We start from the raw sequence: 69822 nt of genomic DNA, 5'->3' as shown, positions 1-69822 counted from the left end.
TTGAATCAGTGTGAAAAGCAGAATTTGAAAACTTCCTTATTTCTAAAATTCTTGATGAGAACTAGGTGGAGCATTATTTCTTGCCAAGTAATTCAGGTATGATCAGGTGTGTTCCACCTGTGCCACGATCCCAGTACCAGACACAGGCTACCATTCCCTGAATTGGATCAGTGCTCCAATGCAGTTTGGAAGTTAAATGACCTGGGCAGCTCCCCTCTTGTGTGGACAGACTCACTGCTCACAGCACGGCACAGCTGTGCTCTGAGCCATGGAGAAAGTGCTAGAAAAGAATAACACTGAGTCATCCAACAGATTTGGACAGCTTTACTGCTAAAAAACCACCCCAAAACCAACCAACCAAAACCCCTCAAAGCACAGTCTCGAGAAGCCCAAGGTTTCTGGAGGAATGGAAAGGAGCAGGAGCTGCCGCAGGGGCCGCACTGGTGGTGTGGTGACACTCCCTGTCCCCGTCGCAGCGCCGCCTTCGCGCTTGGCTCCAAACCAGTGTCACTGTTAATTGGATGCTGAGGGATGGATCTGGCCACCTGGCACCCTGTCTGGCTCCGAGCTCACGATCAACTCCCTTGGCAGACTGAGTGGGGAACTGGCCACCTGGCTACTGTGGGGGCTACAGACTCTGCCGAGCCCACCCCTGCTCTGCTCAGACATTCTCTGATGGTCAACAGCAACAGCAACTTCTCTCTTTTGCTGTGCTCACCTCTCCCATCACAACTGGCGTGCTCACAGCCAAACACCCAACTCATGACAGCCTCTTCTCTTTCCTTCCCTCTGTCTGCCACGATGGATAAACACAGAATCCTGCCTTAACTGATAAATGGGAATAAAATTAGCTACTTGCCTTCTCTCCAATTTCTTTGAATTATTCCAAGTTCCCTACTCCCATTCCATCCTGTCTTGCTTCTCACCCTCATTCACAACACTCCAGATTAAAATGTGTGCATCATCTCTGACTGCCCCTGAGCAGCCTTTACTGTCCTTTACCTGGTGAGCCCCTACCAATGACATTACTGACAATCTTCACGCCAGTTTCTGGGTGAGTCAGGAACATACATGACAGACCACGACCACCACCAGCCACTGAAGGAACTTCCCTGTGCTCCAGAAGCCTCTTCCCACAGAGCAGCATCACTCCCCTGCAGTCACCACTGCAGTAGTCTCTCAGGCCACTCCAGTGCTCCCTTGGGACATGGGAACAAAAGGCACTGCCGTGCACCTGGCTCCCAGTGCACCTGCTGACCTCCCTGCGTTTCCAGCACCTTCCATGTAGTGTCGGTACCTGCTCCTGGGGACAGTGGCCTGCCAGAGCCCTCACTGTTCAAGGCTGACACCAGAAAGGCTCCTGCTTGCTTATTTGACCCCACTTGTCCATTCCAGCTATACAGCCATGCTTAGCTCCACTTTGCTCCCCCTTATGTCTCAGAGCTCACATAAACACTGGACAGCTAATATTAAAAAAAAGAAAAAACTGAGTCATTTTAGTTGATTTTCAGTTTCAGGTCTCTCAATGTCAGGCTACAAGAGGCTCCCTTGTGCTCCCTGACTCTGTATCCGAGCTTGAATTACGGAGTTATTAGGTAACAGCTCACTGGCACAGGCTCTGCTCTCTCTGAGCTCAGTGCTTTCCATTTTCTGACTGCTGATGCATCCCCCAGCAAGGACCCACATTATTTTTAATATTCAGGGGGCAATGGTCTGCTGAACATGTACGACTGCCATTTCCAAGTGTGACATTTAGCACTGCTGGTGTTTTATTTTCCCCATCTTAGGTGTCAGTAGAACACTTGTTGCTGTTTGCTAACAGGCTTTGAGGACTTCCACACAAAAGCAAGGCTGGTGGAAGTTGTGGGGCAAGGGATTTATTGGAAAACCTCAGCATCTGGCACTATGTGAGTACAGCGTGTGCCCTCTCTGCACAGCAGCCCCTACTGATATTGATCCCAACTGGAGCCGAGTGCTTGTAAGCAACTGAATTTTAGTGTCCTGTAAAACACTGCTTTTCCTTAACTGGTCTGGCAGCCCCAGAATAGCTCTGTGCACTCTAAATCATTCAGTTTTGTAAGTAATGACAGATAATACTCTCAAAGTCTGTTCCTAGATCATAGGGATTAACTCACCTCATTAAAATGTACACATTTTGCATAGCAGGACTACTTGAAAACAACTATTCTAGCCAGCCCAAAGACACCATGTTCTGTGAGAACTAGGATAATCCCTAGCTGTCCTCTACTTCCCTGTATTCAGATTTTAAGAAATCTTTTTTTAGATGACTACATAGATATCATAGCACTGAGGACTTTTAAAAACCTAAAATAGACTACATTAGCTTAAAATTCTAGGTAGTAAAGAAACTCGAGAGGAGAGAAACATAATTAACTTGAAGCATGGAAAGATTCCCTTGTGGGAAAACCACCCTGAATTAAAAAAGGTGGTTTGAACAAAGTACCTAATGGTGAACCCAGAACCTGGCAGGTTACACACCCTGAAGGCTGATCTCTCAGGCTGAAGGTGGAAATGCTTTTGGTTTATTTTCCCCAGAGAATTTGTTCTTAGCCATTTGAAATGTACTTGATTTCTTGGTTATTAAAATGCAATAACCACCTTTTTCAGTGCTTGGTCTTTTTCTGTCAAGAAAATGAAAATAAAAGCTGTGGTGCTGAAGTTGCCTACAGGTATCTCTCTGCATTCAAAGAATGCTTCTGAAAGCTCCACTGGCACAGCCCAGCTCTGCTCACCTGAAAATGAAAGGTGAAGGTCTCCTGAGCAGACAGACAAGGGAGGAGATGGGAGTTTTTCCCAAACAAGTCCATTTTTATTCCTCATAACTTACATTTTCTCTTCAACTCTCTACAGTAACTCTTATCCTAATTTCTCCCTGCTTCTCTAACAGAAGCACTGTGATCTACGGGAACTGCACACACAAGTGTCCAGAACTGAGCTCCCACCCTGGCATTCACCAGCAGTGGACATGCCTGTTCTACAGATGTGCAGGTGGCACAGAGGCAAATTTTTCAGAACTGTCTGTTGAGGTATTACGGCTGAAAATTTTACAGTCCAGACTCCCATTGTAGTTATTACTGTCTCACCATAATTCAATTGCTTTCTAACAGCCTTACCTAACTGCATTATTTTGGCACATTGTCAATCAGTCGCCCTTCCCAACACTGTCTGGTTTGGTTTTGGTTGTTTGTTTTTTTTTAAATTTTAATTATGGTTACATTGGCAACTTAAAAGAAAACAGAGGGTATTTCTTTCAGCTGTGTTATGTACCATCAGGCTGATTAATTCTAAAAAAGAATTAGGAGAAAAAATAATCCTAGAAAATGTTGCTATGGGAAAAAACAACTTTGCAAACTCAAGCTCCTTATTTACACAGTTCTCAGTTTTTATGGACAGGTCAGCATCCCTGGCTGCGTTACATCCCCCTCCACGAGTCCTTAAAAGAGGAAAATTGGTTGGTTGGTAGATTTTTGAAAAATCACAGAGCAGCTCTGCAAATGCAACGTTTCGGAAGACTGTAGAGATCAGATGTGTTAGACAGAGTTTGTATCAAAAAATCTGCTTTATCAGTATGTCAAAAATGTTAGGAGATACTTTGTATTGTCTTGTGCCATAAGATGACAAAATTGTTCTAATCCAATCTCTCTTTCTCAGACCCTGCTTAATAATGAAGAAGATGCCATAGGAGATAAAGCAGTGGATACAGATAATGCAATGAAGCCTGAAAACGGGGACAGAGAAAACTCTCCAGGCCAAATGGAAATCTACTGGGACTCTAAATGAAGCAAAGAGGAGTTCGTTCCTGTGTTTTTAAGAATTACTAAATCACTCTCACTTAGAAATCCTTCTCAATTCAAAATACAGATTGTCATTATTTATTAACACCATTTCTAACCAAGGATATCACTATGGATTAAAACGAGAACTGAAACTCACAACTGTGATTTTTACAATTCAAGTCTGACATCTTGTTCCTAATCAGAGTTGTGGATCACTCCTGGCTAAGTCAGAGGAGTACTGGTGTAAAACAAAGGGTAAACACTATGAAAATCATGTCCTGCCATGTTCAGAGCCCACTCTGCCCCACGTCTCTCCCAGCCATAGAAAATTTATTGAACTATGAAACTATTCACTAAAACATTCTATTACATAACTACATCTCCTTACAGCAGTTCTAACTGGCACCAGTGGAAGTCTTGCCTGCAAACTCTTATGTCACGGTTGGATGCTGATTTTTTACCTTGAGGTAAAGTTCTATTCCCTTTTTCATAGAGAGCTCTTAAAACCCCAGAACTCCGTCTTTTATCAATATTTTAGGTAATACACATTAGTCTAATGAAATTTGTTTAGAATTTCCTATTTGGAATGAATACAGAAAGAGCAGTGGAGAGTCAGGGACAATTGATCCTTTCTGAAGCAATTTTAAAGTGTGGAGACATATCCACTGTTCACTATAAACACTGCAGACCAGTTGGATGATTAATTCCACCAGAGTCACCAAGAGCTTTACCACTTTACCAGCTTTGGTTTGGGGAAAGATTTTTTCCAATACTTGATAGTATTACTTTTATGGTGACATTTACTGAAGCACGAATATAAACAGACTTCATAAACATGAATGAATAATGCTGGCATTGGAAATGTTTTAACAAGTATTCAAGAGACATGAAATGATTTGCCTCAAAGAAGAGGAGTTCCTGAGAGGACAAAGCACAGGATATCACAGTGTATCAGTGTTAAGAATTTGTAACTTTTCCAAAAATGGACAGATATTCCTTCTTCCTTCCCTTCCCCTCCCTCTTGGGACTCACAGTTGCACCCAGAAGGGGTTGACTGCAGCACTGTTCTGCTCATGTACCACTGAACAAACCCTTTCACTGCCTCTGTCCTTCAGAGCTCCCAAAGCTGCACTTCCCCGGGCAGCGGCTGCAGCCCCCAGAGCCACAGCCAGCTCTGTCCCACACTGTGTCTGTGTCTTTGCTGCCTGACTAAAGTTTTAAATCTCAGGTTTTTTTCTTCCATTTACAATTTTCAGTACATTTACTAGAAAATACCTACTGCAACAGGGGACGTCTCAAAGTTGTCCTTTCAGAACCATTTAAGATAACATTCATTACAGCTGTTCTCCAGAGGGAAGCCAGTGGTGAAAAGGCAAGCTAAGGTTCCTGTTTCCTGGTGCCATGAGGAGCAGCCCTGCAGTGTTTCATCACCAGCCAGCACCACACTGAATCACAGCATCACTAACGTGTGTAATTGCTTGCAGAAAGGTTCAGTTTAAGAATGTGTCAAACATATAATTTGATCAGGGCGTGTGAGTATCCATGCATGGGTTGGTGGTGGTGCATTCTTACGGCCCTGAATCACACAGCATTTGAGCCACCTACCTCCTCCTTGGAGGGAAGCTGCAATAGTCTGTCCTGTTGGAAAGAAACCTGCACTAGCTCTTTAGAAGTTGCTGGGGCTCTCAGCACACATCTATTTCAACATCTCAGCCCTCTAGTTAGACCAGGGATATTCACGATGTTGCTGAGAAACATGAGCATCTAATCTAATAGGCAATTTTCATTTTCTGGCAATAACAAATTTCTAAAATGTAAAAAATACAGCATCGGTATGACATTTACATTTCTGAGTAGCTCTATTTGTTGTAAAATGTTGCTGTTTTTAATAGGGGGATATACTGTCAGTGTATTAAAGCTGGTGCAGGCTTGTCAGCCAAACAGATTGTACGTTAGGAAAAGAGCATTCATCTATAAAGGAACCACATGATGAATAACATCTTTCTCCAACATTCACGGATTGACTAAATAAATATAATTTCTCCCATAAAGTTGTGTTTGGAATGCTGCAGCACCTACCCATAGAGCAGAGGCCACACTTCTCTGATGTTTTACAGTATCACAACAACAGATTTGTGCCATAAAAGCAGAATTTAAAGAGCAAGCTTGAGTGGACAAGGGATGCTGAGGTACAGCAAGGCTTGTGCTGGAGTCCATCAGACTGCTAACTGCAGCTGAACTGCAGCTGTGCAGCACATCTGGGAGAGCCAGGAGCGACCATCCCATCCCAAACACTTGCACAAACCTCTGCAGCAGTTTTCTACACAAATCAGACCAATGCACAAATTATCCTGGTTAGCTACAGGAGCCTATGATGACCTGATCTGCATGTTCAGCTGCAGCTTTAGTATGAGAACTATGTGCAGCTTTTGCTTGCAAAAGTGCATGCCCCAATTAGATTAAAAGGTGGATGCTTTATTATCCCTGCACTACTTCACCATCCTTTTAACTGGAATGTGTATGTTACTGGCCTTCACTATGATCCTGAAAAACATGTTGAAGACATAAGAAATAATTCATTAAAACTATTGAATAAAAGTTTTTAAGTAAGCATATTTATCCTTGAATAATATAATTCTCATAAATTTTAAAATTCTGGGAACAGAAAACATCTTGTTTGGCAATAAATACCTGCAATTAAAACTCCTATGTTGAAAACTTTGACAAGGTTATTATAGGCAACACTTGCTTTCAGAGTCTCCCAGAGAAAGGATATTTTTAACATCCCCCTCACTGTATGGGGACAGAGAAGGTGAATGTGAGGCCCAGCAGACACCAATCACAGCCTCACAAAACCACGGAGGAACCAGCAGATAATGGACTAGCACGGGAGCCACGGCTGCCAGGGCACCTCCAGGCTGAGCACTCGGGTTTGGATAAGGGCCTGCCAGGGGACACCAGTGGAAACAGAACTGATAAGTGGCTGAAATGCTCCTTGTACCTGGACTTTCACCCTTTGGCTCTAGGAAAAGAACTAACACGTGAGTTCAAAGAAGGAACCATGTGACAGCAGTATCATCAGAATAGCACTGGACTATCAAAGAATATTGAATCGAGATACAGAAACACATCATCATCAAAAGCAGCACAAACTCTTTATAACGTCTATGCAGCCAGCAGTCCAGGTGAGACTGGAAATGGAATGAAAACAGGCATGGCCACTTGAGCAGCAAAACAGGAACACTTGCTGAAAAGTTACTTTTCATTTCCTTAAATTAGAAAAGGGGCTCACTTCAGTGAAAAACTTTACTCCAGCAAGGGAAGACTTTGCACAGGGCCAAGGTTCCCCACACAGGAACCTCAGAGGCAGGATTTGTTTATCTCCTTTTTAATGCTATTGAGGATGTCACGTAGAGCGGGACACAGAGATTGCTCTCTTCCTTATGTTTATAATGTAGAGAAAAGGCCACATGAGTACTGGGAGTGGGATTTCTAGAACTTTTGCATCTATAAGAATAATAAAGTGGAAACTTGGAGTTCTAGAGTCTTGCTTGAGCCACAGAGAAGTCACTATTCACTAGTGAAGAAAAAAATGCTCATTTCTTGTGATTTATCCCAGTGACAGGGTTAATGACACAGGTAGACATGCCCATTGACTCATTAAATTGAATTGCAAGACACAGCTACAAGTCAATTTCCTTTGGTATGTGCTTGGGCACCTTGTAATGACAGTATTTGTGTCACTGGAATTCAGTCCCGACCTAAAACTGCACTGATCTTTCAGTTCAGATCTGTGCAGGCATTTTCATGCAACTCTTTCCCTTCCAGAGCTCTGTGGCTGTAGCAGCTCACATCTTTTGTAGGTCAGGCAGCGCGAGGGACGTGAAACGTGTGCATGAGCTGGCTGCAGCGGCACAGTCGCTGCAGGTGCTTTGCTACACAAATATGGACACGCGCAGAATATTAATGACAACTTTCATTCAGAGGCAACATATGAATTATCAATGAATCCCGTTTCCGTGTTTAGCAGGAAGCGTGTGGCGAGGGCTGATGGAACGTCTGGAATCATAATCTCAGCTGTAGCAGCTAGTGCTGCGTGTGCCACCCCAGATGGCAAAACCTCCCCTGAAGAAGCCTGGCTCGCGCTGCAGCAGAGCTGTGCAAGCTGCAAACGCCACCTCAGGAACATTCTGAGGGACAAACTGGAGCTGAGATCAGGAGGAGCTGTGCAGTTTGGACCTGCCTGTCCCCGCTGAGGCGCAGGGCCCGTGTTTGCTATTACCAAGGTATGTGGTGGCAATCAAGGGAACGATCAAGAAAAATGGGCTCCGAGACTGTCACCGTTCAGCTGCGCTGGCAGCTGGGACTTCTTCTCCACTCTAGTATCAGGCAATGATATTACAAGGAAGGCCAGCTGCAAAAGGAGAATAAAATACCAGTGTCCTAACAATCTCTGGAAAATTCATTGATCCTGGTGAACCAGATTTAGTTTTTTGGGTAGATGCTAAGTATCACTTGAATACGCACCCCAAAATACTTGAAATATTAGAATTTTGAGGCTGTCAAAACAGTTTTGCCTGCTTTGCAAGTAGAGGGAAATAAAGCCAAGGTAATTGGGGCAACCATTTGAAAGTCTTCCCCTAAATTTCAGTTCCCTGTTTCTTATGTTGTCTGTGAAATAACCCTGATGAGTGCCTGTGTGTTGGAGGGGGTTTGCACAGCCCTGTCTTGTCTACTGCTGTATAAAATAGACAAGAGCAAGTGAGGGGCCAAGGCGCAGCACAGGCAAGGCTGACACCAGCACCCTCAGGGGCTCTGGGTACAAACAGAGATCCATTAGGAAACTGTTACATTACTAACCTCTCCTGCCACTCACAGGAGTAACAGTTAGGACTGTACAGCTTTTGATTAAGAAATTTTCAGTGTCCCTTGAAGTTTCTTTCAGTTTTTGCTATCTAGATAATTTTCCACATGGAACTACCTCTTTCCTTGGGTCAGCATTTCAGAGCTGGGTGGCCCCACTCTCACTGCCGTGCTGCCAGCGCTGGGGGTGGCTGTGGTCACTGTCCCTGTCCTGCAAGGCTCTGGCATTCCGGGCCAGCAGCAGGGTCCTGCCTGTGCCTCTGCTGTGCCTCTCCATGCTGGGCTGCGCAGAGCTCCTGGGCAAGCCCTGCTGCCCCTGGCAGAGGCCCACCGCAGAGCACGGGACTCAGAACCACACACTGCTGGGAGAGCTGTGCCGGCCCGGGCTGCCCCTGCTGCCCACAGCAGCTGGGACAGGCAGCGCCAGGGCTCCGCTGTGCCACCTCCTGCGAGCGCAGGGCCTGTGCCTCAGCTTACCATCGGGAACTACCATTTTGAGACACCAAACAAAGGGCATTTTGAGATTTAACCGAATGGGGTTTGTAGATAACGCGAACACTCAGTTCGCAGTGTGAAGTGCGGGTGTTTCTGTGCTGCCCCTGCGAAGGGGCACTGGGAGATGCACAGGGGAGCCCAGAGCTCCCGTCACACGGAGGGGATGGACACAAAGGATCCGAGCGCTTCTCTCAACGCTGGCGAATCCAGACCTAGGGGACAAGGTCACTCACTAAAACAGAGCTGTCCCGGGAAGGGATTCCTGGGAAGGGACACTGGGAAAGCACTACAGCGCCCGGTGCCAGCGGGAGGCCAGCGGCGATGTGCTGCACCCGCCGTGCCTCGCCTTCCCGGTGCTCGGTGACACCCGGCGTGCCCGGTGTTGGCGCGCCCGGTGCCACTGCTGCTGCGCCCGGTGTTTTCCCGGTGTGCCTGACCTTCGTGCCTGCGGGCCGCGCCCGGTGCTGCCGGTGCATCCCGGAAGGCACCCGCCGTTCCCGGTCCCCCGGTGCTCCCGGGCCGCCCCTCAGGCGGGCGGCCGCGCGGGGCACGCCGGGAGGCGCGCGCGGCACGCCGGGACACGCACCCGGCGCCTCGGCCGCCCAAGATGGCGGCGGGCGGCCGTCCCCGCCCCCGGCCGCGCATGCGCAGCGCCGCGGCGGCCGCGCCGCTCCCGCCCTCCCTCCCGGCGGCCGCGGCGCCTCTGACAGCGCGGAGCGAGCGGAGCGTCCCCGAGCGCCAGGACCGCGCACCGGAACCCCCGCACCGGGACCCTGACCCCGCACCGGGACGCCGCGCCGGTGAGTGGGACAGGCGGGCGGCGCCGGACCCGCGCAGCACAGCGAGGCGGCGCCGCTGGCGGGGCCCGGTAAGGCCGGGGCCCGGCGCCCCCCCCGGCCCGCGGGTTGTCCCGGCGCGGGGCACGAGCGGCCGCCGCTTGCCTCTCCGCTCTCCCCCTCCTCTCCCGCTCCCCGCCCTCGCCCCGCTGCCCCCCCTCTCCTCGCTCTCAAAATGGCGGCCGCGCCCGTTGGTGAGGAGGGACCGGGCGGGGCGGGGGGCGGCGGGGGGGCCGGCCCGGTGTCCTCCCCCGGGCCGGCGGGGGGGGCTCTGGGGGCCGGGGCGCGGCTGCCCCGCTCCCCGCGGACCCCGGCCCCCCTCCCGCGGTGACTCTGCAGGAAAACAGGGCCCGGTGGGAGCGGCGGGGCGGGCGCGGAGCCGCCGCCGGGCCCGTGTCGTCCCCCCCCCCGCCCTCGGGCCGCGCCGCTCCGTCCGTGACTTAGCAAATACCGGGAGGAGGCGATGGGCCGGGGTAAACAGCGATAAAATAGCCCTCAGGGACGATGGGCCTGCTGTGTGCGCGGAGGGGACCCCGAGCATCCCTCCCCGGTTCCTGCCGGGTTTCCCCTGTCAGCCTCTCCCGGGGCAGGGCCGGGCGCCGGGCGATGGCCCAAATCGCCAGCGCGGCCGAGCACCGAAAACAAGACGGGAATTAATAATCCAGGGAAAGGAGTAGGTGTTGTTTCAGAATTTGTCTCGCATCCCCAGTTTTCCTGCAGTGCTCAGCAGGGCAGCAGCGATAGGAGGTGGCTCAGACCTTCAGAACCAGCTGCAGTAAAACGGGGGAGGGAGGTCTAATCTCTCCTTCTGGGGGTCATACCGCTGCCTGGATGGCTGCAGGTGCACAGGCTTCCGTGAAAACCTTATAATGTTGCTTAAATCCTGTATTAATTGCTGCTCCCGAGGTTTTGTTTCCGCAGGAGGTTATGTGCAGGCAGGGCTTTTGATGGAAGTTGGGGGGTGGGAGTGGTGCCTCCCTTGAAAAGTTTGGGGTTTGTTCAGTTCTGTGGGCGTCAGATTTTTTTCAATTTTTTTTTTTTTTTTGTTTAAGGTGGATGCAATTAAACTTGACCTTTAATACCAATAATAATGTGACACCTTCCCTTTCTTTGCCATGGTATCACTCGAACCATTTCAATAGTGCTGCAGCAGTGGGCTTGGTTGGTGCAGGTCAAGTCCTTTCATAATGAATTGCCTACTAGGGATGGGGGAAGGTTAATCTAAGCTATATTAAAAATCTTTAATAAACACCATTTTAATATAATTAAATGTTTGGGCATATTGACCCGGCTAAATTATGTATTTTTGTGGTGATTCTTTTTAAGTATATGTTCCTGTGACAGTATTGTTCATGGCATTAGGAGGTGGTGGTTAAAGAACCTCCGTTCAGTGATGATCATTTTGTAAATGATTGTGCAGCATTTGGCTGGTTTTCGGGAGAGGGAGGGTCTGCTGCCAGAATGTTATTTGCCCTTAGAGTCATTTTGTTAAATAGGAGAATTATGTTGGGGAACTAAACAAAGAAAATATTTTTAAACTGTAAGATGCATTGCAAATTGCCGGCTTGTTCTCGGGCATCTCGTTTTTGTGTGTTTCTGTTGCTGTTCCCATGTTTGTGGATGCTGTGAGCAGCCATTGAGCAGGGAAGAGACTGGGTGGAGTAAGGAGGCAAAGCTGCGAAATGGCTCGATTACCCTTTCAGAGCTTTTTTTTCCTCCCTTTGCCGGGGTGGAGGAATACTAATTGCCGTAACAATGAAGTCTCTTCTTTAGGGAAGAATCTAATGGTGCAGGAAGCTTCGGAAATGAAACAAATCTCACATTCTGTTCTGAGACTGATTTTTCTGCAGGGTGGATTTTGATTTGTCTAGCAGTGAGAAGTGACCAGTCACTGTGGCAAAGCCGGATTTTTTTTGTCTGATAACCGCTTCAATTTATCCACTTAGATATGCACTTGTTGAATTGATTTTATTTACACTTAGATGAGAATTGCAATTTTTGTGCCGGTGTTTTACACACAAGATTTTCTGGAATCTAGAGAAGCCTCTGTATTGTGGCTTCATGCTGTTATTTGTTCATGGAACTTCTTGGTTAGAGCGGATTATGGGTGGGCACACAGAAAAAGGCAATCCCTGGTTTCTCTGGTGACCACAGCTAGTGACTGCTGTCAGTGCACAGACTGGATTGCACTGCCCTTCGCCATGCGCCGAGTTCTTGTAAAATAACATCTCAGGATTTTGGGAGCCCTTTTGAGCTCTGTAGCTCTGTAAGAGCATTGCTGTCCCTCTTGGCTACTACTGCTTAAAGTTGTGTAGGAAAAGCCTTTGAACAAAGGATTTGGGGAGTACAATAGGGATTGGAGGAAGCACCTAGGAGGAGCTGCCTCTGGAAGTGCTCTCCTGTTCCACATGTGCCTTATGGCATTCCCATCTGATTCCAGTGCTGACTGGGGCAAGTACAGCATTGAACATGGATGGTTCTGAAGCAGGCTGAGGTTTTGCTTTTTCATGGAGGTCTCACAGAGATGGGCACACAAGAAAGAGACTGCTTCTCTTAGTATGCCCAAAATTAAAATAAGGGGCAGTGGTTTCTGCATTATTTCTAGTTCATTCACTTGGAGTAGGTTTTCCAGGATTCAGTGGCTGCATGAGCCAGGTACACGACTCTAATGCGTATCCAGGCTAAGGCCAATGAAGAACCTAGCAAAACACTTTCCACCTTTACAGCTTTGGTTGATTTTTGCCCTTGAAATGATGGCACTCGCTTTTTCTCCAGGAGTAACCTGTTCATTTGGGTTCTACAGAAGCAGAAGGCATCAACAGTTCCTTTCTGGCTGCACACAGGCTCTGTCTTGCCCGTCCTGCTGACCCCTGTGCCTGTCTGGCTCCTGTGCTCCTCCCAGCCTGGGAGCTCAGGTTATGTCTTTGCTCTCAGCTTGCTGTGGAGGGGACAGCTCCAGAATCAACATCTGCTGACTGCCGTGTCCAGTACAGCACCCTGGTCTTCCACGAGGAGCTCCATAGCCCATGTCCATCATCAATTGCAATGTATTTACCCTTCTTATGGAGTATTCTGGGCGAACAATAGCTGGCCCCTCTGCCTCAGGGTAGCTCAGGTATAGACTGCACATGTCTGTAAGTTTTTTTACAACCCTCTGTAGCTGCCCTGTGTTCCTGAACTAGAGGGGTTGGAATTACCAAGTACGAAGGAGAGTGACATTGGAATAGTTCGGTGTGGGTCAGCTCTCTTCTACTGTGGTGAACTTCAGGTCCATTTTCTAAACTAAAGGCAAAGACTGGGAGAGCAGCTGAGGCATCCATGAAGTGGGCACTGAAATACTTGTCAGGCTGAAAATTAGAGCTGTGTAGGCCTAAATTCAGGAAATCAAGAGGACAATAGAAATCTGTAATTATTATTAATAGATAATAATTTCATATTTCCTATAGGGTGCGGGGGAGTTTCCAGCCTCTAACATGTAATTTGTGATGGCAACTGAAGATCTTTCCCAAGGATCAGAGCCATGTGTGTTGATAGAATGGTGCTGGGAGTCTCCTGTGGGGTTTGTTGCAGAGAAGTCGTTAAGTTGTGCACTGTCCATACTTGCAGATCCGTCAGTGACGTTACAACTGGCTCCTCTTTCTCCCTTTTATAAGAGCTTACGTATCATTGGCAGGACAACCTGACTACTAAAAATGTATTGCACTGCTGAAGCCTTGCCTGGGTTCGGGGGCTTTCTCAGGAGCTACTTTATTACCTGACACAAGGGAATGGGGCTCCTCATGTGGCTTTTGAGGGTTTTATTCATGGGTCATGTTGCTTTATCTTTTGATCTGCCTGACAGAGTAGGCTACACTTTAAGTTTTTAGAAGTAGGCATTTACACTAGGATAGAATCCTGACCTGTTTAGAATCAGTTTTCAAGTACATAAAGCTGTTTCCTCAGAATTCTTGCTCTGAATGCTGTCCATGCTAGGGGAGTGCGAAGGGCTGTGCTCTGTGGGCAGGATGGTGCCACCACTGGGGTGCAGAGGTGTGGTGGGAGCTGTAGCTCTGTCACATCAGCTCAGCGGTGGGCTTCTGAGCCTAGGTGGGGTTAAATGTCTGGTTTTCATGTATTACAGTTATTTTAGAACAAAACTTTTCTTCATTCCTACCGTGTTCTAAGACTACCATTGAACAGTACATATAAAAAGCCTTGGTGAGAACCAGGATTTTGTCTGATGAGGAGCAGAATTCCAGTTTTACCCTGGAGATGCCAGCTGCTGCGGGTTAGCCCAACAGCTGTGTATTGTTAACCTGTATCTTGTCCCAGTCGTTTAAAAAAGGGCCTTTTCCTCTCAGTTGAGGCAGGACCTGGATGAGGCAATGTTTGTCTCATTCATAATGTTTAAAAGCTTATTCTGTTGTTTGTTTTTTTTTTTAACCTCCTCCTCTCTCCTTAAGGGGTTAGATAGGTGTGACTTAGGCTCTTCTGCTTTTAGTTCACTGTCTTGGAAGCGACCTATCATTTCACTTCCTGCTAGCATCTACTGTCAGGAAATTTCAAAGAAAAATGTTATGTACGAAGTAAGTGTATGCTGAACTCCATTTCCTTGTGACTATAAACACACAGCCCTTTCAAAACTAATGTTGTGCACGGCGTTGTCACACTGACCAGTACCAAGAGCACTGATGCGTATATAACTGTGTAAAAAATCAACATTATTAATTCAAAGTACTTGCTAGTTAATACATTTGGAACTATTTTTGCCATTTCCTTCTTAGTGGTACTGCCTCTGAGCAAGTTCTGCAGCTTGGCTTGGCTGCTTGTGGACTTTGGATAAGGATTGTGGTTAAATGAATGTAATCAATACGTCGCTGTGGTTGTGATTTTGTTGATTCTGGGAGACTTACCTGATATTTTTTCTAGTAACTGCTTGCTGCAGCCTTGAGAAGGTGTTTCCAGAGATGGGACCATGCATGGTCGGGGTTCGTAGGTGGTGCAGCAGCAGTGTCTGTCCTGTAATTTCCTTGGATCCGTTGTTAAGTAGGTCCCTGCTGAGGGAGTTGGTCGAAGGCTGTTCAGAGGCACCTCTTGTTCTGGGGCTGCTTGGTGACTCAGCTGTCACACCTCTTGTGAAGTAGGTGACAGGCTCTGTGGCGTGGTGCTGTACTGGTTTGCATCTGGGATAGCACAGGGGCATTCATGACTGAGATTATTTATACCTTGCCTCTCGTATCCATGTTGATTGTTCCCGTTGTGCTCCACAAACCTTAAGTTCCTTTGGTTTAATTAGACAGACAAGTGTTCCCCTCCCCACCTCCCCCCGAGATTGCCTCTGCCTTGTTTTTCTGCTTAATGCTAAAGCAAAGGTGTTACGTTTATCCCTCTTTAAGACCAGAGGAAAATCAGCTGGACGCAGCTAGGCTGTTTGCTGCAGATAAATGACAATTTCTTCCTTTACAAAACAACATTGGCAGCTTGTCTTGTGCTGGATTCACCTGCTTTTTGGGGTGAAGAAAGAGATTGGATAAACGATTCGGTTTGTTTAAATGCTCATGTCTTTGCAATCTATTAAGAGGATGATGTCATTAATGAGTGTCTATGTATTTTAAACAGATGGTGTCTGTTAAATCAGTAATGGTAGAAGTTTCTGGTTCTCTCACCTTCAGCTCTGTTTTAGAGGCAGGAGTGTAGTAGGTGAAGGTGGGTGATAAGGAAGATGAGACACCTTCTACCAGAACCCTGATTTCATTATTTTTGGTACTAGTGTGATGCAAGGTTGAACACTGTACCCTGTAATAGAGTAAGATGGTATAGATCACAATTATGATGAGCTTTTTTTGGTTTTCATCCCCCCCCTCTCGGCAAGTGAAACCATTTTTGGTCAACAAGATTTGAAAATTGATAAAAGACCAACAGTGTTCTCATGATTGAAGAGTGGAAGTTCTGTCTAAGGTCTTATTTGGATTTCTTTGTGGTTTATACCTTCCCCCATTTCTAAAGTATTAACATAGGTGTTCCTTTAAGTTTTTTTCTGGATATTTTTCTTTATAAATTTAATCAATTTCTGGTTGTTTTTGTTAATATCACATTGCCAGAATAACAGGCAGTTTAATGATTGAATTATTTAAATTTGGTTATAGTCCTGTGACCTCTTTTACAGTTATAAATCTGTTACTTAATTTTTCAACCAGAGAAGTATGGGAGGAAGAACTGAGAACAACGAAGTTCAAATCACAGTGCATGCCTGCTGACAGACATATCTAAGTGCAGCACTCTTCTCCTTGTGGTCTAGAATTGCTATCCCAAAGTATGTATGTGTTGTTTGACCTAGCAAAAATGATAGAAGAATACCCTGCTGGAGTCCTGCAGCTGACCCTGCTGTGCTTTGCTGTGAGCAGGTGCTGAGTAGCAGCGGGTGCCCCTAACACCACCCCTGCCTGCTGTCCTGCTGCTCTCGCAGCCCCCTGGGCAGCAGAGTGGGGGTGCCGTGTCAGAAACCTTCTCGCACCTCTCAGAGCTTCTTTTTCTGCTGCAGCCTGCATTCTTCCTGTTAGTGGCAGCTGCATTTACCTGCGTTTTCACATAGAACTGAACGGGCAGGTTGGAAGAAGGATGTTTTCCCTTGTTTTCCACCAAAGCCCACACACAGATCTCAGGCTGGAGCTCTGACCTGGAGGAAGCTCAGAGGCTCTAAAATGAGATGCTATGACAGTGCTCACTCAAGATGTTTCTCCTGAGCATTAATTGTATCATGCTTCTATCGGAATTGCAAAACTGAAGTGATACATGGCGAAAAAATGTCAAGATTGAATTAATTTAAACTCTTCTTTTAAAAAAAAATATTTCCCAAGCAAATTTGGCCCCGATTCCTCAAAATCATTTAGTGTTGGTGCCTGGGAAGGTAACGAGGCCAGAATGTGTTTTGTTGTTTTACAGTCCTAAAGGTGGGTAGTGACTGCCAGTGATGTGTTAAAAATTTAGCTTGAAATAATATGGGAAAGCAGACGGGCACAGGAGTTGATTTCAGAATGCACAGGCATTTCTTTCGGCAGCATGCTGCGTGGAGCACCCAACTTGCTCCTGGTTTGTAGCATCTTGATGCCATTCCTTAGCTTTATTTTTCAGATGTAATTGCAGCCTGCATTCCAAGTCTTTGGAACACAGGCACTATATCTGATCTGCTACAGATTGCTTTCTGGTTCCCCATGGATTTGGTGCCGAATTATTTTCAGAACTAAACTACTGTATCTGTAAAAGTAGGTGAAATGGGGAAGAAAACAGGCATATAATTCTTCGCTTTTTTCATGTTAAAAATACATTTCCTTTGACAAACCTGTAACTGAACTGAAACGGAAAATGTTTTTTATGAATTATTATAAGCGCTGCACAGAATGCTCTACTCTGTGGGTACTACATTGATGTATCAAACAAAGTGTTGACCTACGGGCATTTTGAGACTTCCCTTAATTGCAGAATAACAGGCTTACTAAACATATGAATTAAAAATAAGGCTCAGAGTTGTAATTCAGATCAGATTTGCTTCTTGTTTTGTTTTTCCCAAATCAGATAGCTGTTGGAGCTCACTTTGTCGTAATCCCTCAGCCAGCTTTACTGATGTAGGCTGAAAAGTGGAAAAAAGATTAACCCAGCTCATAAATGAGTAGCTTTCTCATATTCTCCCACTCATCCCTGCTGGCTTAGCAGGTGATGGATTCTAACATTTTCTAGGATAAGGTCTGTTTGCCGCACTAAGAGCAGCTGCATGGCTGTGCCTGGGTGATTCTGCTCTGGATGAGCTTTCCTGCACTAATGGGGGCAGGATGGAAGCAGGAGAGGAACTGAATTATTTTACTTGTTACTGTTTTTCTTTCCTATCAACAGATAGAGACATAGCCAGGAACCCTTTTCAGGTCCTAACAGTTATGCCTAGGAACCATGGACATTACTTCACTTCTGTGGAATCTGGTTTTGAGTACATTGTGGAAAGAATTGTCCTAATCTGTGGCTTGAGTTTGATAGAGCAGCTTTTTGCTTATGCTTTTAAAACAAAATCAGACCCATTAAAAATTAGTTTAAATTAAAAGGAAGTTTTCTTATATACTCGGTAGAATTTAGCAACATAATCCAGAGGTGTAAGAGAACAATTTATGTGGTCTAGTTCCATAAGGACTAAGCTCTAATTGCCTGGGAATGACTCCCAAGCAACCCCTTTAAGTTCTCTTGTTAATGTTATGAAACGGGATACACTGTCGAAGAACCTTGCAAGGACCTCCTGTGCCAGCCATGTAGCAAGAGACAATGCCACAAGAGTTTCTGCTTTAGTAATGCACAAATGCATCCTTTCAGCTCTAAAGAACTGTGGAGTTTAATTCTGATTATATCAATTCAGTTACTCTTTTTGGTGGCCTTTGGTTTTCATAAGTGACTGGCCTTTCACTGGGACTGTAAAATTAGCTGAAGAGAGGGAGCTAACTGAAGTAGGATTTTGTGTATATTAACAACTCAGAAGTAAACTCCAGGAGTTTTCTTTGAGGTAAAAAAAACTTCTAGGAATGGTAGAATGTGTTAGAGAAACCACTTGAAAGTTGCTAGCGTGTAGCTGGACACTTCAAAATGTTGTAAGTTTTATATGGGTTATTGACATTTTAAGGGATAAGATTTAAATTTGAACCTAAATGTGAGTAATAAAAAACTCTTAATTGATTTCACAGTATGAAACCCAGTTTTGTATGAACCCAGTATGAGCCCAGTATGAACCCAGTTTTGTGTTCCTGATGCTGGTGATGGCTCATGTGCCTTTTTGACACCAAATGGTTTGCATCAGGTGTGCCTGAGCTGGCAGTCTGCAAAAGTGATGCCCGATTTTGTTTCCTTCAATAAATGTTCTTGGAGAATATAATTTAAAATGTTGTCATAATACTTATGGGAAAAATGGTCTTGTAGCTGAGTTAACTAAAGTATTAGAATTCTGCAAAAATGTACAATTCCTAAAGCACAGCAGTGTTGAGCTAAAGCTTTGTTGAGCTTTCAGAGCTGCACTCTGCTGGTCTGTTCTGTATCTGCTGATGCTTTAGCTCTGTAGTTGATGCCATGTATCTCTTCTGATTTTTAATATAATGAGCTACAGTTACATGTTTAGCGTACATAGCTTGTGTTTTTTGGTGACAGCTGTTTATGGAGCCTAAGCAAGGGTCATAAACCCTGCAGAAATTGAATTAATTTACTGTTAAGTTCCTGGAGGAGCCATGGAGATATATTTGGGATATGCAGTACCATGAGGTTGCTGGACAGCAGCAGCAGAGTGAACCTGGGGTGGTGGTGTTGGTGTATGGAACGGTTTGCTGCTGCTGCCCGTGGTGTGAGCCAAGGAATGAAGCTGATTTTTGGTCCTCTCACATCTCACTGTGGTAGCAGAGCACTGGCAGAGCTGGGTTTGCTGTGCCTCACTCCTGGGGCTCACTAAGGGTGAGATGGATCACAGCTCAGTTGGGGGTGACTTCCACTGTGACTTTTTCTGAACAGCAGCAATGGGCGCTGTTATTCAGTTGAGCCATTTTAGGGGTCTCTTTATGGTGTTGGTCCTTAAAAGTGTTTTTGACACTTGATGGGAGCAAACAAAGGCAGTGGAGAACCTTGAACCAAACTTACTGACAAAATCCTGTGGAAGATGCTGAGGTTTGTTGTGATGGGGGAATTTGGTACCTCAGGATACACTTCTGAAAATGGGCATTTGGAAGGGCTTAGGTATATAACCCAAACTGTAGTACTGTTTAGCATCCATGATACTCCACTAAACAAAATCACAATGGACTCTGAAGAAATTTGCAGACTAGATTTGATTTTTTTTTTCTGTGTACAGAATGGGCACTTTTAGGAATTTTAATTCCAGTAATTTTGCTTTTGCTTGATGCTGGTTCTGGTAAATGAACAACTATTTTTGTTCAGGTTGAGACTAAAATGCTGATGAATTAATCTGATTCCATAATGTGCTTCTCAGTTTCATTTGGAGAGTACGTATAGAAAATACTTAAGTGTCTCCTGAAGCAAGTATGCACACAGTCATAGAAATACCTACAAGCCAAGGTGTATCATTTATTGGCATAACGTACCATGAGCTGAGGGGAATCTCTTGCCTGAAAGTGACTGTTTTTTCCCTGCCTCATTGCTGTGGCTGAGCGTGTAGCTATTGTGCTTGGATACCTCCTGTAGAGCTGTCTCAGCTAACAAATGGAGCTGAACTTGTTTCGTTTTGCTGTTGGTGCATTTATGAATCACTTGCAGGTCTTTCATTAAGTTATTGTGAAGTTTTCCAGCAATCTGGGAAGCACTTGAAGCGCACTGATAGCCATCAGTGGATGAAGCCAGTGCTTGAAGCCCGGAAGCAGCAGCGGTCTGTTGAGGCTCTTAGTCACCCTGGGGCAGAGGCTGTTCCTGTGGGTGCCCGCTGTCGGTGTGGCTGGGGCTGGCCGGTGCCCAAGGGCCCTGTGCTCCCCCAGTGGGGCAGAGCTGGGCCTCGGAGCCCCTGCGGGGCAGTGAGCCTGTCCTCGCTGTGGTGAAGCTCAGGAATCTCTGAAGCCCAGTTTAGGAAGAAGGGGGGCAATGGTCAGACATGAAGAGTCAGAGGGTCCCATTTATTTTTATTTTTTTTTTCAAATGAGAAGGTCAGAAGAACGTGCACTGTGCTGTTTTTACCTTCCCTTTTCACCTCACAGTGAGGGTTCTTCTGCTTTTCAGGAATTCCCGCTCAGTTTGTTGCTCTTCATCAATAACTCCCTGTGCTTTAGAAGCTTGTGCAGGGAAAAATTCTGGCCTGTGATGATTCTTGGCTGTCTCTTTTTAAATTAATTTATTTTTAAAGGTTATGCTTTAGGATGCCACTCTAGTTCTGCAGCACCAAAGGATTGAAGTAGGTCTGCTCTCTGAGCTGCTCTGGTGTTTCTGCCAGTCCTGATATGAAAGCTGATGTGTAGCTGGGTGGAAAGGTGGGCAGCTGGGGTGAGGTGCAGCTGCCTGCTGAGGGTGTGCTGCTGTTAGTGGAGCTGAGGAGTGTGTTTTGAATAGGTAAGGAATGGTTTGTGTTGTTCTAGAAAACTGCAGGTCCTGTGCTGCCAGGAGGAGTGAGAGGTGCCCATTGCATGTGTTGTACCTGTGCCAGCGGCAGGTCTTCTGCCAGCTCCCAATTTTAAAGGCTTACAATGACACCTGATCTCGCTGAGAACACCTGTAGCCCTCTGTTACTGCCCTTACACAGAGGTTTGCTCCTTGGTGCTTTTGTATATGCAGACTATTGATAGGGAATCAGATAGGTTTTAAGTTAGAAACTACAACTTGGAGGAGCGCAAGTGGGTATTAATAAAAGGCACATCCTGGTTCACACTAAATTAGTAGCTGTTACTCTGTGGGTGGCTAAGTTCAGTGTGCTTTTTCCTGTATGTAATAGTGGACAGAGTAAAGTTCTCACGCAAAGACACCTTTTCTTTCAGAAGAATATCTAACTCTGTCTTGACACTGCCTCAGTATGCTGATAGGAAGTGACCATTTTGAGGCCATGTGATGGACAGGTGGCAGTTCTTAGTGGGCTGTTTTTGTTCCCCAGGGTTCCCCCAGAGCTCCAGCTGCCTCTCCTGGCCGAGCTGTTTGAGGGTAGCACGGTGGCGGCTGATAGGTGATGCAGGAGGACTGGTTAGTCTTGCTTTGCTGAAGCCTGTATGTCACAAAGTCTGCTCCAGCTGAACAAAAGGTAGTTCACATGGTGGCACAGGTGTGTAATTAATGGTGGTCCTTTTGGGTTTTCTGGGTTTGGGCGCTTCTGCTTGAGTGGATTCTTTGTGTGTGAGTTTTTTGGTTTGTTTTTTTTCTTTGTTTGCAGTGGGCTTTGGTTGTTTTTGTTTTGTTTTTCTGGTTTTGTCTATGAAGGAGGCAGTCCTAAAAATACTTCCCCTTCTATTTAGGTGGCTTTTTAGTTAAAAGTTAGGAATGCTGAGCAGGGTGCTTGGAACAGACCCTTTCTGGAGGAGCGAGATGCTGCAGATCAGTTGGCTGGTGGCTTTGGTTCAGCTGTAATTTGCTAATAGCAGGAGTTGCTGCTTTGCTGTGTGGCTATTGGAATTAATCTAGTGCTAGGATCTGTTTCTCACTAACAATTCAGAGTTAAAGTGTGGAGCAGCCCATGTGTTGGGAAGTGGATATGGGATATGGAAAAGTTTGGGGTTACTTTACATTTGACGGGGAAAATGCATTTCTAAATAGATGATGACATGTGAAAGAAGGCCTTACAAACACAGTAGCTGTTATTTTTAGACAAGTGCTATAATTGCATCTCCCAGATGCCACTATTTGAGATACTGGGATTTTTCACTGGAATCAGCACGCTGGCGCTGGATGTGCTGGGCATTCAGGGCGCAGTGGCGGTTCCTGACACAAACCCCGCGGTCCGTTCCTGCTCTGACGGCCCGGAGGCAGCCGGCTTTGCGCGCTGCCGGGCGCTGCCGTGTGTCGCTCGGGAGGCGCCGGTGCCGCTGTCCCGCGGCGCGCCCTCTGCGGGCGCCTCCCGGCACTGCAGGACCGTGTGTGGGTGTTCCCTGAATTCCCGTTCATTTGCGTGTGGTACCCTGCGCTGTACCGAGCGCCGGGCATCTCTGAAACCCAGCTGTCTCTTTGCCTGGCATGAATTGGGTTATGGACAAGAGGAGGTGAAAGGCTTGCCTCTGTTATCTGAAAGGATGAAGCCTGTGCTGTTAGTTTTCAGCCGAATTGTTTCTGAAATAGCTATTGGGGAAGAGGTTGGACTAATTAAATGAGGCATTGCCTGTTCAGAGTGTTCCTACCGTAACTGGCTTGCAGGCAGTATTACAGATGTGCAGCATTTAACATAGAAGATCCACCAGCAGGGTGGAAACAAGCAACTTGCTGCTTAAGCTCATTTTGAAGCAGACAGCAGGGCCTAGATAGGTTTAGAAAGAAGCCTCTGATCCATTAATGATACAAGCTTAGTATTTTCCTTACTGTTTTCCTAGCAGGCTGTTGTTTAGAGGAGGCTCCTTACTGAAATTGTTATTGAGCTGTGGTACTGAAGTCAGGGTACCTGTGTGTCTAGGGAGGGGCAGAGGTGGGGCAGCGGGAGTGTGCAGTCCTCAAGCAGTTGGCAGAAAGTTTACAAACCCACCTGCTGTCTCTGAGCCTCTGTGCATTGCCTCGGCTTATCTCGGTGCTGAAGGCTGGTTGGTTGGTCAGACTTGCTGAGCAGCCTGAGAGAATGATGAGCTCTGTTCAGAGCCTGCCAGGTGTGCGAGAAGTGCCGTTTCAGCACTTCCCTTGGTCGTGGTGCTCACACGGTCCCTGCAGCGCAGAAAGCAAAGGCAGCGTGGGTTTGGTGATGTCACTGTGGCAGAGGTTGCAGCTGCCCAGTTGAAGCAGGTTGTGCATGAGAATGCTGCAGTTCACGTTTCTGAATCAAGGGATACTAACGAGTGTGTGTTTTGGAAAAGCACAGCTCCACTGACTTGAACTATCCGAGCGCGTCGGGTTTCAGCTGTATCCCGAGTTGGCTGGCCTTGCCAGGGCTGCTGTGAGAGCCCAGCTGCAGTCGTGGGCCTGTGGCAGCTCTTCCCATGGAAATGGTGCCGCTCTGATCGGATTGGAGGACTGTTTAAAAATTTGCTGTGCCCTAAACAGGAGCGAGATGAAGTATTAACTCTAGGTAGACAAAGAAAACAAGTATTGTCTCTTAGTCAAAGGTTCTTCGAAACTCCCTCAGGTGGTGGTACTGGAGTGGGGAAAGTCATTTGTGTGCTGCAGTTGTGTAGCACTGTAGCTGCAAGGGCCCCATGCTGGGCTACAGCCAGGGTCTTTAAAGATGCTGTTTGGATAAATCTAAGAAAGCTGCCTGAGGAATGCTTGTTTCAAGGAAAAAAATTATGTCTCTTTCTCCTCCTTGTAGATGGATTGAATCTTCTGTGTTGAATGCCTCTGGATTTCCTACTGGGTTTCACATCTGGGGAAATACTTGTGATTTAAACCACTGTGGCAGACTGAATTGTGGATCCTGGGTTCCCAAGACTTCAGCTCTTGAGGAGAAGCCGCTGCTCGATCACGTTAACCTGCCATCTCAGCCACGATGGTGCTGTCACAAAGGCAACGAGATGAACTGTAAGGGATCGTTGTTTTTAAGTTTGTGTTGCATTTTCATTAAACTTCAATTATTAGCATTTGTTTCGAAATAGATTTTAGAGTGTCTCTGTTCACATGCCCTTTGAGTACTGTGTATTGTGGTTTGGATCTCTCTACTATTTATTTTTGCTAGAACTGATGGTATTTGAAACTAGAATTGGGAAATGATGAAAATATAATTTCAAAGTTACTGGTGGCATAAAAAATGGATTCTTCAATTTGCAGTAAGCACATTGCAATATAAGCTGCAATCTGTGAATTCTACATTTATCTTGAATAAATTCTGGAAATTTTTTGCTATTTTACTTTGTAACGTAGACAAGGATCTGATCAGAATGCACTATGTTGTGATGACAGTATTTCTCTGAGTCCTTAAACTGTATTAAATGTTGTTTTGTAGAAATCGAGCGATAGCAGATTACCTCCGTTCCAATGGCTACGAGGAGGCATACTCGGTTTTTAAAAAGGAAGCTGAATTAGATGTGGTGAGTTCAAGCACGATTCTTCATCTAAATTTTAGTTCAGAAGTCAGTTTTATGGCGTTTGCATCTGTTCTGAACCTGGGTGTCTGTTGCCTACCTGTTAGCTCAGGCAATTTCAGAAGTGGGGGTGATGAGCTCACACAGCTTATTGCCTTACCAGAAAAGGGAAAAATAATCATTGGGTGAGTTGACCATTTCTGAGCAAATGGTTTTATAACCAGATTTGAAATGGTCTGAGACTGTGCAAATTTGGAGACTGACTTCACTGGGAATCTTTGAGAAACAGGAGGATAAAACTGGGTTGCTTTTGTCCTCTACTTTATCATACAAAGCCAGTGTTGGAAAATCCTTTTGAGATTTGAGTTGGGTCAGGAGTTAAGGGATTGCCTGAGTCTGTTGCATGCCTCTTTGGTAACCATGTAGTGGGAGAGCAGGCTGAAACAGTTCCTAGAGATTCATCATCCAGTACGGCCAGGTTGGAGCAGCCTGGTCTAATGGAAGGTGTTCCCCCCAGCAGGGGCTGGAACAAAATGAGATTCAAGATCCCTTCCAACCCAGACCAGTCTGTGGTTCTGTGATTGTGTGACCAGCTCTGGTTAGCAGCTCTGTTTGCTTAGACTGTACAGATGCCAATGACTCAGACCAGTCATTTCTTGCAACTTCATTCTGTTGATTTGCCTTTGTCACAGATAATTTGGTATAATTTTTAACTTTGCCACCTATTAGCATAGGAGGTGTGCATTTCATATGGCTGCAGCTGGATTGAGTAGTAAAATTCTGTGTGCTGGAAAAGTCCTTGCATTTTCTTTGTTGCATATCTTGCATTGTTCTTTTTCCAAAATGCTTGAAGTTTGACTTAATTTCTCCAATTTGCTACTAGTATTGAATAAATAAGTAGAAATGACAAATTGAAATACCATACTTATAATTGAAAATCCTAATATCATTTCCCTATCTGCCTTATCTATCAACCTAATTTAGTTTCCTCTTCCCAAAGCTTAGGAAAGCAATCTAAATAGGTTAGATGGTCCTGAGGGAAAGAGAAAACGCAGTTGCTAAAAGTTTCATGACTTTTATGCAAAAAAATCTGAATTGGAGTGGGCTATACTAAAGTGGAAAGAAAAGGTAAAGGCAGAAATTATTTGAGTAAATTGGAATGATGGATGTGTAGCTCTACAAAGAGAGATTTAATTTTTGTATGGATTATTCATGCAAATAACTCCAGCTTTCACAAGTGCCCCCCTATAGCAGTAGATCAACATCTGTCTCTGACCAAGGTAGCGAGTCCTCAGAGCTTTTATCTGCTGTGGAGTAAGTCTGGGCATGTTTATTTTCTGATGTCTGTTATCTTCATCACGTTTAGGATTATTGTAGCATCAGACTGTGATGTTGTAATGGAAAGGAAGTGCAGCACTTAGTTACTTCTGTGTCTCTGACATTCATTTTCTGTGCTGCTTTTCTTCTTTCTTTAAATGCTTCTTCTCAGAATGAAGAGTTAGATAAGAAGTATGCTGGACTTCTGGAAAAAAAATGGACATCTGTTATAAGATTACAAAAGAAGGTAAGCAGAGATGTGCTGGATGTACACAGATAAAAAGTTAGCCCAGAAAGCATTCAGCACTGACCATGCATGTGCAGTCCTGAAGCTGGAGAGGCAAGAGGTGCCTTGAGGCAGCTGGTGAGCGGGGAGGTGGAATCGCTGTGTGCAGAGGGTCAGGCTGGGCTGGAGCACAGGAAACATCAGTGCTGCCTGTTGTCTTTGGCCATGGCCCTAGAGGGAAGGAGCCATTAGCTCCAGTGCATTCCAGTGGGGGATTGTGCTGCAAGTGGAGAATACAAAACTCTTTTTAGTCACGCTTCAATGGTTCAAGAGTGTATTAAAAGCAAAAAACCCTTAAAATCAGTGTGTTAACAATGAAGTCCCATTCCTTGTGCAGGTTAATACAGCAAGGGTTTATTAGCCCTCCAGTGTTTCTGTTGCTGGTTAATGTGTGTGCTAGCTCCAGCAGGACACAGAATTCCTGCAGCAGTAGCATTCCTTTTTGTTAGCACAACCTTCTTTGGTAGTTTGGCACAATAGTAATTCAGATGTATTTGTACAGTGTGTGAGTAAAGGGGATTTTGTAGAACTTTTTTTTCCTGTGAAAATATTTGGGAATTTGAAAAGAATAAATGATTAATGATTGAATTATTAAGAATTAACTATAAATTATTAAAGAATAAGCTATAAATTATTAATTTAGGTTTGATTTTTAAAGCCAGTGCTACTGACTGTTGGTTATCAGTTTCAGTCCATGCAATTTTTGCTTAACTGTGAGTTTTGGAGTCAGTTGTTATTTGGATTACCAATGAAGCAGGTGAATTAGATCTTGTATAAAACTGGAAATGAAAGGTCTCTTTAAAATTCTTACACTTAGGTAATGGAATTAGAATCGAAGCTGAATGAAGCTAAGGAAGAATTTACATCAGGTGGACCTCTTGGTCAGAAACGAGACCCTAAAGAGTGGATTCCTCGTCCTCCAGAGAAGTATGCGTTGAGTGGGCACAGGAGTCCTGTCACTCGAGTCATTTTCCATCCAGTGTTCAGTGTTATGGTCTCTGCTTCAGAGGATGCCACAATAAAGGTATGTGTGTGCTCCAGACAGCTGCCTGTGGAATCACTGACAGTGAAACTTGTTCTCCTGCTGGGCTTACAGTGCTTAAAGTTAGCTGGAAATAGGTGCTAGACTGGCCTGCAGAGTGCAGCTGTGAGGCTGGAGAATACAAAGAGTCATGGGCTGCTGCTAACAGGTTGTCTGTTCCCTTGTCAGGTGTGGGATTATGAGACTGGAGACTTTGAGAGAACCCTGAAGGGGCACACAGACTCTGTGCAAGATATTTCCTTTGACCACACTGGCAAACTCTTGGCCTCCTGTTCTGCTGATATGACCATTAAGCTATGGGATTTCCAGGGCTTTGAGTGCATCAGAACTATGCATGGTAAGGCATAAAGGGATTGATTTAGCAGTCTGTAAAGTGAAGAGGTTTTTTTTGTTTTTTTTTAATGCAGGAAAACTGATGTGGAAAGGGGTTATGGAGCAGAGTATTTTCTAAAATAAAAAGGGGGGATATTGTTTGATACTTTGTGTGCTCTCTAGATAGGGGATACATGCAGTGTTTATGGAATGAAATAGCATCTTAAATCTACCGTGCATGATGGTGTAGGAAGCATCTCATAATGATACTGAAATAAAATGACAGAGGGATTTTAGCTTTAAATATTAAATGCTTTCTAGACAGTAAAACTGCCTTCAAATCAGTGAAAGATTCCTCCCTTCCTTCAGCCCCCAGCCCCTGATGCAGGGCTACAGGAAGGGAGGAATCAGTGCCAGAGGAGTTGTGGCTGCTCCACGTGGGGTTTGGCTGCGTGTGTTTGATCACACAGGAACGTTTACATGTAAAGATTATTCAATAAAGCACACTCTGCTCTGTAGCTACTTGACCAAGATTTTAAAAAAAGCAAGTCCTGTGTGCTCTGTGAAAGCTCTGCCAGTGCCACTTAATAAAGGCTTTGTTTTGTTTTTAGGTCATGATCATAACGTTTCTTCGGTAGCCATCATGCCCAACGGAGATCATATAGTTTCTGCCTCAAGGGATAAAACTATCAAAATGTGGGAAGTCCAGACAGGGTAAGTGCACTTGTGAGCAAACACCACCAGAACAAAAGCAAGGAGAAACCACTTTGTGTAGAAACGGGACACAGGAATCTGAATGTCAGCAGGCACCCTTTGAATTGGGAAATGATGTTCTGCCATTTAGAGCAATTCACTGAAAGATTCTGCCCCAGTCATTAGGCAGAGGGGTTTAGATCCTAATACTGACTAATTAAAGCTAACTGGGTTTGTCTTTCTGGAAGCTATGAAGGTAGATCTCTAGCTCATACCAATTAGGAAAATAAATTCACTGGTTAACCATGAGTTTAAAGGGAGTATCTGTTACCTTTCTTGACACAGATCAAGGTGTCTCCTGATTTTCTTTTTTGTCCTCTTGTTTCATTTATCAGTTGTCTCTCTAATAACCTAAATGACCTGTAAATCTCTACTTGTTCTTAAAATACCTGTTTAATGCAAGTAGTCATGTCAACCTGATTTTCCCCCAAGGTTCCTGCTTTTTGCCTTAACAAGTTTTAGCTAGCTCCTAGCTGTCGCTGCTTTCTCACGTCAGCATCCTTTCCACAAACTCTTCATGGCATGCTCCATCACCTGCCTGGATGAACGTGTGTGCACTAGAATACTCAATAGCCACTGAGTAGGTGAGGTGTGCTGAGATCTGCGAGGCGCCGGGGCTGAGTGCTGCTGTGCTCTTTGCACAGGTACTGCGTGAAGACTTTCACGGGGCACAGAGAATGGGTGCGCATGGTGCGGCCCAACCAGGACGGCACCTTGATTGCCAGCTGCTCCAACGACCAGACGGTGCGCGTGTGGGTGGTAGCGACAAAGGAGTGCAAAGCTGAGCTCCGAGAGCACGAGCATGTGGTAGAGTGCATTTCCTGGGCTCCCGAGAGCTCCTACTCCACCATATCAGAAGCCACAGGATCAGAGGTAACGCTCCCGGGCTGTTACACACACGAGCGCGCACAGGGAGAGCATTGTCCGTGCTCTGTGTAGCACTGACAGCCACTGAGCTTTGGGCTCAAAGGGCCTGGCAGGTACAGCAGCTGTATGAGTGCCTCTGTCCGAGTGTCTTGGTGTGCAGCTAAGCCCCGTCTTGGCTCCCAGGGCCCAGCTTTTGTGTTTAGGACCTATCCTTGCACTAGTGAAAGTGAACTGCAGGGAGATGCTCTGTTCAGGGAGGGGTGAGAGTGGGACCACTGTCTTGTACTGCAGCAAAGAAATGTGTGAAGCAGCTTCTCTGGCAGAATGTGAAGATTAAAAGGATGCTTAGCGATTGGAAGGTAGAGGGGGGAAGGAGCCAGTCAGGAATGCAGAATGAAGCTGCCTTGGGTGCAGTGTGCCCTGTCCTGGAGTCAACACCGATTGCTGTGATTTACCGTAGAGCTGCTGATGGGAGAAAGCATTCCTTAACTACAATGAATCCCAGCTTGTGTGATCACTGATACCCCTTCTAGTGAGCCTCAAGAAAGGCTAAAGGCCAGAAAAAATTTGCATTCTAAGGATGTTAAAATGTAGAAAAAAGGAAATAGAAATAAGCTCCAGTTTCTAGTCAAGCCCCCCGCCCGGCGTTGCTGTTTTGCCCTCTGCCTCCAAAGGCCATGGACACCCCAGGGGACAAGTAGCCATACTGAACACAAGGACTTGACTAGTGATGGCTTTTACAAGTTATTTCAGTCAAATTTTACTTGAATCGCTTAAAGATCCTTATAATCTTCTAATTATAAGTAATTAAAGCTGAAGTCCGTGTGGGCCCTGCAGTGGTGCCTCCGCTGCCCCCTGCTGGTGGGATCGGGCACAGCCCGCCTTCCTGCACACCTGCGGCAGGTGAGAGCCCGGCCGTGGTCACACCGAGCATGGACACACGCAGATCACTTCACAGTAGGAAGTTTTCAGAAATTCCTAACCCTGCTTCATTACATTTTATGAAGAATGTGAACACAAAGATATGTGTGAGCTGCATCCTTGTCCTGAGATGGCACTTGAGCTGTGTCTGCTTGTTAACAGAGGATGTCTTGCAGTAGGCAAGTGTGTATTCAGTGTTACTTGGTTTGTGGAATCAGCAGGACAAACAACCATTTCTTTTTACAGATTGTGTAATTCTCCTAGCATTAGTACCGGTGCCTGTGACCCAGCTTTGTCAGCGTGGGTTACTCGCTGCTGCAAGCTGTTGTATGATCTGATTTTGGTACTGAACAATATCACTGGGAAGGGATCTGCTTCGTTCCTCCTCTTGCTGCTTCCATCCTGTGCGTACCATAACTTAAAACATAATTTCCCCTAGACTAAGAAGAGTGGCAAGCCTGGGCCTTTTCTGCTGTCTGGATCCAGAGACAAGACCATTAAGATGTGGGACATTAGCACTGGCATGTGCCTTATGACACTTGTAAGTCCATTGGTGTTTTTTCTGGCAGTCCTAGCTGCGTATGTACAGCCAGTTTTAATGAAATTTATTATCTTGCATGTCATGTTTTCAAAAGAAGCCAAAGTTATAATAATGCAAATGCTGGAAATACAGTTTTAATGGCTTCTATGGTTCAGATCTTGTTGTTGCTAAGAAATACTGACAATCCCCAAAATCATGGTGTGAATGCAGTACTGTGGTGTAGGTTCTGTTAGGAGTAGCTTGGTTTGTTTACAGAAATGCTGGTAATGATCTGAATTGTGTCTTCTGTGAAACATCACGTGTTTGCCACGTGTGGGACTTCCCACGGGCCATAGCCTGCTGTTCCCAGCTCGTTCTGGCTGGACTGGGTGGTGGTGCTGGGGGTGGAGAGCAGAGTTGGTGCAGATCACATGAGGACTGCTGTTTGTTTGCCTTCAAGTACAGGAACTTGCACTGTTGGGAGGACTGATAGCGGTGCAATAATAGAAACTGGAGATAAGCTTGGGTTCTGAGAGGTCTCAGGAGCTCAGTGCTGTCCGTGCGGGGCCAGGCAGGGGTCCCTCAGCGTGCCCTGGTGCGAGGTGTGGGGTGCTCGGCTCTCAGCCTGCTCACTGATCTCTCCTTGTGCACAAGGTGGGCCATGATAACTGGGTACGTGGCGTCCTGTTCCATTCTGGGGGAAAGTTTATTTTGAGCTGTGCTGATGACAAGACTCTCCGTGTCTGGGACTTCAAGAACAAGAGATGCATGAAAACCCTCAACGCGCACGAACACTTTGTTACCTCTTTGGGTATGTATTGCTCCCTGGGCCAGAGCTGCTGCTGCCCCCCTGGCTGCAGCTGAGCACCGGGCTGGCATTCACCCTGGGGCCTTAGTGGCACCTTGTGCTCTCTCTGTAGCAGAAACGAGCTAGAAATTAACTCCAGTTTCTAGTCAAATCCCCACCCCTGTGAGTTGTAGAGTTGGAGAGTGCTGGATTTTTCCACTTCTGCTGCCAGTGTTGCTCATGGATAAGAATGTTAACTGACAGGGAGTTCTGGAACCTGTCACCAGAGCGTGCAGGCACGTGGGGAGGGCTCTAGTGTCAGTGCTTGCCCAGCAAAAGGAAAAGAAGGGTGTGCACAACAGTCAGGAAAGAGTTACTTTGAATTCCTGGACATTCCTGGTTTGTGTTACCAGATCTTGGTTAAGAGCATGAGAGAATTTGGCTACAGAAGTACAGCCAGGAGCTTTGGAATTTAGCCTGTGAGCTGGTAGAATCATTTTGGAAGAGCAGTGCCATTCAGTGAGAGTAGGAAATGCTGAAGTTGGTTCACTGGTAACGTGAGCTTTTGTCTCCTGGCAGATTTCCACAAGACAGCCCCGTACGTGGTGACTGGGAGTGTAGATCAAACAGTAAAAGTGTGGGAGTGCCGCTGATGGAGTTCACAGTGACCCCTTTTCCTCTGGATGCACTCAGATACCATGGTTACCCATTGAGCTCTGTTTAAATAAATATTGTCCTTTCATGTAAATTATTCTGGATGTAGATTGAGCTTATTAAATGTTACACACAAAGTATTCATGCATGGTGAATCCAAATTGTATACTGTAAATTTACATACGTTGTCTAGAAGTACCATAGGTTTAAGAACATGGGCTGGCATTGGTCACATCAGACCTGAGAAGGCAGAAGTGGGATGATTGGAATAGGGCACTTAACTGAATAGTTGACAGTGTCGTTATGTCGGATAATTATACCTGTTTTTCTTTCTGCTGTCTGTTGGTGCCTGAATTGGTGACCTCATTTGGGAAAAGTTTTGTAGGGCTCTTTCAGAAATGTGTATCTATGTAACATCACTTAAGTGTGCTTAATAAATCTTCTCTAAGAATACTAGATAATAAGGCTGCAATTCAGAATCTTCTGAACCTTATATGTAATTAATGGAAATTAATTAAACTCTGGAATATTTGTCATGAAACATTTGCCAAATCAACAGAAAACATTTGTTTTGGCCTCCTATCACGCAAGGGTTGGTATATTTATAGAACTGACTGTAAACCTGAAATAAGACAACAAATCTTAGTCGCAGCTGATGTGATAAATGTATTTATTTTTTATTTGGTCATTCAATGGTTAAGCTGTGCTGTTAAACTAAGTTTAAATGGTTTTTTGTTTGGTTTTTTTTTATGCTAGACGAACTTCCAGGAGGAGTTGTCCATCCCACTAGAGTTTAGTGATCCAGTTTCCAGTAGAGCTTCCTCTCCCAAATGACTGCCATGGTCCAACTTGCTGTTTGCTTTCCATGTTTGTTAGAGATGTGCAATTCCTATTTACACAGCAGGATCAAAGGACACTTCCCTCATTCACTGGCAGGAAATTGGGGTATACAAAAGTTTTTTGGTTTCCTTAGTGCCTCCTCGGACAATGAGGTGATCCTCACCTTGGCAAAGTGGCTCCCATTGAAACATCCTGGGGTTTGCAAGTGGAGAAAAACCTTGGGCTGCAGCATTGAGATGCTTTAAAGGAAGCACTGAGTGTCTTGAGAATCACTTGACAATGGCAGGTCAGATCCATGCAGGCTTCTAAAGAAAGATGCCGTGAACAAAGCCCACACCCATCTGTGGGAATGATGACGAACATTAAAACCAAACCCAAATCCTATCAGCAAAACCAGCCCAGCTCAGTTATTAGTATTTATGTTTGGTGTACACCATTTTTAATTTGCACATCCCTAAAGTTACATATTTTGATCGGAAATGAATGAAAATATTATAAATTAATATTTTAATCAGCATTTTTGTGACAGATTCCATTGTAGATAACCAAGAATTACAATACTTATCAAACTAACCAGGTGTTTTTAAAAATCAACTTTAAAATTGACAATACAATGAAGTACCAGGCTGATGTTTTAACAGGTGAATTTGTGCTTTATTTTATTCCTTTGGTTTAATCCATGGCTTTTAAAATGTCCCTTTTAATGCCCTTGAGAGTCCCTGACCAGCACAGGGTGGGCTGGAGGGCGAACACACTGCACTGGTGAGGGGGAACTTCCACAGCGAGCCCAGAAGGACCCTTTGTTCTGTGGGAGGAGCTGGATTGGGGTGTGGGATCCTCTGGGAAGCGGTGGAGAAGGCGGGGTTCTGATGAGGGGGTTTTCAGAGCCAGTTTAAGATCCAGGCTGATCTCTTAAATCCAGTGGTTTCTGTCATTCTCAGTGTGTGTTGCTGCATAAGCATGCACGAATAAAATCTGTTTTGTTCATTAGCTGCTTGGACTGGAAAAATTTGCTGCTTTTTGTCCTATTGGAGAATTCCAGATACACAAGTAGAGCATCTTAAATCCCTCCATGCATCTGCAACTGTAAAGTAATAACATCTGTTTAATTCCTGGTAGGACCTAGAAACTTTATTTAAAGTAAACCACCCTCATGTACATAACTGGCAACCTGAATGAGAAATTAAAGGTACCTGTGCTGTGGAAGTTGTCTACTGCATTTTTTCCCTGTAGCAGACACGTTTACCAGGCCACCCGGCCCCAGTGTGGGCAGCAGTGTCACTGCTGTGTGGGACTGCGCTGCTGCTGTGCAGAGTGAGCCTGCTGGGGCAGCAGGGAACGATCTCAGGGATGGTCCTGAGCGGACCAAAGCTGCAGCCCTGGCTGGAAGGGAGCCACCCCGCAGGCATGGGGTGAGGGGACACTGTGGGTACGCTGTGGAGCCGTCCCCTGTTGCTGTCAGCTTGTGCTGTGCCTTTGCTGTGATCAGATCTGCAGCAGCCAGGTGGCTGGGTCGATACTGAACCAGGGGCATTGGAGGGGGCCAGAGGGTCGCTGGTGCTTTGGCACTTTGCCTAACCCTGGCAGCACGTGCCAGGACCCAGCTCTGGCCTGTCACCAGAGCCACTGCAGATCCCTGGGCTTGGCCTAGCCTGCGGCGTGCCACACGGGCCAAAAGTGCAGCGTTTTTTGTGGTTTAGATAGACGCTGAGGTTGGTGTGTATGCCATCTTGCACTTTAGAAGGTGAAACAAACCCATCCTGCTTTTGTGTGTGGTGTGACCAATGTGTGCCCGGGACACTGAGGAAAGGAAAACAACCCCTGGTTGGTAGTGAGTGGGGACTGTGGGCATGGGGTCCCTGCCTCTCCTCTGCTGCCTCCTGCCCATGTGAACTGCCTGAGAAATCACTCTTGGACAGCTCCTGACTCCCCTGAGAGCTGTTTAAAAGGAAAAATACTTTGTTTTTGTAGACAGTGGTGGCTTGGTAATCCTTTAATGATTTGAATATTGCAAATGCTGAGTTGAGTGAAGGAAAAGCGCCCTTGGAGTGAGCTGTTGTGTCCAGCTGTATATAATGTCCGTGTATTAAATCAATACCGAGAGTCCTGTAGCAAGAGCACGTGCATAGAGGGGTGGGATGGACGGGGGGGAGTGGGGGGGTCGCGTTGGATTTGCAAGTCACAACTGGCGTTACTGGCCTTTTTATCTTTCCACTGTGTCATGTAAGTAGCTGCTTTCCTGTCCTGCCTGTCCCTCAGGCTTCCCCAAGTTCATTCTGAAGAGAAGTTAGCAAAATCCTCACGCTTTAGAGTCGATCCCGACATCGACGTGAAGGCAAATGTCAGATGTTTGTTTGAGCGCTGTTAGAGGTTGCGATCGGAGAGAACAGTTCCCAGGCTGTAGGAGTTAACTGAAGCATTGACACAATTAAAACAAAATCGGAAAAGGAATGTATATAATACTGCTCTGTGTTTTACAGTAAGATTTGTTGCTCTCAGACTGTGTAAAACAAAATTTATTCATGTTTTCTGCATATTAAAAAAATCTTATTGTACCAATTGGTAAACTATTAAATGCATATAAAACTAGATGTGGTTTTGTTTCCTTGGATGCAAGAATTAAAACTATTTTGAAAAAAAGCTATTGGTGTTTCACCCTCAGATTTTGCTCCCACCTGCTTTGCCCTTGCTCTGATTTTAATTTAACTTGTGCTCACCTGAGGCTGCAGGAAGTGGTTTTGAGCTGGTTCGTGTCAGCTGGAGTAGTGAGAGGTTTTGTTGTTTGATCTGATGCAGTGAGGCGCTGCAGGAAATGTTCTGGTGGGCTGAGCTGGACTCACAGGTGGGCAGGAGAGCCTTGTCCCTGGTGGGGTTGGGTTTGGTGGGATTTTCCCCTCTCTTGCCCCTCTCTCTGTGCCGCAGACAGGAGCTGCCTTTGCTGCTCCTGGCCCGGGGCTGGAGCCGCTGAGCCCGGAGCAGCGGCGCTGGGCTGGGGGCCACCCGGGGCAGCTGCAGGCACTGCGTGGATCTGGCCACGTCCGCTCTGCTGCTGGGGTCTTGTGCCTGTGTGTGCTTTGGTGTCATTTCCCCTGTGATTTGGCCCTAATTGCTCAAGTACCGTTTAGAGATGGGTCAGTGGCTGGAACTGGAATGGGCACATCTTCATACTGGAAGAGCATGGATGTGAGCTGGATATGGGGAGAGGATGAAAGGGCACTCCTGCCAGCTGCGGTCTGCGGAAGCGGCTGGTAGGGTGGTGCTTTGCAGTGGGAACAGACACGGGATGGACATTTGGATGAGACCCACTTGCATTTGGGAGAAAACCTGAGTCTGGGCTCTGCCAGAGCCAGTGCGTGCTTGGGCTATCCCCGATGGGGTGGCAGGGTGGCACAGAAGTGGTTTTTGGGGTGAGGGTGAAAGGCAAGCCTCTTTCATCCACAAGCAGTGAGCTCACAGGGAGCGCAAGGCAGGTTCAGGTGTGAGTTGCCAAGACAACAGTACAGGCAGTTAAATTTCATTTTCCCCCTTAGCTGGGTGAGTTGCTGCTCGTGGGGCAAGTGCTGCACTGACAGCAGCTCTGCAGGTGTTTCCATCCCAGTGGAGCACTGATGGGCACGGAACATTCTTCAGGTGACCGGGTTGAGTCCCTGCCTGCCTCCAGCCCAGCTGGGTCCCGGGCCCGTTTGGATCAGTTTTTACTCTCATGTTTTAAGAGCTTGTGAACAGAGTAATGAGAACCCCCAGAACCCAGAAGAGGTAGTGAGGTACAGACAGATGTTGGCAAGTGCAGTTACTCACCAGCCTGCAACATCCCCAAAGCTGTGTCCCTGCTCCCACATCTCCCCTGGGATGAGAGGGCCAAGTGACTCCTCTCCCTGAGCACAAATGGATTCTGACAGCAGAGGCTGTGGGTCCTGACCCTCTCTGGGCTGGGGTTGTGACTCTGGTACTGATTTACAGCTTTTAAAGCCTCTGGGGCAGCTGGTCCTGCTCTCTTCCCCCCTGCTCCTGCTGAAAGGAACAGGAGTGGTGGCTCCAGTGCTGGTACCAACACTTTGCACCAAACAGTAAAGAAACAAAAAAAATACCTGCAAGAGTTTAAAAAGCTTTTAATGGACTGTAAGACACTAGTAAAAGAAAAATCTTGTAGGAAAGATGCACTGTAGTCATTTATTGATTGCTTTCCAGGAAATTCAGAATTTTTCTAATAGGAGCAAGTTCATTTGCAGTGAAGACTCTGCTTTGTTGCCTCCAGCACCTCAGAGGCTGCTCCCTCCTTCCCCCCGCCCAGCCCCGAGTTACAAATACCTGTAGGGTGAGACAGGAAACCGAGGGTACAGAGCACAGGGACAGCACTTGGCTCCAAGGGTCAGTAAGAGAAGCAGCACGGATTAGCACGGGGCACGGTCCGGGACAGACAACGCGAGGGAGGGAGAGGCGGGGCTGTGGCCAGCCCGCCCTTCTTCTACAGCTTGATCTGCTTGGAAAACGGGACATTCAACTCTGTCGGCTTCCCAGGGCCTGCAGCAGCCACATCTTACCTGCTTGAGGACAGTGACAACCCCACAGGATGTGTGTGGGAGGGGAGAGGAGGATTTCTTTAGTGGCACTTGCCATTCAGTACCGTCCATTGCCAGCAATGGCAGCTCCCAGCGCCAGTCCCAAAACCAGTGTGCAAAAACGCCAGAGGCAAAGGTATTTGCCAGAGGTTTCAGTGCTGGGGGAACTTCAGTTTTTATTTAAACCCCTTCCCCAAAACCTGGTACTTTCTGGTTGTGATTCCGTCAGGTTCAGGGCCCTCAGCTCTCTGTCAACAGCTGCTGTTGCAAATGGTACCAGGTCTCCATTTCTGAATTTTCCTCCCCTCTCCCTTAAATAGGGCTGTGATTCCCTCCTCACGCCCTTAGCTCAGCCCTCATTTGCTGCATTCCCACCTCACCGAGGCACTGGGGTTTCCACTGCAATGGAAGTTTGTGCGCTTTTTTGAAGATCAAGCCCTCACTCTTTGGATACAGTATCCCAAGTTACTCAGCTGCAAGCAGAGGCAGAGGTGGAACAGTGAATATAATATATATATATCTATATATATATATATCTATATATATATATCTATCTATATCTTTACCTTGAAAATTAGAATGTGAATGTTACAAAACCCCACTGAATTGCCAAACTGCCAACCAAACATAGAAAAAAATGGTTAAAGGGATCCCATGGCTATATCCTGATGTAGAAAATGCTGTACATCCCCCACTTCCACATGTCACAGGCTTCAGTCATCTCAGTGACACAAATATGGCTGTTCTCAGCCCAAGCTTGAATAGTGACTGGGGGGAAATCAATCTTTTGGCTTGGAATCCACGTTTTACAAGAACGCGGAGCAGTGATGGGGCTGGTTCTTTACTGGTTTAGCAAAGCAGTGTCCTTAGTCAACATAAAAATGACCTGAGAAATGTTACATTCCTCCAGACAGTTCATTTGGAATTCATATGTACAAAGTAGAAACAGCTGCTGCGCACACACACGACACGGACACACACACGGCAGGAGGGCCCCGCGCGCCAGGACGGGTCTGTGCTGCCTCCGGCCACTTCCCCTCGCGTGGCAGACACAAGCTTGGGCAGACAGATTACATTGCTCAGATTAGTTCTTTGCATTGTGTATTAATTGTACCAGTGCAATAACATTGTCAAAAAGGAGGAGCTGCTCCGAGGGCAGCTAAGGCCCTGGGCCAGATTCAGAAAAGGGTGGTTTAAACTTTTTTTTTTTTTTTTTAAAGCGAGGTACACGTTAAGCAGAGCTCTGTGTTAAGGGGACGGCAGCAGAAGGCATGCTCGGCTCAGCCTCTTTCTCCTCCACAGCTTTGTCCTCTGCTTCCAGCTGTTCCCCACTTTTCATGCTTTCCTGGAGCTGCTGGCGTCGCTGCACCTCGGCTTTAAGGTTCTCCAAGTCTTTTTGGCTGAGGGGGAAAGCAGCAAGGGGAGCAGACATTAGGCTGGCTGTGGGACTGCTGCAGCACCAGGACAAGGTCATGTTCAAGGGGGAACACTGCTCGCACCTCCCTCCCCCACAGCTCAGCCCTGCCCGAGCACAGCCAGGGCCCGGTCTGCTGGCTGGGTTTGAACAAGGAGGCACCAGGATCTGCTCTCTCAGTGGGGCTGGGGCAGAGCAGGGCGTTCATCTCGCTGATGGCCAGGCAGCCTCCAGCTGCCAGTGCTGCATTTCTACCACCAGTGATTATTTGCAACCTTAGAACAACAGTCTTGGCTCAGGTCATCTATTTCCACCATCATCCCAATCAAATTTTCAACTAGAAGTATAAAAGACAGTTCATAATAATAATAATAATAATAATAATTAAAAAAATCAAATAGTCCTGCTGTTGGCAGTGGTCTTGATGATGCTAATCAAGGCCTGAATTAGGATCTTGGCTAAAACAAACAAATTCTTGAGAGCTGATTTGTGCTCTCATGTGAACTAAGACAATACAGACTTGATTTCTAAAGGCATAACCAGAAGAATCACTGTACCTTAGTGGAATGAAGAGAATTCCATTGATAATGTTCAGCTGCTCCAGGACACTGGCCATACTGGGAGCTGTGAACTACATCACAAGGGAAAAGCAGTTTTAGGAACCTAGAGAAGACTCTGAACTGCTAAGCATGTCCCTTTCCCAACGGCTGAGAAGATGGCATCACCTACATTATCTGCCTCTGTAAGCTGGAAAGCACCATCTAGAGCTTCCCACCAGTCCCTGCAGGGAGCTCCAGCTGAACCCTGCAGGACTTCAGTTAAATACATCACAGTGCCAGCTCCAAAACCTGTTGGCTTTTCTACCCTCCTTTAAGCATTCTGACAAGGGCAGTGCTGTTTTTATGGGTTTGAGCCTCTTCACTGGCCACAATTCCCTGGACTTTTATTTGATTCCAGGTCCTTGTTCTCCCTTCATTGCCATGAACTCCTCAGGTCTGTTGCCAGTTCTCCACAGGAAGAGCACCCACACACAGAGCACTGTCCCACTCTGTCCTCCCTGCAGCTGGAACCTTCTTTCCCAATCTGCTGGGGCACAGCCTGGCAGGGAGAGCACCCATGGCTCAGGCCGGGTACTCTGCCAGGTGTGGAGGCAGGCAGGAGCAGCTGGGTTTGGCCCAGCAAGGCCAGTCACTGCTGCTCCATGTAAGGTAAACCTGACAGCCCCTCTGCGCTCCCTGCCCAGCCTCCCCAACCACAACATCCCTGGAAGGAGAACAAAGCATCTGCTAAGAGATGACAGCATTTTTGAGGATGAGGAAACTGAAGTACTTCTGGGTTGAGCAACCTGCTGCCTGGCAGTGAGTCAGCAGCAGGGCAGGGTTGTGTGCAGGTGTGCCAGGCGCTCACCCCAGGAGCTGTCCTGTACCCTGCTGCTTCCCCAGGCACCCTGCAACGCTGTGCTGCCTCCACACAGGGGACAGAGCCACTGCCCTAGCCAGGGTTCCGCCTGGGAAGGGACAGCTATCCCCTCCTGACAGTCCGTGTCCCTCAGGAGCAGCTGGGCTCCACTGGCTGTGGCAGAGCAGGACCCCGGGGCTCCGGGTTACCTTCAGTGGCATGATGTTGGCATTGGAGCCGTTCTTGTAGATCTCGTTCATCGTGCGCTGCAGAGCCACCGCTTGCTGCGTCAGGTATTTCAAGTACTCGGAGCTCTCTTTGGTCTTTTCATGGTGTTCACCGAGCTGACGGGAAACGGGAGAAAAGAAAAGGCTCAACATCACAAGCGAGAGCAGGACCCAACCCAGGGAACACACCCGGGTGCTGCCAGCTCAGCATCCCTACAGGAACTCAGCTAAATGGATTTTACCTGCCTTGGCATTCAAAAACCAGTAAAACAGTTCCTCTGGGAGCCTTCTTATCACCATTTCACATTTTCATCAAGTGGGAGCGTATTTGCTGGGTGAGCAGCATTCCCTGCACGGGGCTCTTCTTCCAGGAGCAGCATCCAGCATCCCCCCCACCTGGACCAGTATTCCAGCATTCCCCACACTGGGCTGTGCCCTCAGCCAGCTCAGCTGAGTCACCCCGTGCAGCCGCAGACGTGCTCAGACAGCCCCAGGCTGGGGCAGGAGTTTCACTGAGCAGCAGCCAGGCTGAGAGCTCACTACCAAACCAGTTTGGAGCTGGTATTTAAAGACTAGCGGCACAAAACATGAGAGAGACCAGTTTTTTCCAAGCCCCACCAGAACGTGGGGCTGTGCCACAAGAGAAGTACTTGTCCAGCCATGGGAAGAGCAGGGACACATCTGCAGGAAGCTGAGCAAAGACTCCTGGCATAGCAGCAGGCAGTCACTGCACAGGGCAGCAATCTTGCCCTGGCCCCACAAGGACCCCCTGGCATCTCCTCAGAGCTGTTTGTAGGAAAGGCCTCCCCACAGCCCAGGCTGGGCACTGGTTTGCAGTGGAACTGCTCAGCTCCGGCCCTGCAGTGACAGCTCACAAGTCACAGCGGGGCACTCATCACCTGGTTCTTGTAGATGGTGTAGCCTTCCTTCTCGTGCTGCAGAGCCGACCGGAACTCTGCTTTGCTCTCGTACACTCGGGCAACCAAGTGGTGGCTGGGGGAAGGAAAAGGGCTGAGTCACTTCTCTGAAGAAGAAACACCTCTGTGCTGCAGCAAGCACGACTGTGCCATCAGTGTCTCGGCTGAAAGCCTGAACACGAGTGTCCAAGGAGACTGAATGCAGCACCCTGGGAGTTACTTCTTCCAACCCAGCTGAGGATTCAAATACTACACTAATTAGGTTAGATTTTAGCTGGAATGCTGAGAAGGGACCTACAGAGGTAAAGACTGAGCTGGGCATCTTCTGTCCTGCACCCAGGCAAGCTGAAGGCCACAACAGTGAACTGAAGGGAGAGGCACATCCATGGGAATACCTTGGGGCTGGATTTATTAACTGGAGAGGAAGGCTGCAGCCCTCAGCCCTCAGGCAGAGCCAGGCCTGAGTCCTCTGGGCTCTTGCCAGCTGGGAGAGCTAACTTGGCTTGGACTGTTGGCCTTGGTGCTTCTGGAATGAAAAAGCAATTGCTGGGTTTGGCAGTGTTTCTCTGAGGGAAGAGATGGGTCTCTCCAAGCATCCCAGTGCCACTGAGGGACAGCTGAAGACTCTCTGGAGCCTGCACATTCATCAGCCACTGGAAAACAAGGCAGGCTTTTGCAGGTGTTTAATCAGGTTGATTTGCAGCCTGATGGAGAACAGATGGCTGCAATGTGACAGCAAGAACTGGGAGTGGGCCATGCATGGCTGACAGAACCAGTTCTGCACTCAAGGACAGAGGGCATCCAGCACTGCAGCAGTGGGCACTGGGAGCAGATCCTACGAGGTGTCACCAGTCCCAGCCATTCAGGGTTTTTATTCAAATACAGAACTTTATGGCAAAAGACAAAAGCACACTAAATGATTCTCAAAGATCCCTCCCTGAGGGCTGGAACAATTAAACATGAGCATTTAACATACTGTCCCTGTCTCCCAGTCTAATTCCCTTACAGGCTCTCCAACCTTTACTTCCCACATATATTTTTCTATTGAGAGTCCACAGGGACCAGGCTTATCTTGACAGATTTTTTGAGCAAGCAGCATCACAGCAGATCCCCCAATTCACCCTAAGAACAACGGATCTCCATCTTTTGCAATGACAAACTTGGATACTGCCCCATGCCCTCGGCTCTGGGACAAGACTGAATAGGCAGTTCTCAAGGCCAGACCCTCCCATGTGAGTGCTCGGTGAGTGTGCTTGCCCTGACAGCAGGGACCCAGCCCAGCACCCCGCCCTGCCTCACCTCAGTGCAACCTTCAAAGACTTGGAGCCGTGGTACTTGGAGCTGATGGCCAAGGCGTTCTCCAGGAACCGCAGCGACAGGTCGTACTCCATGACCCCATGGAGCACCAGGCCAATGTTGTTCTGTACAGAGAAGCCAAGCAGGCATTGGGAAAGACACACTGACACTACAGTTCCTGCTCTGTGAGCAGCAGCAGCCCACAGGTGTGTCACTGCCAGAAGGGCTGTGACCCTGGCCAGTCCCTGCAGCAGTAACACGTGACAGGGACCATGGTCCCCCACACAAACAATCCAGGCACAAGGGAGGTAACAAACTCTCCAGTTTATGCCAGTGCAACAAGAACATAATAAACAAAGGAGTTTTCCTAAGGATTACAGCCTCAAACCATCTGCAGTATCCCAGCGCAGAGCTCAGCACAGAGGCTGACCCTCCCTCCCAGCTAAAGGGTCAAACTCCTTTTCCTTCATCTGGTGGCACCAACCAGTAACAACCCAGGGAGGAAAAGCACTGCCTGACCCTTTGTTTTAAACAGCCATCCTGTGGGCATCTTAAAGGCCAAGGGGTTTCTCAGAGGTTAGGAACCTGAAGACCCTTAAACAAAGTACTTACATCTAAGAGTGCCATTTCTGGGTGATCCTCCCCAAAAACCAACAGCATGAGGTAGCGTGCACGGTACAGCAGGTTCAGTGCTGTCGAGAGCTGGCTGTTTGCAAAGCAGTACAGAGCCAGGTGCATCTAGGTCAAGAGAAGGGACCCAGCATTAATGTAACGGGAACTAATCTCTCCACATCTTTCCTTAGCTGCACACGAATAAGAAGTTTTCCTCACTGGTTGAGGAAACTGGTTCAGTCACTTTGAAAAATGCAGTCTGCTGGCTGATGCACAGCCCCACTGAGGCGTCCCTGAGGACACAGCACTGAGGAAGCTGTGGGTTTATTTCAGTTTCTCTTAACACCCCTCACAGACTATTTCCAACCTGACTTGCACATGTATGTCATATTCTGACTGTTTTGGGGGGGATTCTTTCCTCTTTTTGTTTTAGACGTAAGCCCTGGGCCAAAGCCAGGAGAATTAATATATCTAAATAAATATGCAGCAAACACTAGAAACCTAGGTTAAGCAGGTCAATAGTGAGCACACAGGACACACTCAGCTTTTCACTTTGCAGGATCATAAAAGATGATGAAGTGGAGAATTCTGGAAAGAAAGCTGCAGAAGAGAGGAAAATGCAACTGTTTTCCAGCTGCAGACATGAACTAAGGCTGTCAGACTGCAGGCAGACCCCCGAGGTGCTGCTGCTCCCCCAGCTCCCCATACTCACATATTCCTGGATGGTGTTGGGGTGCTCGATGCCCAGGACCCTCTCGCTCATTAGCACCGCTTTCTGCTGATTGCTTAAGGCCTGAACAGAAAGAACAGAACCCAGGGCAAGTCACACCACGCTGTGAGCTTGAGCAAGCTTGGGGAAGGAATGAGAGCACTGAGGAGATCCCCTCAGAGCCCCTGCTCACCTCTGAGTAATCTCCCATGATATAGTTGAGCCGAGCTAGCAGCCTCAGGCAGGCACAGATTTCTACATGCATAGCACCATACACATTGTTGAACAGGTTTAAGGCTTCATTGATGAGCTCACAGCCCTCCTTCAAGAAACCTGAAAGAAGGTATATCCATATATACATATATAAAAATAACCTCTGACACTGCTGGAGATGGGAAGTGAGGGCAATGGTGGGATGCACAGACACGGGGTATCTGGGGTATCCTCGGGGCAGGATATCAGTGCCCTGACCCATCCTTGCTCATTGCTGCTGGCTTTATAGCAGGAGTGTTCCAGATGGTCTTGGACACCAGGATTCTCCACCAAACCAGGGTTGGCAGCGGTGTCCTGGTGGCCATGCCCCACATACCCTGCTCTTCCCATTACCAGTGATCATCCTGAGAGGCAGAGCCTCATGGGGTCTGTACCTTGCTGAACTTTTGCTTGCCCGCTCTGGAAGAAGTGGAAAGCATCGGAGGCTTTGGGGTTTACATGCTTCACTACAGGGAAGATGTTAAGAATATCCTCTTCTGTGAACGTGGGCTTGTGCCTGTTGTCGAAGTTGTACTCTTTCAGCAGGATCTGGAGGGATCAAAAAGAGTGGAGGGCACAGTTACCACTCCATAGGCACTTGGCAAGAAAAGGGGCAAAATTCTGAATGTGGAATCACAGTCAAAACATCTCCTGTACCATGACCTGGGACAGAACTCTCCAAGGTCAGATGGAGGTGTGCACCACCACCTGTGCATGGCAAAATGGCACCACAGTGACAACACTGAACCCGTGACAGGAGAGCTCATCCAGCTGTTGTCCCACAGCCCACAGAGGAGCAAGAAGGCAGTGCAATTGTACTGAGGCTGGCTGTTCTTCCAAGGGACGTGCCAGCCAGTTTACCCCAAGAGGGAACCGGCTTAGAAATCTGTTTCTCAGAGCTGGGACCTGTATTCCAACACCAACACCACCAAGGCCTTTAGGGGCTCATGCTGTGCCTGCAGAACACACTGCACTTACTCTTCATGTTCCTCACTACAGAACACGATGGCAAGGGAGGGAGGATGTGGATCTTACCTGGACTCCAGTTTTGAGGGAGATTTCACGGAGCAGGGTGATTTTCTGTAGATTATACACTTCAGCTGCTTGGTCAGCATTCTCACTGCAGAAAGTACACACAAGCTTCAGCTCTCGGGGGTTTCTGCTCAAGGCCATTGCTCCGTTGTGGGTACCTGAGGCACAGGTCCCTGTACAGCCAGGTCTAACCCAAACCAAGGGCTAACACTGCAGAGTTTGGGCTGAGTACCTTCAGCTCTTAGTGAGGAGCGAGCAGTCCCTGTCATGAGGGGATGATTGCTGTCCAATTGCCAAAGTTGGTTTATCCAACTAGCCATGGCTTTTCTCTTGGGCCACTTCATTGGTGCTTCCAGTTTAGCACTCACAAGGTGCCCCTTCCTTACTCCCCATCATTGGTCATGTACAGGAGCAGCTGTCCTTTTTCTGGAACAGAAGCTCCCTTCAGCCTAAATCACTGTTGATACAGACAAGTATCTTCTGACTATACTACTTTTGCTTCTCACCTTCTGATCCCTTCTGTACCCTTAGGAAAGGTTTCCCTTCCTCCTCTGCTTTTCATGGCTGCCTTTTCATCATAGGTTTCATCTGATTCAAAGTCTCACTTCCCCCTTCCTACTCTTTGCCCAATTTCTTTCCATTAAAGATCTGTGTAAGTCCCTCGAGGGTACAAATTTTATTCAAAAAAGAGAACAAATAAAAAAGGGAGGTCCTGTTAAAGAAGAAGAGCTACAGAAGGTTGGTGAATCCAGGGACAAGCCAGGGTCACCTGCTCCACTTACCATTCAAGACTGAAATCAAAATAGTTCTTTGCTTCTGAACAAATATTCTTCCATAGCTCCTGAGGGGTCATGCTTGCCCACGCAGTATTATCAGCATTGCCAAGGTTCCTGTTTTTCCTTTTCTTATTCTTCTTCTTGGAGACCAGCTCATCAGCTGGAAGATGGGCAATGGGATTTGGGAAGGAGCTCAGAAAACAGTTGAGGAAGTGGCTGATGGCAGCAGATAAACCTGACAGCTCCACACCCTAGAGGGAGACACCAGAGTCAGCCAGGAGAGACACTGCCATCCCACAGCACTGCTCCGACCCCGAGCCTCACACACACCCAGTCCTACACAAACAGGGCCACCTGCCACAGGAGGGACAGGAGGGCAGCACGTGCAAGTGGCACTAGCACAGACAGAGTTACAGTGATGGAGGATTAAGTGTATGCCACACACAGAAATGTAGTGTAGGCATAAATATTGGGCTGCTACCTGGGACACAGAAAGCAGAGAGTGCAAAGAAAGTTTTGGCACTGGAACCAAGCCAGGTGTATTGCTAGGCTGTGTGTGAACACGAACAAGGACATGTAGTGTTGAGCCAATTAAAAAGGCTTCTTAGAAGGGCAAAAGCAACACTGTTTAGGAGGGAAAAGTATGACAAGGAATACAAGCTGTGATTTCACTTTTAAAAGCCTCCAACATAATGAGTGAGGATCTGGGGAGGAAAAGCATGAATGATTGCTCTCCGGGAAAGCTTTCTTCAAGTGGGAACTTGTTTTCCCTTACATACAGGCCTGTACCTATTTCAGTGCTAATGAGCTTGTACTTCTCGTTGCCATGCAACCCCCAGAAGTGCCTAATGAGAGGAGAACCCCACACAGCTCTGTTTGTGGAAAAAAGTCATTAGGGAGGACATACGAGGCAAGAGGTCAGATTGCAGGTCATACCTGGAGGTACGTCTTGAAGATGTGTTTGGCTGATCGAGTGATCAATTCACTGATTCCAATTTTCTACCCAAAGGAATAAAGAACAGACTGAGTGCCTTGGCAAGAATATGGAAAAATACACTGGGCCTTTGAAAGTCTTTTAGCAATATGTGCAGAAGATACACTATTCTCCCTGCAGCACAGAACTGCAAAAGCATTTGACAGCTCTCCTGGAGCCAGTGAGGAGCCCCTGGCACCTCTGTGCCCACAAGCCACGGGTGCAGCTCAGCACAGCTCCAGCAGTGCTTCAGGGGCTGCCACAGCCCAGCCCCTGCCTGCTCCTGGGCAGCCACACTCACAACACTTCAGAGTTTGATCCAAAGCCCAGATGTGTCTTAGAGGCTTAAAAAATGCATGGCTGAAAATCCAACCGTGTTACTCACTATTACATTTGGGAATCCCTGAAGCAATTCTCCATCCCAAAAGATACTCACAGCTCCTAACATTATGAAAACCATTAAGGATTTGGAAAAAAAAAACCTCCCCAGCCACCACTTACAGGTGCTCCTCCCTCCTCCCCTGTTTTTGAAGCTGTGTATTTTTACACAACTGGCCAAGTGGGAATCTCCTTGGGACAGATGATGCCAGAGTGGTTTGAACTGTCTGATGTTAAGCCTGATGCTTACAAAGATGTGATCCAGCTGTGCGTGGCCGGGGGTCTTGCTGATGAAGTTGATCACCTTGCCCAGGTAACGCATGTTGATGCCCCTCTGGTGCATGGCCTCAGCCAAGGTCGCCCCATCCATCGGGAGCACCGTGTGATCCAGGCAGTCCTTGACCTGCAGGGTGCACACAGACTTTGGTTACTGAGCACAAACACGAAGGAAAGAACTTACATTTAAAAAATATTTTAAAAAAGCCCCACACCAGGAGGCAGGACAGGCATTCCCCAATGCCACTGCAGACACCTCCTCACCTGGGGCTGAGGGCTGCCCTGAAAGCAGGCCTGACCCCAAACAAGACTCTTTTGGTGGGGAACACCTGCTGTAACACCAGGGACCTCTCTTTTGGTGGTAACACCTGCAGTAGCCAGCCCAGTGTGGGCCGGGTCCTTGCCATGGGGGCCAATTTCACTCCTCTGTCTCATCAGGGAAGGAGCAGCACTACACTCTCTCAGAGGCAGAGGCAAAACAACTCCTACCTGTGCAAGTAGCAGGCCGACCCTTCTTTAAGGGCCTCACAGTCACTAATTGCCTTTTCCAATTAAAGGAGTACGTGGAGCTGTGCACACATAGCTGATAAGGACAAATGGCACTTGCATGTTAAGCTGTGCTGCAGTGCTGATAAACAGTTGTTTAACTCCTGTCATGGAGTAACACCAGCTCCTCTCTGATATGCACAGGACTGCCTGCTACAGCAGCTGGTCTGCAACCTGCTCCCACACTGCCTGTGCAGCGTTTTGGGTTTATATACTGGAGTATCAACTACCTTGTAATCAACAATCACCAAGCCCATTTCTGACTCACTCACCTCCTTTTTTGTTTCAAGACTAAATACCTGGTTCTGAAGGCTGTGCTGACTACAGAATTTGTGGATTTAGAGTTCAGAAGAAACTTTCCAACAAGGAAAACCCTGTTGTAACACAAGACCAACAAGTCCTGGACCTCTTGGAGTAGAGCTCATGAGTTCTCCCTGCCAGTTCCAGTGCCTGCTCTGACAGCTGCATTAGCCATCAGCTCAGCAAGCATCCCAGGAAGGGAGAAACTGGGATTTCTTATGTGGCCAGGTGCATGGAGAACATCCAAAACGCTTAAGACTTACAGAAGGAGTTTTTAATGACTGCTATTAGTTAAAACAATTTCCCAGTTCACTTCAAATTATTAGTCACTGACTGAGTCACAGCCAGGGTCAGCTAAAACAATAAGCTGTGAAGGATGCCCAGGGCTAGGGAGGATGGCTTATGTGGTCTCTATTGTCCCAAACTCTTAGCAATAGCTTTAATTACCAATGCCAAAAATTTTTTGTTGGATTGAGGTGAGAAAATTGTGCCATGATGTAAGATGGGAAAAGGAAAAGCCCTCGTGCCTTGCACGCAATGCTCATGCTGTTCCCTGTGGCCCCCCAGCAGTGCAGCTGCTCAGGTAAAGCTGCTGTCCCAGAGGTCACCAGGGCCACTGCTTGCTCAGAGCAGCCAAGCTCTGAGGGCAGCATCACTCCTGGCTCTGGGCTCCTTACCAAGCCTGGGATCTGGCATGACAGCAGAAAGGCAGCAGCATCCTTCAGCAGCTGCTTCTGATCCTGCACCTCCTCCTTGCTCGACTCAGGGAAGCGAACGCCTGGGAGAGGAGGAGAGAAAAAACATCAACCACAGCAACTCACAGAAACGTAACTGTCTCCCTGGAATGCTGGATGCTTCAAAACTTATCTCAAACTATAAATGTTCTGATGGGAAGAGCATTGCCTGCTGTGTTCAGGCAGTGGCTGGGCTGCTCAAACTCAGTGGTTTGGCTATTCTCCTGCAATGTGCCTGCACACTGCCCCAGTATTCACCCCAAGAAACACTCTGGGAGCTTCTCAATCTCTCAATAAAAAAATAGGGCTCCAAGTAATGGAAATTCACGCCTGTGCCTGATGTGTGCATGTGAAAGGGCACTGGGACTGCTCATTGAAATGTTACTAAAACAAACCCAGCCCTTCGCTGAGGTCCCAGCATCAGTCGTTCAACTACAAGTGTTATTTTTTCTGTAAACTATTACATGAGGATCAAATCTGATTTTTTTTCCCCTCTGCTTCTTTTCACGTGGTCTCACGGCTGGGATGCCAGAGAATCACAGGAGGATTCTTGGCAGCAACACAGCCCTCCCCCGGGGCCGGGAGACGCTCCCCTCGGCTGCCCTTGGCAGCTCCAGCGCTGCAGTCCAGGGCTGCTGCTGCCTCTCTTCTGCATCTGCCTGCACCCTGCCCAGCCCAGCAAAACCAGCAACAGTCTTGGCTGCAGCACAGTGTTTGTCTGCAGCTGGCTGGACACAGCCTCCCTCTGAAGGGCTGGTCCCAGCTCTGGGTACACCTACCTGGTGAGAAAATATCTGGGTTAAACCGAATATCAAATGATGTGTCACTAATGGAGCCTACAGCCTTGCAAGCGTTCCGAATCACTTCTCTGCTTTTGGGATCCACTGGAGCAGGAAGAAGAACAGAATACAAATGAATGTGGAGTTCAGGAAATGACAGACCTAGCTATTAAATTAAGTTTTGTTACTAAAAACAGCAATGATGGCGCATTCTGAAGACATCCATTGTAAGAACAATCAATTGTAAAGAAGAATAGCTGCAAAGTCTGAATAAGAGCACGTAAGATGACCCAAAAACCCCATGGATATCCCCACCTCCAAGCACATGCACTCAGAAATCCAAGCCTGGGGTTCCCAAAGGTGCCTGTGCACTGCTGGCCTCCTGCCTGGCTCCAGCCCTCTCCTGCACTCCACAGGCCAGCCTGGCTGAGCTCTTGCTCCCAGGGAAGAGTTGAGGGGCTGGTGGCCTTGCTGGGCTCAGACACCTCAGTTCCCCTGCCCGCAGGGGTGACTCGTTCATCAGGGTGTGAGCAGCCCTAACGAAGAGGCCGGGCAACACTGACAGGCAGCCAGTGCCTGTCCTGTTTAAGCACCATCAACCACCCCAAGCACCCCCGGCCTGGCGCAGCTCCCACCAGTGCCAGCCCACCGGGGAGCTGGTGCTGAGGATGAAATACCTGTTCCATCGTCGGACGCGATGGTCTCGGCGAGCTCCTTCACCTGGTCAAGCCCAGTCACGCTGTCCTCTATCTTCCCATCCTCTGACTCGGGCCTCTCGCTGTCTGCGGCGCCGTTCTCTGCAGAGGCTCCATTTTCCAGCGCAGCCGAGCTCTCCTGCTTGTTGGCTTTCTGCTGCATCAGCTGCAGCGCAGCCAGCTTCATGAATAAGAGATACCTGCAGCAAAGGGAAAGGGCAGCTCAGCACAGCAGAATCCCAGAGCACCACGCCTCTGGAACGTGTCCCACTCCCTGAGCTCCCCTGCCGCGCCAGCACCAAGTGACCCAAACATCCCACCACAAACACGCCTACAGCAGTGCCCACAGGATTTTTTCCAGCCTCTAGAAACAAATGTAACTTTCAGGACATTGAGAAAGCCTTAAAAAGAAGCATAAATCCTTCCCGTTCCCTAGCCATCAAGTGGAAAGGACACCTGCAGGGAAAGAACTTCGAGATGTTTGGACAGGAATCAACAATAATAGATCTAGACACTAAAACACAAACCACCTATTTCCCTGGCTCCCTGTCCAAATCCCTACTGTTCTCACTTCTTGTTAATTAAGCTCCTATAACTGCATTTACACAGCCAAGCAATGGGGCAATTAGCTGCTCACTTCTGGGAGCTCTGCTGGGACGCTCCCAGGACAGCGCAGCAAGGTCCTGACTTGAACCATGACCAGCTGCAGGTGGAGGAAGGGGGGAGCTCTGCTCACCTGTGTTCTACAAAGGCATCAACAAGCTCTTGACGGAGACAGCAAAGCTTGTGTCTGTGCTGCTTGGGGAACCCCATTTTCTTACATTCCTCTGGCATCTCCTCCCCTTCAACAGGCAGGAAGTTCAGATCTGGAGGGAAAGTGCGTAGCAGGTCCAGGATGTAGTGACGCCCATCATTGCCAATAATGCCTTTGCACTCTACTGAGGAGCACAGCTCCACCTCCTCATTCTTGTCGTTGAGAACTTTGTGCTTCTGGATCTTCAGCGGCCTGCTAGTCTTCTCCAGCAGCTCCAGGTACTTGGGGTGCGACACAACTGTCTTGCCAAAGTCTATTGACCCATAGATGACGCTCTGTTCCTGCTCCCGCTCCAAGATGCCAGGAATAATAGACTGAGCTGTCACCCTGTAACCTCTGTAATCCACCACGACAGTCCCCAGCGTGTACAGCCCTTCCACATCCACAGCATTGTAGGTCCGCACACCATTGAGATCATTGGTGGGAGCCACATAAGCAGCAACGTCTCCACCGAAGTCCTTGTAGTGGTCACGGACGTCAAAGCCCAGGCTGAAGAAAATGTTGTTCCAGATGAACATCTGCATCTTGGTCTCCTCGCTGGGGTTGATGGCCATGACATTGCCATCAATGACAGCCATAGCACCTCGCGTTGCTGCTGCAGTGAAGTCACTGTGAACCTGGAGGCACATGGAGAGACAGCAGGGTTAGGATGGGCCCCCATGCTCCCAAAGCTCCCTGCAAATTTTTCCTTTGCTCCTCTCCTCCCAATAGCCTTTCAGCAGGCAGGCAGGTCACTGGCTTTTACTGCTGTGAGCCTGGCTAGTGGCTTCAGTGCAAGTCCCAGGAGCCAGAACACAGGCAGCAAAGAAGGGGCTGTGCGAGGAGCTGCCTGCATATCCCGAAGTTACCTTGAAAATGGCTCGTTCTCTCAGCAGCCTCTCAGGCAGGTTCTTGCGTGGCAGCTCCCGTGTGGTCTGCAGCTCCTCATTCCAGTCTCTGGTCTGAAAGAGAGGAAAGCCTTGTAGGATGCAATGCATTGTGTGGGAAGGGGCTGGTGAGGCAGCATTCCTGCTTCACAAGGCATTTTAGGAGAGAAGGGAGAGGAAGGGGCAAGAATTCAGATTGCTGTGGGGCTCAGAGGAAGTGACTTAGCAGCAGGAATGAACACCCCTCAAAAGTGGACTTTATTCAACAGCAGTTTGGGACAGATCTGCATCAGCCCAGCCAGTGCAGGGGCACTGAAGGGGCAGCATGGTGCAGGTGCCATTAGCCAGGGCTGTGGGCACACTGCAGGCACGTGCTGCCCACGGCCAGCCATTGCTGCCCTGCACCACTTTGTGCTAGAAAGCTGCAGCTGAAGCACTTGGAGCAGTCTGCCTCCAGTGCAGTGGCAGTCTTCAAAGGGACATGGAATTTATAAACACCCGAGCAGAAGCTGCTCCTCTCAGTCACTTCTGTGCTCATGGAGCTGCAGCCTGAGCAGCACAGCCCCTGTAGTCAAGGGCCCTGTGAAGAACAAGGATTCCTGCAAGTTCTCCCTGATGACCAAAACCCTTCCACAAACAACAGAGGTTACTTTTTGGAAGTTAACTTGTTCCTGGCACAGCTGGCAGCAAAACTCTTGCCAGTGTCATCCGGCAAAGCCAGAGCAGTACCTGTCCAGGTATGTGCTCCTCGTAGCCCAGCCTGGAGGTGTAGGCGTCCTCTGCCCGGACACAGTCCATGGCGTGCTCTGCTTGCGGAGCCGTCCAGCTGTACACTTGGAAAGGAGTGGCTATCCTCTCAAAGGGGTGTCTCTGAACCCTAGTTTGGGAGAAACAACAATTACACATTTATAAAGGAAGAATCCTTTCAATTCCAAGAGAATGTTCCCTGTGCTTTCACACTGGTCCCCACAGGTCACGATGCCACAGCGGCGCACACTGGAAACCCAAGCACTGCCGAAGGGCTCCCGTGTAATCTGTCTGCTCTCAGCAGGGGCTGGGGCTCATCTGTAGCTACTTCTGGCCCAAGAAGCAACACAGTACAGCCATTTCTAAATGGCCAGATAGTCACAGTGGTGGCTGGAGGCCACTGCTAATTCCAGCCCTCGTCTAGTGTCACTTTCATCTCCTTAATGAAGCAGGAGCAGAGCTCCCAAAAGCCACACAATGAGCCTATCAATCCACACCCTGCTGAGCCGAGGCAGTTCATTAAGTGACTCTGAAGAATGACAGGCTTTTGCACAGGACCCACTGTCCTGGAGCAGAACAAATGGTCCCTGCAGCAAGGACAGGAGAATCAAACAATGCCTTATTGTTGTGTTATTATTATAGGAGCTAGAGGAAATTACAGAATATTAACATGCACAGACATGTTTAAAATAACCAACCTCTCGCCACTGTAAGCCTACACAAAGCCCTCTTGTGTTACTTTCACTGATATTTATGCTTCAGTCTCTTTTGTGGATCAGGGAGATCCTCAGAGTGCTGCCCTGTCGTTCAGTCAGGTGCTCTGGTCCTTGCAGCTTCCACTGACATGCCCCAGCCACCCACCACTACACGAGCTCAGAGAAGCACAGCAATCCCTGCTGCACCAGTGGCATCCAGCTCCCCAGAACCAGCTGAGCCTCCCCAACTTCACACTGGGCTGCTTAAGGAACTAGAGAGGAAGAAGCACTGCTACCGTTTCTTCTGCAGAGCAGAGAAGTTTTTTTTGAAGGTAGGGCTGATCTGGTTAAGTAGTTCCACCAAGGAATGACTGAGAAAACTAGGGTTTGCAGGTTTGGGATTGAAGTTGTATGCAGTAGACCTGCAAGAGAAAAAAAAAAAAGAAACAGTCCAAAGCCATTGTCATACCTGAGACTTTCCACACCCTAGGACCATGGAACAGACTGAGAGCTCCTCATACATGCACAGCATCAAAGGCTGCACCATGTGCCCCTGCCTGTGGGAGACAGACCATGGGGCAAGGAGGCAGATGGGCAGCAAGGACCTTACCCAGTCTCCCTGCATAAACAGCCAGTAATCCGGTACCTGGGCCTGATGGTTTTTTAATTTAGACCTTTTTCAGCCATCCCCAGGATCAAGAGATTCGATAGCTGGGAAGGACTGATTTCACAGAACTTCCCAAACACACCAAAGGTGCCTTTGCTTAACAGAGAAACCCCTCAGCACAGCCGCTCCAACAGGCATAGCTACAACAGGCTCTCACAGTAACCATTAAAAAAAAAACAAAAAAAGAAATTATTTGTAGTCAAATCTGCACCCAGCTCAGGGAGTTCTGACAGGCCGTGCTTTTGCTTCAGGGCAAAATGAGATGGTTGCAATAGTCAGGAAGGAACTTCCTCCCAACTCAAAATGCTCTAAATAGCTGATGACATTATGGGATGCTTAAACTTTCCCTAAAGCACCAGGCATTTAGCCACTGTTGAGAAGTGGTAGCAGGCATAACTGAACAGCCCAATCCAGTATAGCAACTCCCACAAACCCATGTGAGCAGCAAATTAAAATAGGCTGCTTCTGCCACAGGGGAAAAAAAAGAAAAAAAAGAAAAGCTGCAACTGTTTGTTTACGAGTTGTTTTGCAGTTGGCTGCTGCAGGGCAGGACAGGAGGAATCTCAGCTACTCACTGATTCAAGTAAAATCCCCGGGTGGAGGCAGTGATGCTGACGTGCCGATCCTCCACCGTGATGACGTACAAGTACATGAGGTCCCCGTGCATCTTCCGGTTACCGGGGGGAGGGTTCCAGCCGCTCATCGTCAGTACCTTTAGGCACTGCAAAGGCTGCAGCAGAACACAACACAAGCAACTCTTGTCAGCAGGGATTAATTTCTTTCAGTTGGAGTCACTCAATGTACACGCCAGATCCCTTTTACTTGCTGCCCTTGCTCGAGTCCAGAAACAGAGCTTACGAACGCACCTGGTCTCCAGAGCACAGCTTCCTGAGCCCTCTGCAGTCCACTAGTCTGCCTTTCACACCACGAGACATGGGTGAAAGCAGACACCCTGGGCCTTTGGGCTGCACAGGGTATGGATTTCTTGCTGTACTCGTTTTCAAATGGCAGCTTCTAAACCAGAATCCGAGTGGGAGGGCATGGGAAGGCTAAGGGCAATCTGTAGTGACCTGCAGATCCTGTCTCCAGGACTTTGCAGAGGAATGCTGCTTTCCCTTCTCTGCCACCCATCCCAGCAAGCCTGGCCCTTCCACACTCTGCAGATGTCCAGACTCCATGTCCAGTGTTTTGCACACCAGCTCCTGGACTTTATTCTTTTGGCTAAGCAGTGCTATCCCAGCGCTTGTTAAGCACCAAGCAGAACAAATCCCAAAGTCCACTTCAGCTCAGCTTTCAATCCCTGACCACCAGTTTGCTGTGAGCAATGTGCCAGCAGCTGTTTGACACAGGAGAACTCTACCTTCCAGTCTCTGTTCTGGGGCTGAAGGGCACACAGGGGCCTCTCTTTGCTACCTGGCAGGATATGTTCAGGAGGGGTGCAGTCAATTTGTTCCATTTCGGTACCTTTCTTCTTCCGTTTTCCACTGTCTAGAATGGACAGAGACATAAAGTCAGTTCTGAGAAGCGCAGCATTCCCTCCCCCAGTCATCATTTAAAGTACTCCAAGTATTCTCTGCACTCCTTAATGACACTGGACAGCTGATTGTTACTGTGTGTTTAACTAAGCAAGGAGTCAGGGAATGAAACCACTGACCACACCAGAGAAGTCTTTTTGACCCATACCTCCCAGGTCTCCTTCAGTGAAGACACTCAGGAAGGACAAGGAGTTACAGTCCACACCATTGAAAGCATCTGATGGGTCAAGACTCTTCAGAAGGTCCCGAATGTGGCGCACGTGTATCCTGGCTTCTCGCACTGTGTATGGCTCTGATGACCAAAAAGTGAGAACAGAAACTGGAATTAGACACTTGCCTACTCCTTTGGCACACAGGTCTCAAGACGGAACCAGAGGAAAGAGCTGACAGGTGGCCAAAATCACTCCCTAAGAAAACCCTCACTCATTCCCTTCCCAAGCCTGAAGGAACTTGCCTTCCACCACTTTCAGCAGCGAGCCCTCCTGCAGTCCTTCAATTGTCTTCAGCTCAGCAAAGTTATCCAGGACGTTGCCATCCAGCTGCAGGGAGAAGCAGGTCCGATGGCAGGTATCCTCCCGGTCCATCAAAACTTGATGGATTTCTTGCACCATCTCTTGAGGAGAAACCTTAAGAAGGTAAGAACCCAGACAATTATTGTTTACCCTCCCACATGCTCTTGCCAAACTTTGCCTCTCAGCTGCAATATCAAAAACCTCTCAGACCTCTCTCTCCAGGCTTGGAAAGGCAGACTCTACCTCCCTTCCCAGGAAGACCACTTCTGCTGCTGGGAGGGCACTGTCACCTCTGGCAGGGTCAGCCACCTGAGCTCCACCCCACGGGGCTTGGCACCCAGGGATCTAACAGCCAGGCACTGCAGCAAGCACTTGGCACAGGACAGAGGTGACAGAGAGCACTGAAGGAATAGAAGGTGGGGGAAGTGGGGGTCTTCCCTTATGCATTCACACCAGATTAGTGGCGAGACCTCGAATGCTGCACATGGAAAACAGCCCAGCTCCTCCTCCCTGTGCGTGGTGTGTCTGTGCCAGTGCCACACCTCCACACGGCCCAGGGGAGGCCAGACCCACCCTGAGCAGCAGGGCTGCTCCCCCAGCGCCCTGCTCTGCCCCAGCACCACTGACACTGCTGCAAAACCCAGAGGACTCGGGGTAGTTTACATAAGCTGCTGTAAACAACGCAGCCTGCTATTATTAGCCTATTAAAACTCACAGCCAGGGGGATTTAAAGGAGACAAAAAGCCAGTCTGAGACGCAGCTATTTCCACAGGGGATGGGATTTTGCTGCACTCTCTGCCAGTCTTGGGGAGGTAAGAACTTCCCACTGGGTTTAGATTCCAGATGCCTCTCCCCAAAATTAAGAGATACTTCATTCAGATAGTTTTTGGTGAAGTATCAAGCTAAATGGGACTATGAACCAGGCTCATCAGAGCCCATCCTGACCTGGTAGCACATCACTGTCCACATGACATGAGGCAGAGCTCTCCATGCAGAGGGAAGTGGAGACTGCATCGTTCCCTTGGTCTTCAGGCTTGAGCTCCCTGAGCTGTGTTAGCACCTCACACTGTACCAAACCCAGGCTGGCCTGAAGCAGCATCATGTCATAACTGCTGAGCAAGCAAGGGATTTTCCCTTCCTCACTCAGGCCCAGAAATTGTGTTTTCCCAACACTGCTTTAGAACAGCCCAGAAGTGGGAAGGCCATTTTCCCTGTGCTCAGCTCCATAGCCAAGCCCCTCTGTATGGACAAAGAGCTACACCCAGTGAGTTCTCCTTCCCCTTGCTCCACACCTGGGATCCAGAACGAAACACCCTCCCTGTCCTTGCAATGCCCAGGCAGGCCTGGGCTAGGCAGCCTCTTGCTCACGTCTCTTCTGCCTTTATTTCTCTCAAGGCACTGGCCAGGCAGTCTCCTGCACCCTCCATCCTTTGCTGCCTCCTTCCCCACCTAGTCCTGGTCAGAAGGTGGACAGGTCAGGGAGCTGTGAGCAGCCTGAAGGTACTGTCCAGACTGTGAGGCTTAACAGGGGCCTTCCCTGCCTGCCTGGCTGAGAGGATCTGGCTCAAATACTCCCCACCACCTCTGTTCCCTTTCCCGGCTGGCGAGGGCAGGTACCTGCAGGGAAAAGGGCTCTATCCCTGGTGCACAGATCTTGACAGTAAATCCCGTGTCCTGTATGACGATGACCTCCTGGTCGTTCCCGTCTTCTCCCGGGTCAGCCTCCTCGTGGCCATTCTGCTTGGCATCCTTCTCGCCCTTGAGGCTGTCGTGCGGGCCGCTGCCATTCATCAGTGCCACGCCAGACGCGTGCTCTGGGCAAGGACAGAGGGCTTTAGACAAGGAACTCTCCAATGGGCTGCAGAGACTGGCTTGGACACTGCAAAGCCCGAGCTAATCGGGGACTAAAAGGCAGGGTTTTATTCTGCACTTGCTGTTTACTAGACAGAGGTGTGCCAGGCCCTTCCCTCTCTTTCCTCACAGCATAATTAAGGTGCTCTCACTTGCCTGCGGTGTTCGCATTTTCCACAAACCATGTGCAGAGAGGGGAAGAAAGGAGAGCAGGAAGGATGGGTCAGTGTACACCACACTGAGCTGTATTAAGAAGCCTCTTAATTAAAAAAAAAAAGGGTGTGTGGTGCTTTGCGGCCTGGAGGCAGCTGTAACCTCTGCAGCAACACGTTAAAGAGCAGAGGGGAGGGAGGCCAGCGGCTGCCCGGCACCACTGCGCTCACGTGGCAGCCCGCTTACTCCACGGGCACACAGCAGCTCCCACGGCCCTGCCCGCCTTCGGCCACCCTCTGCATTTCCAAAATACCTCGCAGAGATCCCATGGTGCCAGGGCGAGGCTTTGCCTAAGCACTTTTATTCAAGAAAATGGTGACGACATTTTAAGTGCTCGTTTTGGCAGATGTGTCACAGGGCTGGGGAGCTCTCTGCACCCACCTCACAGCTCTGCAATGGTTTGTTTTCTTTTCCAGTGAGCTGGATAGTGTCAGAGAGCTGATAAGATCTAGGCAGCTGCCAGTCTCCAAGAGGAGCCTACATCCTCTAAACTAGGCTGAGGACCTCACTAAAGAGGAATAAGAGGCTGCCAGAAGAAGCTGGAAGAGTGGAAAGAGCTCCTGATAGTAACTCTGGGAGATGGCAGAGTACCCCTTGCCCCCAGCATGCCAGGTTGGGCCCCAGGGGCACCACTCCACCCTGCACACGCGGGGCAGTGGGTGCTGGGGAACAGTTGGCATCGTGTCCCTCGGGCTGTGCTCCCAGCAGGGCTGGCCCAGCACACTCAGCTGCACCCCAAGGTCACACGCAGCAGTGCCAGCTTGGTGCTCTCAGGCACCCACTTGCAGGCAGCACAGATGGAGCAGGTGGGGTGCTTTCCCAGGCAGCAGAACAGCCTTTCTGAAAGACTGCACAGGGTCAGGACAGCTGCAAGCCAGGCTAATGCCTCAAGGCTGCAGCCAGCTCCATCTGGCAGGTGTCTCTCCTCATCCTCACCTCCCAGCAAGGCACCAGTCCCCACTCCACGGAAATGGCAGCTCAGCCTCCCTCACCTCAGAGACTGGTGCTGTGCCTTGAGGACCAGCAGCTGGCACAGCCAGTTCTTCTCCATCAGCCGTAACTGCCCCTGCAGCCCAAAGAAGTCATCCAGCCTTCACAATAACCCAGAAAAGGGATGGCAACACCATATCCCCCTGCACACCACCAGAGCACATGAGGCTGCAGCAACAAGCCCTGCAAAAGCACCCCTGGAGGGTCATGTCCCTGCCCCAGACAACAACTGCCAACAGCAAACCCTCAGAGATGACTGTAAGGGCTGATTTAGGACATGGTGAAAAGGCAAAAAATGCAATGAGAGCACACCCATTCCGAGAGGCAGCAGGTAGCAGAGCTACCTCACGCAGCCTCTGCTGCCTTCAGCAGCTCAGCAGCTGCTGCTCATGTTCCCTGTCACTGTGCATATGTCCCCAGCACTCGCTGCTCATTTCTTTGACAGATGAAGCCATGGGCAAGTCAGACGAGAGGCCTGGCTCTGGCTCCAGCAAGCTGCTGTCATGCTAGAAAGGAGGAAGAAAAGCTCCACGCAAGAGTGCCTCAAGAGATGTGGTTTCAGAAAAACCACACCATGCCCAAAGGGCTGGGGAGAGCCCCTTGTCACACCCTGCAGCCAGCACAGCCATACTCCTGGGCTGCCTGAACACGTGGGGATCTGGAGGGAGTGCACGCCAGCCACCCCGGAAATGCTACACCTGAGGCTACCCGTGCTGCAGACAGGATGACCTGCCAGGAGCCCGAGCCAGGCTGGGCCCAGCCCCTGCCCACCCAAGCAGGGCAGGATCACTGAACTTCTGTTCCTGCTGTGGTAGGCAGAAAGGAGACAGAATTTGGCTGAAAGGAAGGCTGGCACTGCAAGCCACGCACACGCCAGTCTGGAGACCAGCAAACACCTTCAGCAGCAAAGCCAAGTGAGACAGAAGAATCTGAACACAGCAAGGGAAAGTCACCAGCCAGGACCACACTTCTGCTTTTCACTGCTCAGGGGTGTAAGATCCCCAAACTACCTAGTGTTTCAGAAATCAGAATACTGCTCCTAGCCTGCAGAAATACAACATGTTCACACCTTCCATCCCTCTTTTCCTTACTTGAGTGAAGGCAGGGCTGGCACAGCTCTGCACTTTGTGACAAGAGACATGTAGAGGCAACACCTTCACGTCTCCTTATGCCAGAGGATCTAGCTCCAGCAAGAACAGGCTTAAGTTTAGAAATGAAAGTTAAGTCTGGACTGAGAAAGATCTGCTGTGCAGCAGGTTAACCCTCGGATGTGAGCCAGGCAAGGCTTTCCAGAGGGGTTCTGTACAGAATGCGTATGTTTCAAGGAAGCATGAGCTGGCCTGGAGGCTGTGCTGCCTGCTGGGTGCTGACTCACCTGATGTGCTCCCCGAAGGAAGCAGAGCTGCACCCACCTGCCTTAAAGTGGGTCACTGGTTCCTCCCACCCCCTGCAGCCCGACTGTGCCGCAGCCTCAGCAGCGCCAGCGCACAGGGAGGTACATCACGGGGCACTCGTGGATTTCACAGGATTTCAGCCTACTGGAGACAGCAGGAGGAGGCACAGGAACACCTCAGGGACACCTGCAGAGACCTCTCTCCCGTTCCTTGCTGCCACTTCAAGCCCCAAACAGGCGGGCAGCTGTGTCTGGCTGCTCTGCTGCCATGCGCTGCACCCCAGCTGGCTCACGGAAGGTGTCTGAGTCACAGGGAAGCGGTTCCACCCGCTCCAGGGGCAAACCCGGCGCTCCTCCCGCTTACCACCCTGCTCCTGCTGCAGATGGAGATCCCTGCCGGGTCACGTCGGCCTCGACACGCGGGTTTGTGGTCTCAAGAGAGGCTGTGACCTCTGGTCTCCCCTGTCATTGCAAGGGATGTGCCTGTGCCCCAGCAAGGACCCTCCTCCCGCACTCGACCTGCAGCTCGTACCCGAGGTGTGGCGGAGGCTGCCGAGCTGCGGCCCGTGCTGGCTGGCGGTGTTCTCTCGGTGAGAACACGATGAACACGATGTTCTCAGTGCTGCCCCAGCAGAGCAGAGCGGAGCGGAGCGTGGCCGGGCACCGCCGCACCGACCCGCACCCACCTGTCTGCGCTCACACCTGGCACAAAGGATCAGACGGAGGATTAGGTTTCATCTCTGTGCCTGGACAAAGGGTTCACACGCCAAGGTGACAGGGCCTGCTTTAATCACGCTTCCTATTTACAGCCAGGCTGTGGCAGAGGCACCTGGCAAACCCCTGCGCTCTGATCCTGGCGTGAGGGAGGGCGCACACCTGAACCCAAACCTGCTGGCTGCACACAGCGATAGGCAGCACAGATCCTGGGAAGAGTTAGTTAATAACTGATTTACGTTCAAACAAATCTTCTAAACCAAAGTCAGACACAAATCCTTTTCAAAGATTATCGGATCCAAAAGTCAGCGACACTGTTGCTGGGAGTTAGCCTGGTCTGCAGGGACTGCTCTGTCAGTGGGGAGTTTCCTTCCCTACATTTAGTAACTGGAGAAATTCTCAGAGGGACAAAATTAAAAATTAAACCCCCTACTTTACCAGCACCAACTTTTGGAATGCATTTCCTATTACCAGCTCCAGTGCCATTTTGAGGGGCCAGCTGGCTGGGGCCCACTGTCCCCACTGCACTGCAATAATGCACTGGGTGAAGGAAGAGAAGGAACATCCCATCCTCAGCACAGCTGATGAGCTGCTCCACCCCTGCAGCTCAGGCCTGTCCTCAACCTGCACACAGCTGAAGGAAGCCAAAGGCTCCCTGTGCTGGTCCCTCACAGCTGCACGCTTCCACCCAAGCTGCTGCAGCCTGGGCTGCACAGATCCACTCCCATCCTTTACAAGGACCACACTGGCAGTCACAAACAAAAGAGGGATTTAGCTTATGAACTGAGAAAAAGACAAGCAAAACGCCCTTAAGTTTGCTTTGCTGACAGAACAAGGCACAGACAGGTCCCTTTGTGGTACACACCCAGGTGGGATACCTTGCCACCTTCCTCCTTCACCTGTGAGGTTAAAACATCACCTCTGCACCCCTCCCCTCTCCTTTGTGCTGCCCCATCCCAGAGGCATCCCACCCCTGTGAGGGGCACACGGTGTGGTGGCTCCATGCAGCAGGACAGAGCACCTGGGAGAGGAAGCTTCTTTTTCTTCCTCTTCTTCTTCTGCTGCTGCTGCTTTGAGGGCAGAACCTGGGCCTGGGAATCAGCATCGCAGCTTGACCTTCTGCTGGGGCAGGCAGCAGGCTCTGTCACAAAACCAGCACTTGTGTTCCGAGCCTTAGGTGACACCTCACCAGGGAGAACAGGCAGCACAACTGCACTTTGGGCTGGCAGGGTTTTCCCTGCACTTGATGGCAGAGCAGAGGGAGGTGTCCCAGGGCCCCCTGGGGAGGGAGCAGAACCTCTGCACTCCAGCAGGCTGTCCGGAGCCACCAAGGCTGCGCGCGGGTGCGCGGCCGCTCGCCCCTCGCCGTGGCCCTGGCCAGCGGAATGCGCTCCAGGGCCCGCTCTGCCGTCAGCTGCTGCCACGTGCTCCTCCCGGCGGCAGGATCTGTGGGCTAAGCCGCTGTCCTCAAGTTTCACACAGCTCTGGCAGGCCTCAAGTGACTGAGCATGATCAACCAGCCCTGCCGGCCTGTCCCCAAGGTCGGCTGGAAGGACAGTCACTGCATGGGATGCCTCTGTCCGCTGGAGCAGGCCAGCCGTGCCAATGCCAGGTCTCAAACCGCTCTTATCACAAACTGTCATCATTCCTCCTTTGTCCTTGGTCTCAGATAGGTCTTGGATGTATTCAGTGCCCTTCTGCAGGCTTCCAGTCACCGCCTCACTGGGGATGATGTCTGGATACAGCCCAGCACATCGGGCAGCTTCTGGCATCTCCGGGACGACAGTGCAGCTTGTGGGAGACTTTGGCAAGAGGGGCGACCTCTCGTCGGGCGAGCCAGAGCTGCGTGGCTGGAAGAGGAGATCGGTGACTTGCCTGCAGCAGTTTGCAAAAAGGCTGTTTCCCATGCCTGGCTCGTGCAGCACCGGGTCAGAGCACTCAGCTGTGTTCCACACATGCACTGAAGTCCCCACAAGGCGCAGTCCCACGCGCAGCCCGTGCCTTCCGCTGCCTTCTCGCAGTCAGGTGCTTTCTCCAAAGAGAATGCCCGCTTGGCCCCAGCGTGCAGGACACAGGAGCAGCGGCTGACTCCGCGCAGGATCCCGTGTGCTCGCCAGAACGGGACGCTGGGCTGGCAGCAGTTTCCCCGAAGCACTGCCCGGGCCCTGTCCCCGGTGCCTCGCCGCCGGCAGGCACAGAGCAGCTCCCGAGCTGCGGCTCTGCTCTCTGTCCCGCAGCGCAGCGGGGCTCACACGGCTCCAGGCACTCGGGGGATGCCGGCCCGGCCGGCCGGTTATAAATAGCCCGATCCCGAGTGCCACACCAGTGCAGCCTGGGACGAGCGCCGTGCCAAACCCGAGCGAGTGAGATGCATTGAATTACAAGGCGAGGGCAGTTACTATGGCACGCCCGGGCCCGGCACAGCCATCCATACTAAGCAGGCGAGCACAAAGCATTCAGGCAGTGAACCAGTCAGTAGTTTCTAGATGAATTTTCTCTCCTCTCATGCTGCTCTGCCATATGAAACACCAACAAACCACAAAACCACACACACAAAATCCCCCAACACCTCTCCTCTCCACGCTACTTAAAGAAAACCATGGCAACTGAAGCAGGGATTATGGAGCTGGAGCTTTCTCCAAGCACCAGGTGGCCCAGGGAGGTTGTGGCCAAGCAGGCCATTGCTCTCCTCCAGTGAGTGCCACAGCCACGGGCTCCTCACCCTCCACCGCTGGCATCATCCAGGCATCACTCCTTTGGCACAGGACAGGCCTCGGAGCTCTGGAGCCTCATGACTGGGTACCCCTCAGTACCATGAGCCAGCATCAACTTTCAGATCACATGAGCATTGTGGTTTTCTTGTGATTTGTGATTTTTGAAGGATTGCATATGTACTGATAGCTTCAACTCTTCCTCCTTATGAAGAGACCTCTGGGAAGAGGAGGAATCGCCTAGAAGTACCTGGTCAGGTCTCATGAAGCTGAGCTGCATTTCTTCAACTACAGCCAAAGCAAGCTCACACGTGTATGTGAGCTCACCAGAGTGTGTGTGTTAGCTCTAACCTGTGAAGGCTGGTGTCAGTACAGCAAATACAAATTAAATTTTAGCTGAATAATAAATTAAACTAAATAAATAGTTTAATGAATCCAAATAAATTGACTAAATGAATAGGCATTAGCTCCAGAGATGGCTCTAATGAAAACATTTCTGCAGGACATCCCGTCAGGGAAGGTGGGAGGCATGTGGAGGTGCCTCCCCTGCGGAAACCACAGCTTCCCAGCAACTTCCCACTTTAGGTACAACAAGGACTTCTTTTAATAAGAGCCCACAGTGAAACATTAGAGCTGCTCTACTGCCATCATTAAACTTAAATTGGTTCTAAGACATCTGTGGGCAGAGGTACAAGCTCTGCATTTATTTCTCAGCAGCTTCACACCACTGACACTGGCTCAGAGAGAGAGCAGAGCACGGTGAGGCTGCAGCCTGAAGCGCTCTGGGCAGGGCCAAGCCCCAGGACATCTGCAGGGTCCCACAGCTGCTGGCTCAGGCACTTACAGGTGCTGAAATGCCTTGTGCTTTGCATCTGGTACCCCGAGTTACCCACCCTGCACTGTCCACATCTGGGAGATTTACATTTAAACTCATTTGTAAACTTTCTATGTGGCCAAAACTTTTCAGGAACCTAGGCTGCCTGGGTGACCCTGCTACAATAACACACAATTCAAACATCACAGAAATCACGCACGAAGAGTAGGACTAATGCAAAGCACAAAGACCAGCACCAACAAAAACACTAACTGTGTCACGAAGAGCACGTTTCTCAAATTTCAAGAGAGCCGAAGGAAGGACTTGTGTTTCAGACAGAAACCAAGAACCAGCCGATAATCCTCCAAGTGCCCGTGTTCTACTCTTGTGCATACCTTCGTTTCAGAAGGGGACAGCAAGAGCAGGGAACCAACCTGTTGCTCTGTGGGCAGGGTTTGCAGGGGAGCTCTGCCAGCTGCGATGGCCTCAGCACTCTGGCTGCCCCGCAGTGCAGCTGTGGCCACGGCTGCCCCGGGCCACACACGGCTCGGGGGACAGGAGCGGCCGCAGCTCCGCGAGAGTGCTGCAAGCAGCAGCCAGGAAAGCTGCTGCCCCACAGGAACCCCTCTGCCAGGCACAGCGAGCGACCCACCCCAGCTCACACAGTGCCCTGACCCCAGCTGGCACCACAGCCCAGCCTGCAGCTGAGCCTCCAGGGACACCAACAGCAAAGACAGAGCACGCAAGGTCCTTGGCACGGCACAGCTTGCTAACGTAACAGCCAGGATCCACATCACCATTCCCAGTCTCATCCAGCCCCAAGGGCAGGAGGCTGGCCAGTGGGGAGCCTGAGAAGCAGGGCTAGTCTCAGGCTAATCCAACCCGCTGGAGCTCTGGGCAAGATTCCTAATCCTGCAGTTTTATGTCATTGGACATAACTACATACAACCTCTCTGAGCCTGCAGCCTCTTCAACAGCTTGCAGTAGAGACTCTCTCTTTAAAGTGAAAGACAAACTAAGGAAATGCTTTTTTAGAAAAACATGCCAACCAAAAGCTAATCCTGAGAGAGCCTTGCTACTATGGCAAAAACTTGACCTACTGCCAAAAGTGACAGCCACTGCCAGCACAGGAGGAACCACGTGCTGGTTCTCATCTTTGGCACACTGTCCAAGCACTGCCCCAAGGACTGGCATTGCTTCTCAAATGCAAATAAAAAAATGCATGAACTTCAGACTTGTAAAACTTCTAGAAATAACAACTTTCCAGCACAACCAATGGAGCACAATGCAGGAAAGTAAAGCAAGTGCTGGGAAGCTGTGCCAGAAGAGGGGTGTGCTGCCAAGTTTAGTCATGTACAGACAATGAAGGTAAACACAGGACTCTGCAACATGGTGCTGGTTTTACTGTGCACAAGGCAGCTCTGAGTCTGCAGGTGGATTTATCTCATTGCGTGTTCCTGACCTACTTACTTCCACTTCTCAGCTGGGAAACCCAGGAGCAAGGCTGCTCAGGCAGAGCAGAGAGCTTCCAGGGGAGCTCAGCCCTTATCCCACTGACAGAACTGCCCTGAACATGATCCCCTCGGGTTCCCATCCCTCATCTTACCATGCAGATGCTGTGTTATCACACTCCTTTCCTCTTCTTAACCTTGTGGCAGTGATCAGATTTCTCTTGCACAACTTTCCTCCGACTGTCCCCCCCAAGCCTGCTAGAGCTGCGTATTAAAAACCCCGACTGCCAGCACTTCAGTCCTTTCCAAAACACCAGTGAACCTCCAAGGTTGGGCAACAGACAGCGATAGCAGATCCCCAGATTAAGAACCAGCCTTCTGACCTTGTTGCTAATGCACAGCTCCGCTTGCCCCCACAGCAGTTTTCCATTAACACCTGCATTCTCCGCTGCTCTAACGGAAGACCTGTCTGAAAGCAGGGCTGTCTGGGGAGCTCGGGGACAGAGGGACTGAGCCAGGAGAAAACTGATTGGGCAAGGCAAGGTTGAAGGCATTTTACAATAGCTAGAAACACTGCTAAACTTGTACATGACAAACTTGTTCTCAGGCAGAGAAGACTGTTGGAATAAAAGTAATCCAAGAAACGCTGCACACAACGGCTGCTGATAGCAAAGGTAACAACCCAAAACTGTGCCCATCAGAAATCATTACAGGAACCCCAACTGTCCATGCTTTTGTGTTTCTGCACTCAGGAGGTCAGAGTAGCCTCAACAGTCTCCAGGCTGGGGGAAGAGAGCAGCAGCCATCAGCCCTCTTGCCTGGCACAGAGCCCAGCACCCGAGCCTGGGTGCCTGGCACAGCCTGGGGGGGTTCTGCAGCAAGGAGCCCACTCGCAGCCTGCCCATGGCTCCAGGTACCGAGAGGTGCCTCCGGACACAGGCAGTGCCTGCCTACACGGGTGCTCTGCAGGCACACAAGCAGTGGGAACACCAGAGCCCAGGAGCCAGAGCTCATGAGCCCGATGCCAAGGTGGCCGTGCTGACCCTGCTCCCAGGCAAGACCTTCCTCTGCTCCTTCCCAGATTCCACGTGCAGTGCTGAAACATACAAAGGATTTTTCCACCTTCCATCCTCCCTCAGCAATCACTTGTGGCTGGAGAGGCAGAGATTACACTGCATAACTTTTTAACCGGTTGCTGGCACTGCAAGCATGACACTGCTTCAAAATCTAGCATGGGGGTGAGAGGGGGAGGCTACGAGCACTGAGCTTCCCACTCCTGAACTGCATCCAACCTGCTCCACTACCAAACGCCAGTGAACTTTGCTTTAGGTGACAAACTTCAAAAATCCACCTCGACACCATAAAACCAGCGGGGGATGGAAGCGCCGTGTGGGTCAGTCAGGGGATTCACGTGCCTCAGGATGAAGGCCAGCCACAAGCCACGCTGCTTCCACGCCTTTTGCTTTAGAGACCAGAGAAAAGAGCTGAGCCTCAGACGGGTGCTCAGGCTCCCAAGTTCTTGAAGGTACAAACGCCAAACTGAGCAAACCCATAGCAAACCCAGGAGGCATCTCAGGATCAGTGCCAGCCCGGGAGCTGGCGCTGAGAGCAGTGAAGACATGGAGCTGCACACTATTCCTGAGCCCAGCCTAAGCCACTCACGCTCCAACACAGAGCAAGAGCAGACAGCAAATAACTAGTTAAACCTGCAATTTCCAGCCCAGATGTCGAACAAGCCTCTGCCCTTTCCAGGAAACCTCTTGCTCCCGAGTATTTTCTGACATGTCAGTGGCGGCCGCATCCCGAACTTGCAGGAGGACCCAGCCCTCCGCTGCCCGCCGCCCCCGGGACGCGCGTGTCCGTCCGGGGCAGCGCCACGCGGTGCCGGCCCGAGCTCCGCTCCCGCACCCCGCGCCGGCAGCGCCCGCCGCGCCCGCGGGCTCCCGGAGCGGCGCCGCGGCGCACGGGGCCGGGCCGCTCCCCGCGGGCCGGGCACGGCGCTCCCGGCCCGGGCCCCCCCGCGGCCGCGCGGTGGAGCGGCCCCATGAAGGTGACCTTCACCGGGCCCGGGGCTCCCGCTCCGCCGGGACGGGCCCGCCCAGGCCCGGGGCTCCGCCTGACCCCGCGGCTCCCCCGGGCCCCGGCCCCGGCCCGGCCCCGCTGCGGCACGGGACGGCACCCGGAATCGCGCGGCCCGGCCCCGCTGCGGCCTCCGGCCTGGGCAGCCGGCGCAGCCTCGGGGCCGCCAGGAGCCTTCCCGAGGCGCGGGGCCCCGGCACGACTCCCCGCAGGAACGGAGCCCCCCGGTCCCGCGGCGGGGCGCGCCCGGGCCGCTCTGCCGGGCTGGCCCCGGTAGGACGAGCCGCCCGAGCCGCCGGAACCGGCCCGGGTCTCCTCCGCGGCCCCGGCCCCGCTCCCGCCCACCCCCGCGACCTTTCCGGAGGGCGCTAAGAGCCCCGGCGCCGGAGACGGAGCGGTGGGTTTGCACCGCCGGTTCGGGCATCCCCGGGACGGGCATCCCCGGCGCCGCAGCCCGGCCCGCGCTGCCGCCGCAGGCCCCGGCCCGGTTCCTTACCGGGGCGCTGCTGCGTGTCGGCGGGCCGGCTGGCGCGGGGTGCCGGGTGCTGCTGCTCGGCGCCCTGCGCGGCCGGCACGGCGGCCGGCGGCATCTCGCCCGCTCGGATGACCATGGGCCCGCCGAAGGACAGCGCCGTCCGCCCGCCCGCCCACGTGGTGCGGCCCCGCCGCCGCTACGGCGCCCGCCACGGCCCAACCCCCGCGCGCCGGCAGCGCCTTAAAGGGGCCGCGCCCGCGCGCACCGCCCGCCGCGCCCGGCCCCCCATGGCCCCCGATGGTCCTTCATGGTTCCTCATGGTCCCTCATGGCCCCCCATGGTCCCTCATGGCCCCTCATGGTTCCTCATGACTCCTCATGGTCCCTCACGGTCCCTCATGGCCCCTCATGGTTCCTCATGACTCCTCCTGGCCCCTCATGGTCCCTCATGGTTCCTCATGGCCCCTCATGGTTCCTCATGGCCCCCCATGGTCCCTCAT

The 69822-nt window shown here is 49.6% G+C and overlaps 2 protein-coding genes across 4 annotated transcripts; one reads left to right on the top strand and one right to left on the bottom strand.

Annotated features, from left to right (window-relative positions):
- Positions 1–9820: 9820 nt before the first annotated feature.
- PAFAH1B1 (platelet activating factor acetylhydrolase 1b regulatory subunit 1) lies at positions 9821–35514 on the top strand. 2 transcript variants are annotated; one of them, XM_038157639.1, is made up of 11 exons: positions 9821–9955; positions 23916–24124; positions 24546–24630; positions 26114–26188; positions 27045–27251; positions 27438–27606; positions 28193–28295; positions 28979–29207; positions 30562–30663; positions 31297–31453; positions 32009–35514. In XM_038157639.1, the coding sequence occupies exons 2-11, from the start codon at positions 24093–24095 to the stop codon at positions 32080–32082; spliced, it is 1233 nt and encodes a 410-aa protein (XP_038013567.1). In that variant the 5' UTR covers positions 9821–9955; positions 23916–24092; the 3' UTR covers positions 32083–35514. The 2 variants fall into 2 exon arrangements, with proteins under 2 accessions (XP_038013567.1, XP_038013568.1); XM_038157640.1 differs by lacking the exon at positions 9821–9955 and adding an exon at positions 10166–10185 and having other exon boundaries at positions 32009–32547.
- A 1501-nt stretch (positions 35515–37015) lies between these two features.
- CLUH (clustered mitochondria homolog) lies at positions 37016–69519 on the bottom strand. Of its 2 annotated transcripts, none has more exons than XM_038157637.1 (26): positions 62815–63700; positions 58250–58446; positions 56575–56746; positions 56269–56412; positions 55946–56073; positions 55161–55315; positions 54215–54340; positions 53206–53353; positions 52459–52551; positions 51533–52227; positions 50779–50996; positions 50102–50206; positions 49266–49366; positions 47717–47869; positions 47052–47114; positions 46122–46366; positions 45343–45427; positions 44703–44856; positions 44249–44388; positions 44059–44139; positions 43347–43472; positions 42738–42859; positions 41421–41514; positions 40504–40638; positions 39454–39527; positions 37016–38882 (listed from the first exon to the last, which is right to left on the bottom strand). In XM_038157637.1, the coding sequence occupies exons 1-26, from the start codon at positions 63698–63700 to the stop codon at positions 38714–38716; spliced, it is 4809 nt and encodes a 1602-aa protein (XP_038013565.1). In that variant the 3' UTR covers positions 37016–38713. The 2 variants fall into 2 exon arrangements, with proteins under 2 accessions (XP_038013565.1, XP_038013566.1); XM_038157638.1 differs by lacking the exon at positions 62815–63700 and adding an exon at positions 69345–69519 and having other exon boundaries at positions 38665–38882.
- Positions 69520–69822: the final 303 nt, after the last annotated feature.

This window comes from Motacilla alba, chromosome 19 (assembly GCF_015832195.1).
Source record: "Motacilla alba alba isolate MOTALB_02 chromosome 19, Motacilla_alba_V1.0_pri, whole genome shotgun sequence".
Lineage (NCBI taxonomy): Eukaryota > Metazoa > Chordata > Aves > Passeriformes > Motacillidae > Motacilla > Motacilla alba.
Note: the sequence above shows the minus strand (reverse complement) of the source record. Positions and strands in the feature narration are given on the sequence as shown.

Bases quoted from the DNA above. Each gene is read 5' to 3' on its own strand.
- PAFAH1B1 (XM_038157639.1), top strand. From the start codon at position 24,093: ATGGTGCTGTCACAAAGGCAACGAGATGAACT. The intron at 29,208-30,561 runs GTAACGCTCCCG...AATTTCCCCTAG, and splicing joins CAGAAGCCACAGGATCAGAG to ACTAAGAAGAGTGGCAAGCC. The intron at 30,664-31,296 runs GTAAGTCCATTG...CTTGTGCACAAG, and splicing joins GCATGTGCCTTATGACACTT to GTGGGCCATGATAACTGGGT.
- CLUH (XM_038157637.1), bottom strand. From the start codon at position 63,700: ATGGGAAACAGCCTTTTTGCAAACTGCTGCAGGCAAGTCACCGATCTC. The intron at 52,552-53,205 runs GTACTGCTCTGG...CCTCTCTTTCAG, and splicing joins AGGAGCACATACCTGGACAG to ACCAGAGACTGGAATGAGGA. The intron at 44,389-44,702 runs GTACAGACCCCA...ACCTTCTTTCAG, and splicing joins GCAAGCAAAAGTTCAGCAAG to GTTTCTTGAAGGAGGGCTGT.